Source organism: Saccostrea cucullata, unplaced genomic scaffold (assembly GCF_032062105.1).
Source record: "Saccostrea cucullata isolate Sc308-1 unplaced genomic scaffold, CSIRO_AGI_Scuc_v1 ctg1230, whole genome shotgun sequence".
In the NCBI taxonomy this organism is placed as follows: Eukaryota; Metazoa; Mollusca; class Bivalvia; order Ostreida; family Ostreidae; genus Saccostrea; species Saccostrea cuccullata.
In genome coordinates, this window is record NW_026921324.1 from 11544 (window position 1) to 82007 (window position 70464).

Here is a 70464-nt window from a genome sequence, read left to right on the forward strand (position 1 = left end):
ACATATTAAGATATTATTTTGTAATCTCATGAAATGCTTTACCAAAATAATATACGGGAAAAGTATCATTAATTTATAATAATACATGTACATTATAATTAACAGTTCAGAAAATTATAATTGTAAAACAAAATAATAATAATAAAAAAAAAAAAACATCTGTAGAATACAGCCGCGAGGTTCCTCGGCGATATATTTTAGACACCTTATATTTATCAAGAAAGACTGGTTCAAATATAAAAACATACTTTACGAGCAAATTACATTTTTGCATTTAATTTAAAAAACGTTAATCTCAGTCATTAAAACATTTTATCTTTATAACTAAAGCGGTCTTACCAAGACATTTTCCATCAGTGTCAATTTAATATATTTCATGTACAGCTTTTATTTACTTTTTTCCCCTATTTTTCGTTCTTTAATTAGAATTTAAAGCTTGGAATTCATTTATCAGATAAAATCTATCCGATCTTTAGAGCCTTGGCATATCAGTAATTGCCAATGAGAGCAAACAGTATCTCTTGTTAAATTAATCTCAATCTAATAGTTATATAATATAACCGTTCAACTTTATACTTATCATCATTTCAACTGAAGATTTTCAAGATGAAGCACAGTCTTGGTCTTGCATTTTTGCTTCTTAACTTTGCTTGTGCTTATAACCTTTCAATACTCACGGACGATAGTGGACGAAATATCACCGACTTGGACATGAAAAACATTGATACCAAAAATGCAGACGTGGTCAGGCAACTTTTGAATCAGGAGACACTTATTAGAATGGCATTAGTGAAGAATGTACACATACTGATGAAGGATATGGTGGACCTTAAGGAAAAACTAGAGTCGATGGGATCCTTGCAACAAAGTACTGAAATAAAAGTAGCCGCTTTACAAAAAGAAGTGAACGATCTAAAAAGTGAAAACCAAAAACTAAGTCTTAAAAGTAGAAAATTCGAGGAAAATTTCAGTATCATCGAGGGAAACTTTACGCAAATTAATGAACAGTTTGAGAATTTTGCAAAAGAATTTGAGGAAAAAAGGGAAGCGTTTGAAACAAACACAAGTACGATTCTTGGTGATTTGAAAATTGAAGTTCGATATCTCTCAGTCACACTTCTAGATCTTAATGAACATACACTGGAAAGAGACAAAAGTATTCCTGCTATGATGGTAGAGAAATGTAACGCCTTGTCGGCAATGTTTAATGCTTCCCTGGATACCTTGAACAGTGATTTATCAGACACAAGTACTAAGCTGTCGAAGTCAGTGTCAAATCTGGAAATTTCCCAGAATGCAATCATGGCATCGGTGTTTGGTATGTATTTTCATTTACAGATGCATCCTATATTTGAATTTGCACAAGTATGATCAATCATTTGAACATTTACTTCCCTTAAGGTATTAATTTAAGGTTAAGCTATCGTTAATTTATATATATTCAAGAAATGATTCCTGGCCAAGTTATTTGAGTATAATCTGAGTTGGATATGTTAACTCTTGTTTATAATATTAAAAAAAATGTAAACTGACCTACACCAGGTTAAATTTAAAAAATACTTTGGCCAAAAAATAGTGTCATTCCCCATATTTTTTTTAATTTGAAATCACTGAACAGTTGTAAATGTAAATTTGCGTTACATTTCATGTGTTCAAATTTGCTAATATAAACTAATAAAACGGTAGAAAAGGAAATTATGGGAAGCGGGGGAGGGGGGGGGGGGGTTATAACTGATATATACAAGTAGATCTAGCAGCCATGATGTTTGTTAAAGTTGGCTAACTGTTTGAAAATCTCAAATTTTCCATAAATCCTGAGGACTAGAAATGAGAGGATTCCTTTCATACGCATAATTCATCTAGCTGTCAAGGGGGTTTGTCTCTGATCCAAACCAAGTTATACAAAAATAATTTGCGTTCCTTTTTGAATATTAAACTATAAGAGTCTAGAATATAAACAAAATTAAATTATATGTTCATAAAATAATTTTGGCTGTAACGCGTCTTTTGATTGGATAAAAAAAATAATCACAATTGTATAACCCGGCCGCGGGTTGTCAATGTCACCATGACTTACGTCAAAAACGTATCAATCCGCTTTACGTTATGTTAAAAATAATAATAATTTGAAGACGTGTTTCAGGGAGAAATTGTCTTGTTTTGTATACTTAATGATTGAAAATTAAATTATACATAATTAAATAGCAACACACGCTACACTGTACAGCTCAACAAACGTTTTAAGCTCACATGGTTTTTCGCACAAATTAAGGTCACATTGTTATAATATAATATTGTGTATCGAGACAACACAATACATTTTAAAAGTAGTCTTAACATAATTTGAGTTTTATTTCATTTACTGAAACATAATTCACACAAATCAATTGGTAGAACTTTGATATATTCATGGCTGAAAAAAACCCAACTATTTTCAGTTGAATTTTTGTATCTTCTTGCCAATTGCAACTGTCTTTATATCCGTTCTTTTGAAAGCAATAGCTCTTGCAGAAACGTAGACATGGGTACAGTACAGCTACTGTAACTTGTATTTTCTGTACATTTTGACTCTTTAACTCGGGATGGTAATAGTATTTTTCATCTGTTTGACTGCTTTATATGTTAATAAGATGGGATTTTTAAGCGCAATTTCTAAAATCTAGAATCATGAAAGATTAATCCCACTGTAAAAATTTAACGTTTTAAACCGTAATGCAGAAGTCTTTTCCATTTCATACAAGGAGTTTACTATTTTAAAAAATTAAACAATACTTAATTATCCTACCCTTTAGTGTGGTTTCCTTTTGCATTATTATCCCTTTTCGGCGCTGTGTTTCGACGAAACCAAGAGGAGTATGGTAAATGAGCAAAGCTTTTTAAAAAAATACTCACCTTTAAGAAGAAAATTTGAAGATTTCAACGACATGGCATTAAGGAAAGTTCGTTTATACAATTTGTAAAAACCCATTGTAGAATCGTATAGTCGAAACACCCTACCATTTACTTATAAATTTTCCTTTAAATCATCCACTTTGGAAACTTAAGATTATAATTTTAAAAGACATTTACGCTTGACATTATATATGTAATATAACGAAGGGTTATGGCATTGCACTGCAGTTCGAAAATAGTAATGTTTATTACAACAATGTGACATTAATTTGTGCGAAAAACCACGTGAGCTTAAAAAGTTTGTTGAGCTGTATACTGCTATAACTTGATTTTGAGTAATTTACACTTTATAAACTGCGAAGGTTGGTGTAGTTTACATATTTTAATGAACCGGTTTGTGGTTTATTAAGCGTATACTGCCCAATCACACGGTTATACAGAATAACTTGGGTTGTTATTTGATTAATTTTTTGAAAAATATTTATATACTGAAAAATTAAAAACAATGTATTTATGGCATTGGTACATGTATGTATGAGGATAAACGATCACTTCCAAGTATAATATAGTTTTGTATACCTGAGAGGTAGTGGATGAAATATTTATCTCCGTAAACTAACTGGAAAGAAATCGACAATATAAACATCAGTGTTAAGAGGAAAGTACATCAATTAGTGGAAACGGAATAAGTCATCATTTACAGTCATGTTCATATAGGTTAAATGTCGTTTACTAAGTATTTTGTTCAACTCATTTCCATTACCAGAATACATTTCTAGAAATATTTATTAGATATATACCAACTACACTTTCTTTTTTATTGTAAATATTAAATTAGGTTAAACTTCATTGATAATTGTTTATTGGTTGGATAAAGTGGCCGAAAGGCATGAACCACTTACAAGAAAATAGAGAAAGTTTATCAGTTAAAGGGGATATTTTTTACAATGTATTTTTATCAGACTTAACTCTGTATTCTTTTGAACATTATAAATAAACAAATAACTAATATTCAGATAAAAAAAAGTACTTCTTTATATCATATTGAACTGTTTGTATATCTTCATTTTTAATATTACAGGTGATATCAATACAACCCTAGGCGACTTAAAGACCGAAATGAAGCAATCTCAGAATGACCAATTGAAGCTGTCTGCTACTGTGTCCTCTCTTGAGGTGTTCCGAATGAATGTTACTAATAATCATTGCGGTATGTTTTGGAAAATTTTCTCTGGTTTAAAAATCTTAACATATAGATTAAAGAGAAACGATTTGGAAAGCAGTTCGCAATTATCTTAAAATGGTAGATTTTTTATAATCATTATGGACAACTATCTATCATGCGTCAGAAAAAAGAATCGCAAGGAGCTTCAAGTTACTAAGAAAAAGAGTAAATTATCCAGAATCATAAACTAATGCATAAATTATGCAGAATACATTAAGATATTGTCTCGAAAAAAAGTGTTTAAACATGCAAAAAAAAAAAAAAAAAGAAAATAAATATGAAGGAGTTCAGGAATCTTACTTGTGTGAAGTATGTAAAGTATGTATGCATCTTATGTCAATTATCAAATGATAATTTTTTATTCGATAGTAACTTAGAAATTATAGCAGATCCTTTTATTAAAGATTTGGGAAAGAAAGTGGCTTTCACCGCTGGAGTAACGTCTGGTTCATCATCCTGGAGCAGTGGCACACTGGTTTTCAATAAAGTCATTAACAACGTGGGAGGTGGGTATAATCCCAATACAGGGATATTTACTGCACCCCTCAATGGAGACTATGTCTTCTACGTCAGTATCCAAAGTTACGGAAACGACAATAGTGATTTACATGTGGACATAGTCTTCAATGGATCTATCAAGGTTCGAGCCCTGGCGTATAGTTATAATTCAAATGACCTTTATGAAACAGGGACAAACATGGTATCACTGAGACTACAGCAGGGAGACACGGTGTGGGTAAAGCATCACTCCGGTAAAGGTTATTACACTCACAGTGACGCTCCTATCACAACGTTCTCGGGATTCCTGATCTAAAGATGTGCAGTTCTCAATTTGAAGATAACAAATAGCTGTACGGATTGTTAAATGTATTTAAATAATAGTTCTGCATTTTGTCAGATTAAATGTTCTTTAAGGGTGCGCGGGTTGATATATATTTTTTGACTGACTTTGATTTGAAATGACATAAATAAAAAATCCCTGAAATATAAGGAAATCGTAGGTTTTCCTTGGTGCTTAGTTATGAGATTTTGTTTTGCCTTCTATATAATTCCATACAAAATTTTGCACAATTTTTTAACCTTATGACAAAATCTTATATAATTCTCCCACTCTACTTGGTAAACATTACTCAGGTTGTCCATTTAAATGTAAATCTATGATAAATAATGCTGATTTCTGAAACAAAGTTTGTTTGTGTTATTTATCCTTAAGCTAAAAAAAATTTCAAAAGGAAAAAAAAAATCATAAGAGAAGAAAAAAAAAAGTTTTTCGTGACTCGTAATTTACAATTCTGATGTGAGTTTAATCAAATTTCAAACGATAATAATTTGACCAAATTATTATGCTTATATAATGTAAGACAAATGCTTTTATATTTCATGAATGAGTAAAAACTCAAATAACTAGATGTGTTTCTGAAACACTATGTAACAGTTATGACGAAGATTAAAGTTGACAGATAGACAAACAGATAAACAAACAAAAACAATATACACCCCGATTTTATCAATTCGGGCGCATAGAAAAAGGGGAAAATGGGAAAATTATACTCCTTACCGGGTATATAAAGATCTCTAACTTACGTTTGCTATTTTATTACAGTAAATTTATTATATGTAACACTAACAGGGATGGAAAATATAGTCTTGCCGCACTTTTGATATATATCACGTTGATAAATATTCAAGTGATAGTTTTCAACTTGGTAGAGAAAAAAATATTTATGCTTTAATTAAGATTCATTTCACAAATAAAAATGAAAAAAAAAAACATTTTAGTATGTATCCATACATACATGTACAGGATCATATCACATGATTTACTTTTCTTCAAATTAAAACACATCTACATTAATTTTACAACTTCATGACGGACTCTACCTTCATATAACAAAATCAAGTTCCCTGTCATAAAAGATTATTTCAATCCATTTTTTTAATATCTCCAGCGTCATTCAGTGTGTTAGCTTTAAAATTTGCAATTGTGCAAAACACTGCAGTTCAAACATATGATGTAAATTTTATTTTAGCTATATAGCGATTTGAAAATTCCACTAAAATCTGTTCTCATTTCATCGTCTTAGGGCCAGATTAAAAACCGGAGATATCTACATTTTTCAAAGGAATAGAAACTATTTTGAACACTGTGAAGAATAAGAGCAGAAATAATTGCAGAATATATAATATTCCCAGAAGATACATGTATTTGCATTGTGTCATCCACGTGTTCTATGGATTGATATGCTGAGAAACCAAAAGAGATGAATAAAAAAGGGGTCATTTTTACTATTTTTCAAGTCTTTGAGTACAATTTAAATGTATTTTAACGTTTATCTAAAGATGGGTGCAATATAATAAAACAACAAATTCTGTGACGTTAGGACCATTTAAAAAAAAAATATCTTTAAAGTCACTACAGTCCTAATCATTCTTTTAAAAATTTATTTTATTCCTCTGTGAGAGAGCACCATAAAACACATCACATCAGGGAAAGCCTTATGTGAAAAAAAGCGACACAAATTTTTGCAGCCATCTTATTTATGAATCTAACTGACATAATGATTATTACAGATTTGAACAGGTCAGCTACGCATTCTCCTACTTAATTAATTTTCCTTTAAATTAAATGTAATAATCAAAAAAATACAATCATTGAATTACTTTGGATTCGAGCAGAATGGAAGATAACAATGAATATACGAATGAAATCTTTACTCATTTATTCCATTTACTCATGACTTTTTTTGACAAAATTACATGCCTATAATTATTTAAATTTAATTCAGAATTTTTATTTGATGCCTTTTTTCAGTTTGTTAATGGTCTCTGAAAATTGTTTATATCCACTCTTTAATCACTTGAATTTACAGAATTTTTATTGTTTAGTGTATGAATGGAACTGACATATTGTATACAGGGACATTTTCGCCCCCGTTTTATTTTCGACCCTTTCGTCCTCTTCTCTATTGGGCGAATTTAAAACGGGGCGAATTAAAATAACACAGCATATTTTGTTAAACAGAACTATGACTTGGCGAATTTAAAACGGGGCAAAATTATTTGCAAGTGCAAAATGGCGAAAATAACACGGGGCGAAAATAACCCTGTATACAGTAATTGTTATTGATCTTGAATACTTTGGAGAAAAATCTCATATTAGTGGATATTTTTTTAAGCACACCGTCACAAACCTGCAATATAAAATTAAGAGAAGGCTGTTCATCACCTGTCTATCATATACATGTAATTGACGCTTCATATTCTCTCAGTTGCCAAACTGTGTTAAAGCAGCGTGGGACATATATCATACATGTGCTGATATGAAGACGTTTTCCATGCACTCAGCATCTATTTTCTAATAAAGTTTTAATTTTAGCACTGGCTGGATACATGTACCTCATTCTGTTTTGGTTATCCATTTAGGTATTTATTTTAATTGAATCTCATTTTGTTGTAATTTTTTTTTCATTTTATTGTTTGAAAAAAAAGATGACATCAATGCACACAAAAAAGAAAATTTCAATTATGTTTCTGTTTCCAGGGTTCTCCATCATTGAAATTTTACTGCATTGCAGAGCTTGAGGAAAGCTTCATTTTTGCGATCAAATTCCCAACCGAATCACTAAGCATTCTAATTTCAAAAAAATACAAATTAACACACTCTTTTTAAAAATCCCTTATTCATTACACAAATGGTATGATCGTACATATCGATCAAATTAAAAAAAACATGTTCAGAAAAGCAGAAGAGGTTCTTGTCAAAACAGTCGAACTAATCGACAGTTTTGAAAATAAAATTGCCGTAGTTTTTTTTTTAAGTTTTTTTTATAGAATTTCCGAATTACATAAAAAAAAATAAAAAATTAAAAAACCTTCAGAGTGAAATACTTTTAAGAGTTCCTTGAACATGGTGAAATGGTATGCAATTTATTTACATCAATTAAATTACTTCTGTGCAATGTTATGTTTGACTTAATTTCAATTCTAACATAATTTTAGAGCCGTGGCTCTATAGAGAAAAACATATTTAAACTTTATTTTAAATAATACAACTACAAAATAACCGTTACATGGAAGTGTGAAATCAAATTATTGTTCCTTCATGCTTTAAGTCCGGCGAGGGTTTAGAAGAAATTGATTCATTATGCAAGATGAAGCCAAGGTAATTAAGTGCCCTCCCTTTAAGAATTGAAAGACGATAGAATCGTTTGATTAAAGTTTCCATTAGAGAGAGTTTGTATGTTTGGAGTTTCTAATTATCACAAATCTACTGTGTCTGCAAAATCTTTACTGTGTCGCACACATAAAATTTAAAACGTTTCTGTCTCGGAGAAAATCTTACTGTGTCGGGAGCAACACAGTAAAACAGCTTATGGAGAACCCTGCGTTTCATTTAAGCTCTTAATCAAAAACAAAAAGCTGTGTCACCTGTTAACATGCAAAGGTCAAAATTTAATACTCTGCTTCCTAGCTATTCTCATAAACTATGATACTTCATTAGATATTGTGAAATATAATAAAAGGATAAAATAAAATCATTTAGCAAACTTCAATAGAAATTATCTTTTTATTATTTGGATACTGTGACATTCTAATAATATCTGAGGGAAAACTAAAATTTGAGACAAACCAAACAAAGAAAAGCTAAAATAACACTAGAATCCAAAGCCAGTGCATCATCTAACGCGGGATGCTTCACTCAATGCTCTTTCTGAAACCAATTTAAGAGCCTCTATTTTCCTCTACATGTAGAAAGATCCTTGAAAACTTAATTGGATGATTGAGTAATAAGATATTGGTATGAAAATTCTAGACAGGCATGTGATATTAATCGACAAAGGGCCATATCAAATCATAATCTTTCTGTGTCAACACAAAATATTTGAAATTTTTGCACATTTGTAAAACTGATGAAGGATTTGAATTTTTAGTTCACCTGAGCTGAAAGCTTAAGTGAGCTTTTCTGATCTCTTTTCTCTTGTCCGTCTGTTCGTCCGTCCGTCTGTCTGTAAACTTTTAACATTTCCGACTGCTTCTCTGGAACCACAAGTTATGATTGATCATATTTCTTTTGAAGCATCCTCAGGAAGTGCAGATTTAAGTTTGACCAAATCATGACCCCTGGGGGTAGGGTGCCGCCACGATGGATGAACATAATTTTACTTAGGAATATATAGGATTTTTTTTTCAAAGAAATCAAAGCCATGATTTGTCATATTTAAGTTGGGCAGGGGGTGGGGGTGGGGGAGGGGTGGTTCACAATATAAGTTCAAATGTAAAGGTTAAAGTCACAGGCAGTCAAGAAATATGCAAGCATCTTTAATTAGTGTAGATTCAAGTTTGTTCAAATCATATCCTCTCCCCAGGACTTTAAGGATTGGTTGGGACCACTTTTTGGTTCAAACATTGATTCCTGATTTTTTTCCTAGCCGTAGTGTTCAGGTGAGTGATGTGGCCCATTGAACTCTTGTTCATTTTCCCAGGATTATTTCATAACAATAATGATTGTTTAGATAAAAAAATTTACCATCACATAAAAGAAATGTAGCTGTAAGTTTATAATTGAAAGTCGGGTTTGTTGAAAAATAAGTTTATAAAAACACTTAACCAACACCCTTCAGCGTCTAAATTGTTAAGTGGAGCCTGGGAAAGTAAACATTTCAGTCTGAAGCTTACAATTGCATTTCAACTTAAGATTAACAAGATGAAGTACGTTCTCTATTTTGTATTGCTGTTATTGCATTGTGCATCTGTTCATACTTTTTCTATATTCACTGATGATAGTGATCAAAACACTACCGAATTGGACATGAAAAACATTGATACCAAGAACGCGGACGTGGTCAGGCAACTTTTGAATCAGGAGACACTTATTAGAATGGCTTTGGTCAGGAATGTACACATACTAATGAAGGATATGGTGGACCTTAAGAAAAAACATGAGTCGATGGAATCTTTACAACAGAGTACAGAAATAAAAGTTACAGCCTTACAACAGGAAGTGAGGGACCTTAAACGGGAAAACCAAAAACTTGACCTCGAAAACAGAAAATTTGCAGAAACTTTTAATCTCGTTAAAGATAACTTTACGCAGATTAGTGATCAGTTTAAAGACTTTGCTAAAGAATTAGAGAAAGAAAGAGAAGCGTTCGAAACAAATACAAGTATTGTTCTAAGTGATTTGAAAATTGAAGTTCGATATCTCTCAGTCACACTCCTAGATCTTAATAAACATACACTGGAAAGAGAAAAAATTATTCCGGATATGATGGACGAGAAATGTAACGTCTTGTCAGCGATGTTTAACACTTCACTGGAAACCTTGAACAATGATTTAACAGCAATCAGCACTAAACTGTCGAAGTCAGTTTCAAATCTTGAAAACTCACAAAATGCAATTATAGTATCTGTGTTTGGTAAGTATTTCTTTTTGTTTCTTCTCATTGATCTATGTGACTTTATGATAAATAATTTGAACATTTACGTTAAGTCAAGCCATTGATTTCCATGATTACTGTAAACCAACTTTTATTCGTGTGCGAGAAATTTTCGCGAAGTTCACGAGAGCCTCATCATCACGAATATTTCTCCCCGGGAACCAGTTCTTTAAGTCTCTGCGTTTATTAACAACATATCAAATAAGGCTTGATCGCAAAAATTAATTGTCGTGAACTAATCTAACGCCAGTAAATCGTGAAATAAAATGGCATCGAATAAAAGTTGGTTTACAGTATACATGGTTAAAAGCACTGGTAGTGTGATACATATGTAAATGGTCTTTTTTCAAGTGGAATATATTTATATTATCAAAACGGAAGATGCAAAATACTTTATATCACTATTAACAAACTCACTGAAAAGAAAGAGAGCCCATGTCGGTTCTAATCCAAGTCTTGTTAAAAATATTTCTGAATTTCATATTAGAAAATTTGTTCTGACAAATTAAATTAAATGTAGTAATAACGTTTTATTTTTATTCTTTGAAAAAAGGGGTTGTACAAATCTGTTCTAACAAAATTAGCTTTTTATGCATTGTAACGTTTTTTTAAAAAGGTATTATAAGGCATCTAATTTAACCAATTCTGTTATTCGCGATATTGAATTCAAATGTATTATCTAATTAGACATAAATGGGATTCCTTACAAAGACGAATTAAGACCTTTCAAAAAATATGTTTTAAATTTTAAGCAACAAATTGTCGATTTTAATTTAGGTAATTTTGTTATCTAAGACAATTTTATCTACTAGTAATATGCCATAGCACATTTGATTTTCATGAAAGGTTTGTTGAATTAAGGAATGTCACGTAGGCATATTTAATGAAGCGCGCTAGCGCAAGTCTGTGTGATTCATACACCAATAATTCACACTAAACTTAAAAAATTAAAAACATAAGAAATTAACATAAATTAACATAAGAAACGAGAAATTTTTGCGAGAGCCTCATGCTCGCTGTTAACCGGTCCTTAAATCCTAATTGTCTAATAAGAACAGATTTGATAGCGAAAATTAATCGCAGCGATCTAATTTGCCCATAGTTAATCGTGAAATAGAGTTGTCGAGGAAAAAAAGATGGTTTACAGTATCATCTGTAATTTTTATGAGGAATTCTAATATAAAGTTTTTTTTTCTCTTTCAGGTGATATCAACAAAACCTTGGATGAATTACAGACTGAACTAAAAGAAACACACAATAGTCAACTGAAGTTGTCTGCCTCTGTATCCTCTCTAGAGGTGTTTCGAATGAATGTTTCCAATAACCATTGTGGTAAGAATTTATAAAAACAATTAAATTGGTTTAAAACTAAAATTCCATTGCATGTGAATTATTGTTAATATCTGTCTTGAGTATGACATTATTTTTCTCCGAAGGATTTCTTAGAGAAAGAAATCATAATTACAAAAAAATTACATAGGCAGAGTGTTTTTTAATAAAAATCGGGCAAAAGATGAAAATTAAAAAAAAAATCTCTACCCTTAAATATTTTAATAGTTAGGCTTTGAACAAACCATATCAATCTAATTTTCTAGGCATACAATGTAAAAGCTTTGTTTTGTCCTTACTTTCATAGAAATACGTCTCATTCGTATAGATTTTGGAAAGAAAGTGGCTTTCACGGCTGGAGTGACGTCTTCGTCCACTTCCTGGAACAGTGGCACACTAGTTTTCAATAAGGTCATTAACAACGTGGGAGGTGGCTATAATCCCAATACAGGGATATTTACCGCACCCCTCAATGGAGACTATGTCTTCTATGTCAGTATCCAAAGTGCTGGTGCCGACTTCTATGATATTTATGTAGACATTGTGTTCAATGGATCTAGCAAGGTTCGAGCGATGGCCTATAATTATAATTCTAACGATCTGCACGAAACAGGGACAAACATGGTGACACTGAGACTACAGCAGGGAGACACGGTGTGGGTTAAACATCACTCTGGTACAGGTTACTACACTCACAGTGACGCTCCTATCACAACGTTCTCTGGATTCCTAACCTAAATGTGTGCAGTCCTGTATTTGAAGACAACAAATATCTATACAGAATGTCAATTGTTGTAAAATCATGGGTATGCATTGTTTCATTGTAACCTACATGATAAAATAAAATAAAAAAAAAACATATCAAAGTTCGAAAAAGTCATATAACAGAAAGAAAAAAAATAATCTGAATAGACTTAATTATACATTACTGTATAAATAACAATATTTATAGATTTGAATTGAATTCGCAACGACCACTTAAAATGAAGAGCACATTAATAGAATATTGCACTTATATTTTGTTAGACATTTAATTCAATATTTTATCAATTGCAAGTGCGCTCTAGCAAAAATTGTATTTGTGGCTTTGGTCCACTTTGGGTTGACGATATATTAAACCATGAGTGAGTCATTCTTTTCATAAAGTTATCATACAGTGTATAAGCATACATTTTATTTCATGTTTGTTTTCCTCAAAAATCTCTTTCTCAGAACTCAGATTTTTACGTAACTGAAAATTAACATATTAAGGGATTTGAATTGTAAGGAAGGAATAGTTTTGCTAGTTAGTAATCACTACTGATACCACAAATAACTTAACAAAGACTGAGATATTGAGATGTAGTAGTCGTAAATGAGATCATTTACAAACACAACAACAACAAAAAAAAAACATCACGGCAGCGGAATATAAACTCACATATTAGGGAAACTTGATTTTATTTATAATTATCAGACTAATTTTAAGACAAAAAATAAGTTATTCTTAAAGAAATTCACCGATTAACTAATTGCGTCAAAGAAAAAAAATAAATAAGATATTTTGGGTCTTTATTAGATTTAAAGTCAATCAGGGGTCGATTTCGGATTCAAAGAAAAATGTTATGCTGTTTTTTTAAGGGTGAGGCTCGCACAGGTGTATGTAAAGGGGGGGGGGGTTAAAAATGTACAATAACTTTGTTGACATTACATTTATTTGTTAACAAAATCATTCATTTTGAAAACTGCTGATCACATGGCCGCGACTTTCTCTTAAGTCATGTCTTCGTTATCCGGCTTTAGCGACTAACTTTGAAAAAAAAATAAAATATCCCATAAACTACTGGGGTTGCTGATTTTTATTTCTGTAAAATGTCATGAAGATTTTGAATGCCAGCTACGAGAACTCTCGAGTACATAACTAAGGTGAAACAAAATATGATATATTTTCGATGGCTGAAGCGATGGACCTGATTCATTTTTTTTGTTTCGGTAAGCAAATTTCCAGTAGGAGGAATAAACCTTTAAATCTTCCAAAAGATTATGTATATTCTGAAAAAAATAGAAATCAAATTATTTTTAATTTTTCTTCGATTTCAATTGCAAGGGTAGAAATTAAGAAAAAAAGGAATGTTCACATCACCCTAATAAAAAAATACTATAGTTTACTATAGTTAACTATAGCAAAGCAAAGTGTCAAAGTTTTCGTCAAAGTTTTTCAAAGTGTCAAAGTTTTCGTCAAAGTTTTTCAAAGTGTCAAAGTTTCTCCAAAGTGTTTCAAAGTGTTAAAGTTTTCTTCAAAGTTTTTCAAAGTGTCAAAGTTTTCGTCAAAGTTTTTTTTTCAAAGTATCAAAGTTTTTGCCAAAATTTTTCAAAGTGTCAATGTTTTCTCCAAAGTTTTTCAAAGTGTCAATGTTTTCGCCAAAGTTTTTCAAAGTGTCAAAGTTTTCTCCAAAGTTTTTCAAAGAGTCAAAGTTTTCGTCAAAGTTTTTAAAAGTATCAAAGTTTTCGCCAAAGTTTTCAAAAGTGTCAAAGTTTTCGCCAAAATTTTTCAAAGTGTCAAAGTTTTCAATAAAGTTTTTCAAAGTATCAAAGTTTACAATAAAGGTTTTCCAAAGTATTAAAGTTTTCGTCAAAGTTTTTCAAAGTGTCAAAGTTTTCAATAAAGTTTTTCAAAGTGTCAAATTTTTCAATTAGGTTTTTCAAAGTGTCAAAGGTTTTGCTAAAGTTTTTCAAAGTGTCAAAGTTTTCAATAAACTTTTTCAACGTTTAATTGTTTTCGATAAAGTTTTTCGAAGCGTTAAATTATCAAAGTTTTTGATAAAGTTTTTCAAAGTTTCAAAGTTTTCAATTAAGTTTTTCATTCAAAGTGTCAAAGTTTTCGATATTTTTTTTTTTAAGTATCAAAGTTTTCGATAATTTTTTTTTAAAGTGTCATAGTTTTCGATAAAGTTTTTCAAAGTATCAAAGTTTTGAATAAACTTTTTCAAAGTTTCATTGTTTTCGATAAAGTTTTTTAAAGTGTTAAAATCTCAAAGTTTTCGAGAAATTTTTTCAAAGTATGAAAGTTTTCATAAAAGTTTTTCATTCAAAGTGTCAAAGTTTTCGATAATTTTTTTGAAAGTTTTTGATAAACTTTTTAAAATTGTCAAAGTTTTCGCCAAAGTACTTCAAAGAGTCATAGTTTTCGTCAAAGTTTTGCAAAGTTTTAAAAAACTTTTGCCATAGTTTTTTAAAAGTATCAAAGTTTTCTCCAAAGTTTTTCAAAGTGTCAAAGTTTTCGCCAAAGTTTTTCAAAGTGTCAAAGTTTTCTCCAAACTTTTTCAAAGTGTCAAAGTTTTCAATAAACTTTTTCAACGTTTAATTGTTTTCGATAAAGTTTTTCGAAGTTTTAAATTATTAAAGTTTTTGATAAAGTTTATCAAAGTTTCAAAGTTTTCAATTAAGTTTTTCATTCAAAGTGTCAAAGTTTTCGATATTCTTTTTTTAAGTATCAAAGTTTTCGGTAATTTTTTTTAAAGGGTCATAGTTTTCGAATATAATTAATATAGAGATCCATCAAAATTGTCCAATCCACTACTGAGAACATTTGTAAGCAGCATTTTTCTGTTTTGTTTCTATGGTAACCGAGTGTGGCCCAAACCAGGTTTTTTTTTAATTAGAAATAACTTTGAAAAAATGCAAGGAACCATACATTAAAGTCTCAAAATGATTACTCCAGCAGTTTCTAAGAAATCAAAGTTTAGAAATTTTTACTTTTCCTGCCTTTCCTTGGAGACAATAGATTATTTGAAAATTTTAAAATGGGAATTGCACAACTACAGTGATTTATCATCATTTAAAGTTTCATGGTGAATCGTTTAGAGACCGGAAAGAACATACCAGAACAAAATTTCTTACTTTTAGCACATTTTATATGGCAACGATAGACATTTTGAAACTGAAAGTCTGCACTCTGCATAAGAAAATCATTTAGATCGCCTTTTGTGGAAAGTTTAAAGAATAATATTCCAGCCATCTTTGAAAAAATCCCCAACAAGGTTTCTATGTGTAAAACAGCAATATACCGCCCTACTTCCTTCGGAATGACATAGATATTTAGTCAAGATCTTTAAATTTGCAAAAAAAGAGAAGAAAATATTGCATTATGAAGCGACTTATGTCGTAAAAATGAACGAAATATAGAAAATTAGTGCATATTTTTTGAGTTGTTTCAGAAAAGGGATTTTTGCATGCTCCTAAAACCTAATTCCATGTATATAAAATATATTATCTACAACCCTTTTAATTAAATCAAGCAATACCTGCTATAATACGAAAGCCCATTTAGGGCCCTCCAAAAAGTTTGAATGCAATATAACATATTGTTGAACGAAAACAAAATAAAATTCGTTATATCAATCTCTATGAATAATTCCGTCTTTGAGATAGAGTTTATTCGTCTGTTTCTTTGTTTTTTGTTTGTTTGACGTCACTTTTGAGAAAAATATTTGATCCTTATGTTGAAGGCTCGTATTCCACTGTAGGAAAGCTTGAAAGTTTTTGAATTTCCTCCTTCTCGATTTTTGCTTGCAAACAATTTTGCAAGAAAAAATATTTCATGCCATCCTAGAAATAACATGATTAAATACATAAACGTATTACATTTTGTGAACGCATGAATGGAAATAAATTACTGGTTTTAGTAGGGAAAAAAATCATTGAAGTATTTAACTATAAAGGCTTCTCAATAATATTTATATTGAATTTTAGAAGTTTCTTTTTCTCTGACCTAAAACTCGTATATCTGTTGTTGACATATTGACTTTTTTCATCAATTAGAATAAACAGCATCGGTATCCAGGAGAGGACGTCCGCTGAAATCATCAAGAAATGGAGAGATATTTCATCTCAAACTAAAAAGAAAGAGGCCCATTACAGAAGGGAACTTGTAAGAACTGGCGGTGGACCTGCTCCTGCTCCTGTCAACTCCTCCGACATCGGTCAAAAGGTATACCATTCGAATTTATGTACATCAAATAATTGTAATTTAAAAAACTACAATAACTTAAGCATAATTATGTACTGCATAATTGATCACTAATTTTTAATTGCAGGTTGTTGCAATAATAGGCAAGACATCAATAGAAGGTGTAGAAGGCGGGTTTGATACAGATGATGTTAATGGCGAGTTCACATTTATATTGATTTCAATTAGCCCCCCCCCCCTTCAATTTGCTTCCGACGCCTATGTTTATTAACGAAAACAAGTCATGCAAAATATTAAATATTTAATTTATATTTCAGAGGTCGATCTCTTTAAGGTAGAAGATGTGTGGCTCTCGCCAGCTACATCTACATCTGAGCTAGCTGCCGTCCCAACACCACGGCAAACCCCAGGTCCATCCTCTAGTGAACAAGCCGCTACCCCAACACTTCTGGAGGCTCCAGAGAAGCACCTTCAACCAACCAAAACGAATGGGTTTTTCTGAGGAAAAATTGAAATTTAAACTGATGAATTTACATAACCTTTTCTACATGTAAAAGTTTATAATCTAAAATTTTATAGGAAAAAAGCAGCTTTAAAACGGAAAAGAACTGTGGAAGACGTTTACGATCTGCAGTGCCAAGTTCTTCAACAGGAGCTGGAGAAGAACAAGCTAGAGATGGAGAGAGCTAGACTTCAAATTCACATTTTAAAATCAGTACAGGAGAAAGTTGCAGTAGGGGGGCAAAATGACACTTTGAAAGACTTGTTCTCCACCTTGAGTGGCTGAGTGAGAGAGCGAGAGACTAAGAGAGAGTGTGTGTATGTGTGTTTTAATATTTTTGAATTACGTAAAATGAAAATACAGTATTACACACCAAAGAGAGAGAGAGAGAGAGAGTTTATTGTTTTGTTATATTAAATTATTAGTATTTATCAATTAATGTTACGCTGAATTGTTCAAAAACTTTACCAAAAATATCTATAAATGAATTTAATTACATTTTTGTAATTTCTAATTTTCTATAGAAGTGAAATATGAATATCCCTAGTACCAACACATATGATTATCTATGAAGGTGAATTGTTTTATTGATGCTTATACATGTAGCACCTTACCTATGCAAATCGCTGTCTTATCAATTGCTCTCTGGTTGTTTTGCCGTCATTGACAGGGCCCTGGTAAGTTACCTCGTTTTGAGCTTCAACTAATGCTTCTTCAGGTTCCTCAAATACGGGAATCCGTTTATCAATACAGATATTATGGAGTTGACAACATACATATACAATCTTGCAGCATTTTGCTGGTGTGTACTCAAGAGCTCCGCCTGTTTTGTGGAGACACCTGTAAACAATCGATTATACTGTACAGCAGGAAATTAACTCGCGGAGTTAATATTTGCTATATTCGCGGAAAAAGGAAATGAATTTCCGCGAATTCATACAGTGATTAATTCTTTTTTTGAAAAGTAGAAGGACAAATTAAAATATCACTGTTAGTAAATCGGGGAAAATTTTTCTGATGTCCACAATGATCAAAGTACATTTGAAATGGATTACCTGAAGCGAGATTTCAGCACTCCAAAGGCCTGTTCAACTACCACACGAGTTCTCCTGTGAGATCCATTATACCGGTCTTCTCCTCGGGAAGTTGGATTACCAACTGGTGTCAGGAGCCATGGTCTTAAAGGGTACCCAGAATCGCCCAAGATCCACCCATTCATTTGCCCATTCTCAAATTTCTGTGCAATCGAACAATTGGCCCATATAAATGCATCATGCGTTGATCCTGGCCATTTACTAACAATGCTCAGAAATCTGTTAGAGAAGAAACCAAATAAGTTGCATATATCTGTATTATAATCAAAATATTACTGCTAAATTATATCAAGTTGAACTATAGCCTAGGTAGAACATTCGTGCAAAATAAATCAAAATAGAAGGAACGGTATACATGAGTGTCTTTTCCGGAATTGGACATGTACACGGGATGTTTTGGGGTCACGTAATCAATATTAATCAGTGATTAGGTAAGACGTTTTAAACATTTTAAATCGCCAAATACTCTGATCCTTGCGATTTTTAGAACTGTCAAATAAATTTCTGTCCGCCCGTTTTGGGTTTTGGCAGTTGTAATTCCGGGGACTTCCGTGATTACAGAATTAAACGAGAGAAAAATGCCGACATTGGAGAGAAAATAATTATTTAAAAATATAAGATGGATGAAAAGTTTATACCTGAGGATTTTTATCATTGTATAAGAATTATTTGCAGAGATGGGGATTGGTAATTCAGCTGGTAAGCGGCGCATATAACTTTTAACAGGAAAAAATCGAGTCTGGGGCACGGAAAGGGGCAAAAGAAGTTGCAAGCCTTGTTTCTTATTTGTATACAGTGGGATATGTCATTTTTAAAGCGTGCATAAAATCGAATTTCCGTGACATTCTAGTGTATATGAAGCAGAAAGGTTTACAAAAAACTAAAAAATAACACTGCACACTGAAAAAAAATGTTAGAGTATAGTTCGAATTTCCTCGACAATACATTATATAGAAAAAATACAGTATCCTTGACCCAAGCGCCTATGGGAAATTCCCATAGTGTCTCCAATCACTCTCTGCTGGGAGCCGGAAGCAAGGAATCTTAATGTAGCAGACACTTGCAATGAGGCTGGAAGACTCCCAGATCTTTTTGTTGGTCTCTCTAGACGATCTTGAACCATGTCAATGACACTTATGATGGTCAATCTGTCCAACCGATAACGATGGATAATATCGATGTCGTTATACGCATCAAGTTGATTCTGCCTGTCCCGGAAAACGCGCTGTCTGCGTAAATTTCGACGCACCTGTTCGTCTGTGACTATCATGAACGCTGCCATCTTTGGAAATTAACGTTAGGACGTAATTTTACGTCACCTCCAAGGTGACGTAAAGTTACGTCGTAACGTACGATACAACTTGAATTAAGACGCTTTCGTGAAACGCCGAAATTTAGCTACGCACTACTTACGTCGTACTTACGTACTACGTACAACTTACGATGCTTTTGTGAAACGATACCCAGGCCCCGGGATCATCGAACAGACTTTGACTTAAGCCAAAATTTCAATCATCAATAAAATCTTTAAAACTTGTTAAAGGACAGTCATAATTTGCATGTGATAGCAGATTAATGATACCAAATCAGAAAATATTTTTATTTTTGGTTGCTTAACCTCTAAATAATTTCAGCATCTAAGGCATTTTGTGACTTAAGCTTAAGACGCTTCGTGATCCCGGGGCCATTTCTTTGGATGAGACTGTGTAAACCGAGGTCCCGTGCACAGTAGGTGTTGGCATGAAAAAGATCCTTTACAGTTTATTTTTCAATTTATCCGGTTACAAACATTTGTAGTGAACAATGTCTTAATTAACAAGTGGAAAAAAAACGCTGTACACAGATCACCTTTAACTAAAACTTTTTGAATAAAGGTACTCCTATTACAATTTAATGGTAGTGATCAAATTAAAAAAAATAATGCAAACATTTTACAAAACATAGATTACTTTTGGTAAGGTTCTTTTTAGATATATAAAACCTTCATGTATCTTTGGAACAACCCTTTGACATAAATTAAGTAAAAATAAATCCCACAGAAGCAATAGAAGGGAGGACAAAATAGAGAGGAGGTTCTGCAGAATTTTAGATCACCTTTTCCCTTTCTCGCATTTACTACATTTTTTCCAGTCCTAGGGGTCTTTTACATGTACCATGTAAAAAAGAATCAGAGAGGTTTAGTAGTAGACATTCAACTTCCCTCCTTTTCAAATTGAGTTTACTACATGTAGTTGATGTGTATTACTTATTGATAATGAAGGATTCAATAAAAATTAAATTCATTGCTGTTTAAATTGCTAATCAAATTTTCTTTTTACAGAAAATTAATTTTATACATTACAGAATAAATGTAAGCAAAAATTCCAAAAAAAAAAAAACTTTCTCAGAACCAAATGTCTCGTAATGATAAAACTTAAGAAGATATGTAACATAAAGGGATGAAATTTAATTCTCATCAATAAATTACGTATCATCCAATAGTCACTCAATACACATGTACAAATTACACATTCTTTTCATCACATTTAATTGTTTTCCCTGACTCAAAAAGCTAATGTGGCTGCCATTCCAAACAAAAGGAAATATAATGGCCAAGTCATTGAACATATCGAATTAATCTATAAAAATCGATTTTTACTGTTCAAGTTACCAATCATTTGTCTATTCCAAACTACATATATCATTATTTTGATAAAACGAAAACAAATCCAACTCATTATCTTTTTAATTAGTACATATGCCGGAAGATGATATGTATTTCTTATATTTCTTTTTAATCTATTAATCAATAGAAGACAATTAATGGAGAGCACTTTTTCGTTTTTCAACATTTTCTTTAATATGGAGAAAATAGAACAAAATTTATACCTGATTACTTCCTTTCCCCACAAAAGCATCCATTTGTATTATAAATGATTTGGAGTTCTTTTGTATGGAAATGCAATTGATATGTATGCATAAAAACAATATATCATTTCCAAGCTGTCTGTCATGTTTCAATTACATTTCAATTTATATAAAGATTTCAAAACGATTGGTCAGTTACAATAAAAGTTGGGCTTTTTTTATTTATAAGTGAACCTATATCGTATTCTCTCCTGGATGTAATCGATACATCTGTTCTAGCATGTTGTTTATGTTATATGAATAATTACATAATGAAAAGTTTTATTTTATACTTTTGAATTACTGTGAAATCACTAATTTTAGGAGGGGGGGGGGGTAATTGTTATGGCTTTCAATTGAAGAGACCCACGAATTTCTGTCCACCACGAAATGCAATTTTTCACATATATAACATGTAGAAGTGAACAATTCTAATTCCAAGAAATCAGATCCCCATAAATCAATTTATTTTCCCCAAACCAAAAAAATTTGACTCCTTGAAAATATGTGATTTTACAATGATGACTTTCCAGTTTAAGAATTGGTACTTTTTTCTTTCTAATTTTGTATTTACCACTTTATCTTTTAATTCCCTTCAGAGCGCTAAGACATAAATCTTGTTTTCAAAAAATCGAGACTAATATCAAAAATTCTATTTGAGAAAATTTTATGATATGAGAATATTGGTGATGCAAGTTTGAACTACCACTTACCATGCTTGTTTATCAATTAAGCAGTATGTACGAGTAGCAATGCATTTCTCGAGAGATATTTTCAAAACAATTTCAATAGTCCATCACTATATATAATTAAGATGTCAAGATCATTTACGTCAAAATCCACGCCTGCTTCTCTATTTACGATAAACATAAATCAGAAAATGAAATGCAAATTAAAATAAAAAATCTTTTGGGCAAAATCAATTCTCGTAGGAAAAAAAAAAAGAAAATATTCAGCGATATTGAAACTTATACAAATAAGAAGCCTTGCTATTCACAAAATCCTGAAAAGAATCCAGAAAACTTACATTTTATGATTTTATCTTGTTTAAAATACATTACATATATATGTACATGTAAAGAATTTGATAATCGCGCAAAGAGAACCCAGTCGATAAATTGATATTATATCTGTGAAAAAGAACTTTTTTTAACAGGAAATATGCCCTTGCATTGGAGTAGTCAGAAACTACTCAAAGTACTTGAAAACCAACCTTTACGAGTACATATTGGGGAAAAATTTATTTCCTACTTTATCTATTTAAGTTTGACTTTGTAAAATGTCCCTTTACAATTAAAATGTATTACTTACAAGTATTAATGGAATTTCTGGGCTTAAAATATTCATTCAATATTTTAACATCATTCTTTTGTTTTGAATGGCAGTATAATTTTCCGAGTGATATTGGTTGCGCATGTTTGAAGCCATTCTGTTTTTCATCCTAGTTACCGTATTGAAGATTCATATCAATTTTCATTTGCGACACTTGGATCATCTTTTGAGATAATCCTCATTTTTTATATTTTTTTTCTTATTAATATTTTGTAATGTTTGAACTACAAATTCTTTTATTTATTTATGCGATACACTATGCCATATCGGGACAAACAGACAAATGCACCAACATAAAAGTGACCGCTCCGGGCCAGTGCCTAACTTCTGGCAAGGTTTTTAAGGTTTTAACCAACATAGGACGGCAACAATGCATTCGAAAATGTTTACAGAATCGTCAATGCAGGTCCGTGAACTATCAAAAGAAACAGTTTAATTGTGAACTCATTGCAGCAAAACAGGAAGAATCGGAAACCTCTTTAGTTCTGGACTCAGACTGTGACTACATTGAAATGGAAAATCAACCACAGGTTAGTAAGTTTGTTTGTTTTTTTTTTATGTCTATCTTGGGACTTTTTCACTCGTATATCATTTGCTGGTTGAGAGCTGCTAATTTTGACCTATACTCGACACCCAAGGCAATATAGAGAAGATACGATATATACTAAGGTTCAGACTCCATGTCCCACAGTGGGATTTGAAACCGCGACTTTATTATCAACTCCATATCCTTACACGCGTCTCTACCGCTGCGCCAGGCGAATGACTAGTCACAGGTTAGTAAAAATTCTTTGCAGTCCCTTCGACATACTTCAGAGAGAATCATGCATGCAGTTAAGGACGTTTTTGATTGTAAACATGGTCACATGTATCGAGGAAATATACAGTAGTTTTCTCCAAATTTTTTAAAGAATTACACAATTTCAAAAACTTCGATTCCCTTTAAAATTATGTACGACATTATTTCTTTTATAATTATCCGACAAAATCATTGTTTGGGAGAACCATGGTATTTTTTTCGGCAAAATATTTATTCATTCCGCTTATATATTAATGATAAATACATCGTTCGAAATTGATATTTACATTAATAATACATGTCATGATAACGAAATATATACTATGAATAAAAATATCCATGATATTTGTAAATATATGTCTGGTTTATCATCGACACGGTTGAAAATTCATAACATGATGTAGTGAGTCGACTTTCAAAACTTTTCTTTATATTTTGCACAACATGAATAATTAAGACTTCTTAAAATTAAATATTACCACTCAATTTTACAATCTTAAAACAAAAGAATAGTTTCATGAATAAATTTACTCAGGAAAAGGAAAAAAATATACCCGTAAACGTAAGTTAGATATCAATTGAACATTTTTTGCTGATGGTGTTTGATATATATGTCTCTCCGTCTCTCTTCTTTATCCTTTTTAACTTCTTCTGTGGAAGCACCATCCAAACCGGCCACAAATCGTCTTTTAGTGAAAGTGAATTTAGCTAATAAAAGAGGAATCGCCCTCATCTTTGGGGAGATAATTCAGAATAAAAGGACATTTTGATCATATTTCTTAAAATATTCCCCCCAAACTACCGGCTGTGTGCGTCTGAAAAAAAAATATCATTCTGGCAAAATGTAAATATAAGGCTCCTGGCGTAAGGTGGAGCCAAAATAGATTAAGTATATACAATGTACAGGAGAATGTATGGAAAAACTAATTCTTTTTGTGAGTACAAGACCACTATTAATGACAGGAAAATGTAAGATTTCATTGTACAACCATCGTTATGCTTAGGAAGTGTGGTTAAAGAATATAGGATAGAATCCAATTAAGGAATCGTCGTCTTGGATTGAAATTTATGAATGCAAACCTTAAAAATTCTTCTTGATATGGGAAAGGGCCATGAAGAGTGAAATTTGTTTGCGAGCATCATTGAATAGACTGATATCTAGTGGTATCTGGTGGCAGAGTTCAGACAGAAATAAATTGGGTCCCTCTACACATGTAACATATATGAAAAAGGGGAGAAACAACCTAAATTCAAATCAACTCATGACCGAGTGTATTTAAAGCATATGGTAATTCATGTTGCGTAATAGACTTTGTTTTTCATATTTTTAAGGAGCTGGCTGGACCTTGCATGGCAACATCGTGTGAAGAGGAATGTGTAGTTTTGAGTAGCGGAAAACCATTCTGTTTAAAAGACAGTTTTAACGACAGTAAGTAAAAATGATATTTATTAATTTACGCCTTCTGCAAACACATGTTTAGGAACTTTTACTAGATATTTTGGGAAAAAAAATATAAAAACAGAAGATTTAAGCTTAGAACAAGAATCGACCAGGCTTTGATTAATTCGAGGTAAACCATACCAAAAATCTTGATTGGAAAATTTCTAGTATTAATAAGGTGTTGATACATTGTAATATGCATATTTGCATTCGCTGGTATAACAAAATTTAGAAGGTCCATTTTAGATACACCAAAGGCTGTCCGAACGTAAGGTTCTAAAAATCAACAGATATGTAACAGAAAATGTTTAGAAAGGACCATTCATTTAATATTTTGTTATGTGTGTTCATCCATCAATTTTTCGTCACAGTTCATTACTAGAAAAAGAGAAAAAAATAGTACAATACTTTCAAATGACACCAAGGTCAATGACCTTGTGACCTTGACTGTAGCCAATATGCTAAAAATATTTTTTTTTCAAACGTTAACCTTCGCCATTACTTTTGAACCGTAAAAGATAGACTTCGTATTTGGTATGCATACACAATTGATCTAGGTCTTTTAAATAACATCATGGTTAATGACCTTGTAACCTTGACTGTGACCTATACGCTATCTAGAGCTTTAATTGACGGCAAACTTTAACCTTCGCCATAACTTTTGAACGAAGAAAGATAGAAACTTAATATTAGGCATGCATACTTCACTATTTTAGCCCCTGCACATGACCAAAGTCAATGACCTTATGACCTTGACTGTGTCCTATTTGCTAAAAATGAGTTCTGAAGAGACAAGGAATTGCATGTGGAAAATTGAATGAAGATTATTTTAACGAAATAAACATTGCAATTATATTTTTTATATAAAAAACTTCACTTTCAGGAGTTATTTTTCCTAATTAACCAAGACTGAAAACACTAAGAAACGTTTGTGTTTTATATCCTACGTTCAGTACAAAGCTGTGAATTTCCAGAGTATGTATTGAAATCAATAATTTAAAAGCAAATATATAAATCAACACCTACACAGTATATAGCGCAAGTGAATATTTTTTTTTTTAATTCAACAAGGCTATAGATTTTTACTCGAATTTCCTCCATTTAAACATGCCATTGAATGAAAGAGCTCACTTCTTCGCTATGAAATTGTTGCTTGTTGGGCGAAAATTTGACTGATGTTTTTTTTTTTTTTCTACTTAGAAACAATCCTTCTTTATGTCTCTCAGTATTTCCTAGATACAAACAGCTCACCGCAGCTTTGTTTTGCTCAGAATTCTATTTCAAATACGACAGGACAAATATCTGTGAAAATGAAAATGTCATATAGTCAATAGTAAATGACGAAAAATTAAGTTTTACAAACAAGGGGGAAAATCAGCAAAAAACAAAACAGACATTTTGCACGCATAAATAAATATATATATTTTACAAGATATGAAAACATACGTTCTGATCTACCCCATAGAAAATAGGTCACAAAGAAAACTTTAGTTCTGACTACATACAACATAAACTTATCCGAATACAAATACAAATACGGCCGATCTTTAAAAAAGTTTGACATCAAGAACAAAAACTTGTAAAACAGCAATTTTAAATAAAAAATTTTTTTATATCATAGACAGACTTCACTATATAGGTACACTGTATATACTTCTTACATGTGAAAAACTTAATATGTCTAAGCAAAAAATAATAAACAAAAATAATAAGTGGAATTGAGAATTGGGATGTGTGGGGCAATTAAAATCCAAAGGGCTAAAAACGTGTGTCCTCGAATCAATGTTTAGCAATAATAACAAAACCACGTGACTCTTTATTTAATTCTCATTGGATAATGCGCCATCAACTTGGCTCATATTTCCTGGGGCTCAACACAGGGTTAAATCAACGGGGGTTCCAAAATGGGGCAACTATTTTTACAGAAAATGTATCGCCATAAATGCTATTATGTACATAATAGGCGTTTTATGTCTCTCACTATTTCCTAGATACAAACAGCTTATCGCGGCTTTGTTTTGCTCAGAATTCTATTTCAAATACGACAGGACAAATATCTGTGAAAATGAAAATGTCATTTATTAAATAGTAAATGACAAAAATTAAGTTTTACAAACAACGGGGTAAATCAGCAAAAAAACAAATCAAACATTTTGCACGCACATTTAAATATATACATTTTACAAGATATGGACACATGTATACGTTCTGATTCCCCCCATAGAAAATAAGTCACAAAGAAAACTTTAGTTCTGACTAGATACAACATGAACTTTATAAAAAATTACATACGGCTTACAAAAAGCAAAAGATGGCGACAAATACGGCCAAAGATATGATAATCAGATCATATCCCGCGCCATCAATCCTTCTTGGTGTATGCATAATTAATTCGTTGCTTTGTTTTCACTTTTCATAACATGGCATGTTTCAACTTGGGTCAAAGTCTTGTATAGGTCTCGAGGTGTGAAACTGATGTCACTTAGTTACACTACCAAAACCTCGAGTTAATGCCTACCGTATCAAATAGGTTCTGCCAGCAAATCACATGTTACACCTCCCCGTGGTGGCTCTAGAAATTCTTTCAGTAGCTGAGTGACAGTGGCAAAAGGCAGCGCCATTAAATATGTACATTACACATAATGTAGCTTCAGACCACCACCTAGTACAAGGCACTATAAAAGTCAAGTTCAAATCCTTCAAGGACAACTATGACAGACCACACATCAAGTTTAATACCCAGAGACTTCAGGAAAAAGGCCACAAGAGACACCTTTGGCATTTCACTGAAAAACAGATTTGAGGTCCTAAACAATGTTTGTCAAAAAAACCTCTACTAGAAGAACACTGGAACTCCATCAAAGACAACTGGAAAGACACATGCGAAAAGAGAAAAGGGAGACAAGGAATGGCTTTCAGGAGATACATGGAAACTGGTCGATGAAAGAAAACTTCTCAAACAACAGATAATCAGCTGTGAGGAGGAACAAAAGAAACAAGAATTAAAAGACAGACAGACTATTTCAAACAATGAAGTAAAGAAAAGTGCAAGGAGAGATAAAAGACACTTTTATAATGTACTAGCTACAGAAGCTGAGGAAGCGGGAGAGAAAAGAGATTTCTGTATCATGTACAAAATCACATGAACCCTGGCTTGGAAAAGACCACCACAGACCAAGCATGTAAAAGACAAGGAAGGCAACACTATAACAAAGGAAGAAGACAAGAGAAATTGCTGGGCAGAACATTTCAGAAAACTCCTAAATCGCCCAGCACCAGAAACAACACCAAACAAACCACCAGGATACTCTGAACTAGCAGTGATCACTGCCTCTCCCACAAGGGCAGAGACCATCAAGGCTCTGAAGAAACTAAAGAGTGGGAAAGCAGCTGGGCCTAATGGAACCCCTCCAGAAGCCCTTAAAACAGACCCAAAGACTTCAGCAGATATGTAACTACCTCTCCTGCAGAAGATATGGTCAGAGGGAAAGGTACCAGCTGATTGGAAAAAAGGGATATCTAGTGGAGCTACCCAAGAAAGGAGACTTGGGACAATGCAAGAACTGGCGTGGCATCATGCTATTCTCTGTCGCAAGCAAGATCCTAACAAGAATAATACTGGAAAGGCTCAAAGATGCTATAGAAGAACGACTTCGTCCAGAACAGGCAGGTTTTAGAAAGGATAAGTCCTGTACAGACCAGATGACCACTTTACTTGTAATAATTGAACAGTCACTGGAGTGGCAGTCAACACTTTATCTTAACTTCATAGACTGTGAAAAGGCCTTTGATAGTGTTGATAGAAAAATCATCTGGAAATTACTACAGCATTATAGAACGCCTCCTACCTTTATCAACCTGATACAACAATTGTAGGACGAGGCAACATGCCAAGTCATCCACAATGGAAAGTTTACTAAAGCGTTTGAGGTATAGACTGGGGTTAGACAAGGCTGTTTGCTGTAACCAATGATTTTTCTTGTGGTAGTGGACTGGAGACAAGGAAAGATAGTAAGACAGGAGTCCAGGGGACTTTCACTCAGTGTTTGGAAGACCTTGACTTTGCTGATCTATGCCTCATGTCCCAGAAGTATGAGCATATGCAGCTCAAAACAAATAGGCTTGCAAAAGAAGCAGCAAAGACAGGTCTAAAGGTGAACATCAAAAAGACAGAGGTGATGCGGCTCCACATCAAACAGCAAACGCCAGTTACACTTGGAGAGCGCAACTTTAAAGATGTAGACTCCTTTACATACTAAGCCAGTATCGTCACAACCATTTGTGGAACAGATGAAGACATAAAAGCTAGAATTAATAAAGCTAGACTCATTCGACAGATTTCAACAGCACTATCCACACACATTAAAATTCCGCATCTACAACACCAATGTCAAGTCTGTGCTCCTCTACGGGTCTGAAACATGGAGAGTCATCAATACCACCTCCAACAAACTACAAACCTTCGCTAACAGATGTCTGCGCCACATATTAAAATTCAGATGACCAGAAACTCTAAGCAACAAGAACATGTGGAAGAAAACAAACCAAGACCCAATCACTAAACGAATAGCCCGCAGAAAGTGGCGATGGATTGGACACACATGTACCCTCCGAAAACCATCAGGAGACGTTACGCGCCACTCACTCAATTGGAACCCACAAGGCAAACTGCGAGTTGGGCGTCCCAGAAAAACTTGGCAAAGGTCATGTAAAGAGGAGATCAGGCAATGTGGACACACCTGGGAACAACTGAAAAAGGCTGCCCAGAATAGAGTGCGGTGGAGAACTGTTGCCGAGGCCCAATGTTCCACCAGGAACCAAATGGAAACATGATGATGTTTCAATTATTTTTAAAGTGTTTTAAAGGTGTGGTGATTTTATGAAGGTACCTGTACCATTGGTTCCAAGAGGAAATTTGTCGTGACAATGGAGGTTATTTTTTTTGTAGTACATGTACATAGTGTACGTCATCAAAAAGTGGTGTAATGAGCCTCCTTAATGGAGTAAAATGGAGTAAAATATTTTTTTAGCTTCATTTTGTGAAAAGTGTTGGGATTTACATGTATTAAATTGTCTTATAAACTACAAGTGTTTTTGCAATCGGAATGTATTACCGAATTTTCTTAATTTCAGAATCTTTCTAGAAGTATAGTTACAGGTAAACGCATCTGTTAGCAAAACAAGAATGATCAATATTAAAATTATTGATCATTTCCTCACTGCGTAGTGAAATCATTTTTGTCAATAATCTCAAAATTATTCCATTAATGTTCCATTATAATCATTTACTGAAATATATTGCAGAATGCCCTACCTCATTGACGATAAACTGGGGAAAAAAGTACTGCTTCGTGAAAAACTTACTTCGATGGCAGGCTGCCAGGGTAGGTAATTTAAGAGAATATACTGTATATATGTAAGACTCCAAGGTCCGATGGTGACGCCAAAGTCCGATGGTCTCGCCAAACCCCGATGGTCTGCGCCAAACCCCGATGGCACGCGGTCTTTACGGACGCCAAAGTCCGATGGTCACGCCAAAGTCCGATGGTTGGTTTCCTATGAGACGCGCGACGCTAAAGTGCGATGGTCTGATACGCCAAAGTCCGATGGTGCGGGAATAGCTGTTAACGTTTATGACGTCATAGTATTCTGACGTTAATCTTCTAATTTTCAAAACCCAAAGAAAAACATGGATGCGGCAGTTTGTCCGGATGACGGATATATCTTTGAAAAGGTTAAGAAGAAGCGGGAGACAAATGACCCAAGTCCGGAGCAGTTTTGGTCCGTTATGAAAGATGTCGAGAAAATATGCAAGTTAAAGGCAGAAAATTCCGCATGGGGAGCAAAGAGAATTAAGGAGGAGCTAGGTATTTCAATGGGGGAAACAAGTGTACGGAAATATGTGTCAAATTTTATATACGACATTGACACCGAGTCCACCTTCTATAGGAGCTCGAAAGTAAGCGAGGTACATAGAAGAGTTCTATCCAAGGATCAGCTGATCGTTGAGATTCAAAGAAATCACAATGTGGATCACAGAAAAAGTGATGCCATCTACGAGACAATCAGGAAAACATTCTTTCCTGTCACTCGGGAAAATGTTCGACTTCTCTTCAAACAGCATGTAGAATGTAGCAAGTGTCTTGCAGCAGTTGATCTGCCGAAAACGGAGAGGACGAGACGTCCAATTCCGGCATCATACCCTAACAGCAGATGGCAAATGGACCTAAAGAAAATGCCACCATGCAGAGGATTCAATTACATTTGTAACATAGTAGACTGTTACAGCAGGTTTGCTTTTGGAGCCTGCTTAAAGCAGAAAACAGCGAAAGAAGTCTCAGACGTTCTTCTGCGCTTTATCTACTTATTCGGGCCTCCCAGAATCCTACAAACCGATAACGGGAAAGAATTTAATAACGCTGATTTATCGGCCGTAATGGATGAATTTAAGACAAGGCATGTTAATGGTAGACCTTACCATCCCCAGTCCCAAGGTATTTTTTTTTTATCTCGCTGTATTGCCTAATTGCAAAATTCCTTATACTTAGTTAAATAGTATAATAGTGTTTAGATGTACTACAGTTCTAAACATGTCAAGTTAATCAAAATTTCTAGATCTAAAATTTCATTTTTAATGAATCAAAATTGCGTTTATACATGTACAAGGGGTGCTGAAGTAATATGGAAAAGAAAATTAAAATTGCCGAGTGTAGTGTGAGCAAGAACAAATAAATTTTACAGGTCGAGTCGAAAGGTTTAATAGAACCGTGGTGGCATACTTCCGGACCCAATTTGTCGACACCAGAGACTGGCCACGTAACCTGGAGGAGTTTTATTATAAGTACAACAACCGCGTCCACAAGTCCACAAAACCCATGACACCACATCAGATGTTCTTCAAAAGACCAAACTTCTCTGTCGTAGTAGAAGAACAGGTAAAAATATTCTCATCGTTGTGTAGAAAAAGCTATGAACACATTCCATATAAGTCAAATAGAGACGGTGAAAGGACTAACCCTAATCAGTCAAAAAGAGTGCAGTCTAATGGGACACAAAGACTAAACCTAATTAGTCAAATAGAGTGCAAGGGCTAGCCCTAATCAGTCTACTGGGGCGCAAGAATTAATCCATTTACTATTCAAATAAAGTGCAAGACTTAACCCTAATTAGTCATATAAAGTGCAAGAACTAACCCTAATCAGTCTAATGGGGCACAAGGACTAACCTTAATCAGTCTAATGGGGCACAAGAACTAACCCTAATCAGACTAATGGGGTACAAGAACTAACCCTAATCAGTCTAATGGGGCACAAGAACTAACCCTAATCAGTCTAATGGGGCACAAGAACTAACCCTAATAAGTCTAATGGGGCACAATAACTAACCCTTATTACATAGAAAGGGGGAGGGGGAGGGGTAAATTTGTGGTATAGTCTGCGATTAATAATCCGTATATCTCAGTTATTTTTACAAAGAATATCCTCAACATTTCGGCTGAAATGCGAGGGTTAACTTAAACCCGATAAAATGAGAGCTACTACATGTAACCATAATTAGTCTTTTTTTTATATTACTCATTGAGCGCAGAGATCTTGTGGATCTGAGGATCAGTTAAATAAAAACAATCAGTTTAAAGTGATTCAATGATAAATGACATCTACATTTACCGTACAGGGTTGATATGGAATGTAACCTTTTGAATTTTCTTAGATTTATAAATGTCAAAAATCATAAATTTTAGATATCGATGTGCAACTTAACAAGAGAGGAGAGAGAATTTCTGGAAAAAGCTCACCTTGATGTCGATGAGGATGACGCAGATGAACAAAGTAATGACAAAAAGGACAATGAAATTGACAGCAATAACACGGATTCAGAGGTGCTACATAACTTTTAAATGTGCGAAAACAATAATCATTGGCTAAAAATAAATTAACTAATCGATAATGACGATGATTTAAAAAAAAATTGGTTGATTTATCCTGTTTAAACTACGGCAGAATTAATTGAGCAAATACATATAACTTAACTAATCGTCTATTTACTATCTGTGCTTTTTTTTTAGTCAAACCATGCCAACCAAAATATAATTTCAACACAACTGCCAATCACGTCAACAAGTGATGATGAAGCAACGGTAGGACCCCCCCCCTCCGGTTCCTTCATTTATATTTTTTTTTGTGTTGATTAATGAGAAATGTGGACTTGTAGTTTACTTTGTCGACGAATGATGATATATGGACACGGTCCGATTTTAAACATTTCTATATAGTTTAATGGGAAATGTGGAGTTTAAATTAACTTTTTAATATGACGAACGTTAGGACCATTGCCTCCATTTTGACCATTTCTAATATTAAAATTGTGGAGTTTAAAATTATTTTTTTTTTAAACAGGTCACTACTGGAGATCTGAATAAGCTCCCACTGGATTTGTCTCCCCTGCCCCGTGAAAGCACTAAACCACTGCAAGATGTAACAAACACTCAAGTTATGCGCACCGCTCAACAAATGCAGGTAATAACATGCAAATATCATATAGGGTAAAAAATACTGACCCTTGTTCTATATTGAAAATTGTGGAGTTTTATAAAATTATTTTTTTTAAAACAGGTCACTACTGGAGATCTTGATAAGCTCCCGCTGGATTTGTCTCCCCTGCCCCGTGAAAGCACTAAACCACTGCAAGATGTAACAAACTCTCAAGTTATACGCAACGTTCAACAAATGCAGGTAATAACATGCAACTATCATATGGGGTAAAAATACTGAGTAAGGGATTCATTTTAATTGCAATCTTTTTTGTTGTTATTGTGAATAATTTTTACATGATGCACTTTAAAACTGTTTCAGTACGGTGTAAGTCCATACTACAAAGATTTGTATAACCGGCTATTCCAGTACCCCGCAGTCAACAATAAAAGAAGATACTCAGACTCTATGTGCTCCATGAAAGAGGTAAGACCGAATTCTTACACTTGGAAAATTGAAGAGCAATTGATAAAGACATATTAAATGATTTAAAGATTATAAAATTTATCCAACAGAATTCTGACCACTGGAACAACGACTTGTATCCACTGGAACTCTTTCCTAAAAAACCAGCGACTGTAGCAACACTGCAGAAGTTTGATCCCGCAGTAGACGACATCGTAGATTTTAAACCGAATTCGGCGCTTTCTGCTGGTACAAACGTTTTCCTATCGGGCTACTGGAGGAAAGGACGGGTAACTAAAGTTGACATGGACGATAGCAAAGGAAAAGTGTACACTGTGGAGGACTGCGAGAACTATAAAATTCACCTTTTGTCTAAATATCTAATGCGTCCTAACATGCTGTAAATTGCAAATGTACAATTAAGGGTCTTGGAATAAATATTATTATAATGGATCTAGATTAAATATTGGTATTATTTTCAACAATTTGTTTTGTGAATTGAATTGAATTGAATTTTTAGATCAACCGTTGTTCATTATAACTAATTTTTTTCGTATTTCATTGTACCATTTCATGACTCAGCGCCGAAATTTGGCGCCATAGTATGATGACGTCACAAACGTGTGTCGTTTTCCAGCACCATCGGACTTTGGCGTGTCAAACCATCGGGGTTTGGCGACTGCACGTGAACCATCGGACTTTGGCGTGTCAGACCATCGGGGTTTGGCGCAGACCATCGGACTTTGGCGTGACCATCGCACTTTGGAGTCCCATCGCACTTTGGAGTCCTACATATATATATATATATATATATATATATATATATATATATATATATATATATATAGAGAGAGAGAGAGAGAGAGAGAGAGAGAGAGAGAGAGAGAAAACATTTAATATATAATATATGTATTTATCGAAATTAACAGCTTGCACTTTGTCCAATGGATTCACATATACTAGTTATGTTAAACACACACACACACAATGTCTTTAATAAACAAAAGTGTTATTATCTTTTTTTATAAAAACTAAATCTGAATCTATTTTTATCGATTTAAAACCGTTTATATTTTTACATTTCACTTTTTTTTTCAAATTTTGCAAAGACATGATATCTCTAAATTGGGGTATGCGTGTTCAATAGGCAAGAGTTATCTTTCTTATAATTCTTTTTTGATGGTAAAAATGTTATGCATGCGCTCATTAAAATTCTTTTATGTAGTAAACCATTAAAAAAGCAATTTTTTCTTAAACATTTTTTTCAAAAACATATGTATTTATTTGTCATTTTAAGAGGAAGATCAAAATGACAAAAAAATAGTAATATCACATACTATTAGGCTGATTTTCACCATTTAGCTTTTCTTAATAAAATTCACCTGGCTTGGTATATTTTTCTTAAGTTTATATTACACTTTTTGCACCATGTTAACATATTCTGAAATTTGTTTTCACCTGTAAACCTTTACTAAATGTACTTTGTCTATATTTCTTTTTTCATTGAAATATTACTAATATTTTCCAAGTCTTTTTCACATTCCAGTTCTTAGGAGGAAAAATTTTAAGAAACATCTACATTTCTTAACTTGTGACATGATATTAAATCTTTTTCAAAGCAAAGAATTGTTTGTATCATCTGTCCTTAACATAGCTGAGAGGTGCCTTGTATGGGTAAGTATCTCGATCTATGTCTACTGGTCACACCCATTGTGTGCTCCTTGTCATAAGGTAATCAGAATTGATTAGGTTGATGGGACAATCCGTAGACATCTCAGTATGAAAGTAATGGCCTTAACAATTTGCGTGAAAACGTTAGTCAATATTCGACTTTACAATAGTTTGTATTTGCTTTCAAGATCATTGTATCGACCATAGAACTTGCCGAATGTTGACTATAAAATAAGACTTTTTATTTCTTCGTTTCATCAACTGTTTCTTCAATTGCTAACCTCGTTTTAGAAATTTATTTGTACGTTAAACATGGTCTTGCGTATTGAATCAGGGTAGAAACATAAACTCCATATATGGGAGATACTAGTACAAGGTTACCGTAATAGGGGAGTTGACAAAAGAAAAGTTGATGTCTTCTCGTTAATCGTAAAGTTTTTTTTTTTTTTTGGTTGGTATTACATGTACAATTATCTTCTTTTTAAAGTAAATATCTAAACATAGAACAAATAAATGTTTTATACTCTGTGATTTCTTCTATTTCGAAAAAAATGTAACCTATCAACATAGGGATGAAATGAATATTGTTAATTCATATGAAGTCGATGATGTATATATATGACTTTTTCATTGTTGAATTGAAAGCCACATCAAGATACTTCATTTTTTCTTGCACAATTTCTTTTCATGTACAGTTTTCGAAAACGAAATTTCTTGATATGAACAAAAAAAGGTTTGCTTATAGCGGGTTGCACCCGTGCGACTAGAAGTTGCAAGTTGCATTTGCAATTTCCAAGTAAATCACTTGGAATTCTTCATTTGCTTTTTCCGAATCACGATTCGGAGTATTGGAAAAAATTTCCAAATGGTTCCAAATGACTTCCAAGCTGTTTCCGAATGACTAAAATTTTAATTTTTCTTTTAGAAATTTCTAGAAATTTCCAAATGACTTCAAAGTTGCTTCCAAATGACTTCCGAATAACTAAATCTAACAAATCAAAGCAAATTTATCATTGGCTTATATTTAAACATGTTATTTAGATAACGAAAAACCGGTGATTTGAAATGATATTCATCACAAAAACATTACTCTCTTGGCATCATTTAATGATATTTTTATTCAATGTATTTAGAAAAGACAACCCTCTCTGGTAGACTACTATCCTGTAAAATTGTTTTATGAATTAAAATACTCACTGATACAGAATATTTGCAAAATTCAAAATCACAATTAAAGGCATACCGGTAATTAAGGTATCTGCTAGGTTTATGAACTTACGTCAATGATAAAAGTCCAGCACGTTTTATAATAATCAGGAACATGTATCGAGGCAATAAATAATTTCCAAAATATTGATTTATTTGTTATTATTATTATTTGTTTTCAGAAAAAAATGTTTCAATGTTCGAAAACAAAACAAAAAGAAAAAATTTGAAAAAACATTCTACATTTGTTCCTTTTCCCTCTCTAACTGCATTTAGTATATACCTACATGTAATGTGTACCACTAGATTTTACTGCTAATTTTACGCAATCCCGTGACGTTGTGATCTGACGTTCCAGATCACCACACTGCGGTTTTCTGAATCCACATCACCGCTCTTTGAAACTGATGAAGTAGTACCAAGAAACATGACGCTATTTTTCTTGTTCGTTAAAATGTCCCCTTTTACTATGTTTTGTTTTGTGGATGAATATTATAAAATTCATCTTGAAAGTTTCTTTTTGCAATATCTAGCTACTTACAAGAGGTGTAATAAATTTACGCTTCGCGTCTCGTTTGATATGATGATCCGCGTCTGCCAAATCGACGTGATACGACCTTTCGGATCAAGTTACTGTTATAATAATATACATTGATTCTCCCTTTAGTGAATATACTTATTTTTGATTTTTTTTATGTCAGGATAGTGCATTTCGATGGGAGCACATCTCCTGATCATAGAAACTGAAGCTGAACAATCATTGATTCAACGCCAAGGTGCTAATTTGTTTTCTCTTTGAAAATTTTGAGTACTGACTTACCGTAAGTTCCTTAGATTGTCATAATTATCTATGTGACAGAGGTAAAAAATGTATCATCTCAATTTTTGTTGCTATTGTTGGTTTTTTAACATAATTGCACACTTTACTTGGTAAAAGGTAGGATTAATTCATCTTTAAAAAACATCTTTCTTTGCGTCAATCTTATGCTACAGCCGTTTGGCTGGTTCCGACTAAAGCTAATAACCACATCCGAATAATTGCTGATGCAAAAGGTGTTACATTCGCTGATGTTAATAGGTAGAACATAAACCAAAATTTAAGTGGGTAGAAAAAGCTTATAAATCTTCTTCAATTCTGCCGAACTTTGATTTTTTTCCACTCAATTTATGTTCTTAATCCAGATCACTGTGATACTGTGGCGCACGTACAGAAAATTATATGTCAGCTGTAAATCAGTCACATGTACATGTAAAACCTTTTAGGTATAAAAAGTTAATATAAAAGTAAATTTGACACATATATGTTGAAGGACAAACATCGAAAGTTTGTGGGAAATGAAAAAATAAATTCCTAATTAATATGTTATTTTTACGGTGCTTTTATTTAACCAGTTCCGAGTAACAACTGTAAACATTCTCGTAAGACTAGGGGTGCTGTGAGCACTTAGCTCATTTAATAATACCCCCGCCTCTATTTGATTATAATGACAAAGTCCATGTTTTGCTGTGTTATAAGTTACATGTTATATTTCGCTTCGTTTAAAAGATATTAGTTTCTAAAAGATATATAGATTTGATTAAAATATGCAAAAATCCATGACGTTTGAGCAGCGAGTAGCAATAAAATTTTACTTTGCATTTGGGAAACATCTTAAACAAACTTTTTAAAAATCGTGCAAAAATGTATGAAGAATAACTCGTGTGTTAGTAAAAAAGGGAAAATGAAATTTTTGAGTGATAGCTAGTTTGAATTAGACTGTCGACGGACGTAGAGACAGACGGGCGAGCAATCCGACAACTGTGTACCTCCCACTTTTCAAGCAGGTTACAATAACAACATGACAGTTTACGCTGTGTTTGTCATCAAATGATCCATTGGATTTATTAGAAATTAACGATAAGTTTTAGCAGTTGCTTACATCCAGAAAGTAAGAAAATAACAGGTTTAATATCTTTTCGAATAGAAAATAAGGGCAAGTCGGTCGCCTGGTTGATGTTTTCATGCAAGTATTCATTTAAGTAGCTTAACTGTCAAAGAGTAATAAATGAAAATTAAATAAGTCTGCACCATAAATTATTTATACAAAGCAGATACATTTACAATTGTCATTTTAAACTGTAGAAAAATTCGCTAGTTTATGTTTGTGCCACGTAAAAACCCCTTGGTTGTCAAAGACTTTTCAGTAGTTGATACTGCCCCAAATAAAAACGTATGGTTGTGCCCCACGCCCATGATTTCATATTTCTGATGTCTTAACATAGGTGTATCACTGCAACATCGTTAAAATTAATAAATGTTCTGCTCATATTGCAATGTTCTCTGACATACATGTTTTCATTTTCTTATAATTTTACTCAGTATCATACACCATCTCTTATTCTCTAAATCATTTTGAAATAAGTGGATGGAGTAATTTGAACGAACTGCTTGAATCAAACTCTGCTTACAGTTCGTCTGCTTCTTAAACCGAAATCCGAATAATCAATTCTTTTTATAGGCAAATTTCTCATGAATGCTGATTGAGCATAAACACTTGCTTTATCAGAATCTATGAGGGAAAACTGCTTGGGTGTTTAAATTCTATCACATCTTCCGGGAAATCATTAATTTTTGTTCACGAAAATTCAAAATCATTGGCCAAAATAAAGCAGATTTCCATTGTGTGCAATTATAATACTTTCTGCAAATGTACAGATTATTTAATACTCTGATCATCAAATATACCAGGTATAATCCCCACTCATTATTTGACGGACTACACCTCAAATAATGCAACAACTATGCTGTAAGCCGGTGAACCCTGTAAGCCAGGCTAGCTTAGTGGGAGCAGCTGGCGTTTATTTTGAAAACAATACATAAATATTGAACATACATTACATTGTATTTGAAACAATAAAGCAGTGCAATTTATTTGAAAATTATATTACGTGTAATAATTTATACCCCTATTACAGACATAAAAATCCGACGGTTAACTATGGAAAACCTGTGTGCGTCGCTATATAAATAATGTCTCAAGGGAGCATGCCGGACGTGCATTCGTTGCAGTACTAAAAAATGCCTGAACATCCTATATTTGCATGTATGAAAAAATCGAAATTAAAATACATTCCAACAGTATTCTTTCCTCTATTACCGGTATATTTATACAAACGGGATAGACATTATGTTTAAAGCCAAAAAAAAAGCACACAACAAAACACGTGTGTGTGTTGAAGAGCACTGGATTAGAATGATTCGAATACCTTACTGAATACCGCTTTCTCATTGGTCTTCCTTTGACCACGCCTACTATACAGGCAAAACCAATAGAATACATTCCTATCATACAAATGAATGTTTTCCCACTCTACTACGAAACGCGGGAACACACTATTATTTTCACTTAACCAATCAAATGCAAAAGCAACTACTCCATGCGTTCTTGTAACCCAAAATCTGAAATTAAACTTGTTCATTTCTTTTTTTTATTTTTATTATTTGCAGACTTATCGAATGTTATCGGTCCCCATTTTTTGTCACACAACTCAAAGATAGAGTCTAAAAATGACCAGTCGCCAAAATCAAAAATTCTTCTACAATAATCTACTTCTATATTTAGAGATATTGGCATCCACCCCGTTCAGTTACAGTGCCGTTATACATACATACTAGCATTTGATAAATATTCATAGCACGATTTTGCAAATCCTTTTTTACCGTTACTCACTTGACATATACGCATGTACCACATTCTGATTGTCAGTATATTTCACCAACTTACCGTTTAGTTGCTATTTTTAAACTCTCCTTATACATTCTAATAATCTTAAAGTCTTTCAATGAGGAACTATAACGTCTTTCTAACTCGGTGAACATATCATGCACAATATCTTATAAATATTCCCGACAAAACCCGCGCTTGCATACATGTATATGCGTACTTACTTTAGAAAATATTATGCGCTCTGGTGTCTTCTATAAAGCATGTAAAACTAAATCTGGTTATGTTTCACAATTTTTCAATCAAAATTTTAATTCTGATCTAACATGTACGTTCATAGATTTTTTTTTAAATGTATACCAATTCATCCCGTGAAAAATTACCAGACACATTTTTGTCGACATCAAATGAAAGATATTTCCTAATGCTGGAATCAGATATATAATCTTACGTAGAATTGATGCAAGATTTTTAAGCTTCAGATCTAAAACTGCATTCATCTTTTTTACGATTGTTTTTCTCTTGTTTGTTGGATAACACCGTATTCTAAAATACACAGTGAACCTAATCAAATCAAAGTCAGTATCGGAAAAAATACTGCTTTTTCTTAATTTGGTAGAAAACCAATCTGCAATAGCTTAGATTGTACATATTCTATCATATAAATGCAGTTTTCTTTTGTATCACACCCCCACACAGTCTAGATGTACAATAACCGGAAAAAATCTAAACTCTCCAATGCCTTACTAACGTACGTACATTTTTTGAGAAAATATTCTTTAGGCATGCAAGGAGAGGAATATAAAAGACATAACATAACCATACTTTCCTTTTACTAATAACTTATTCTGATGGTTTTGATGTATTATTCCCAAAATTGTGAATTATTTTTCGATCTTTTTTTTTTTTTTTTTTTTTTTTTTTTTCACAATTTTAATCTTTATTCATGAATATCTAATTTTAACTTAATCTTACTATATCACAACATCGGCACTCTTAGTTGAACTCCAAAGACATTTTTAATCTGCTTTTAGACATTTTTTAATCTGCTTAATGGAATACAATATTTTGTTCTTACAAGTTATACAGTATACTTATATTCTCAAAATTCTGTGTCTGATGATCTTACTTGATGTATTCTTTTTTTTAAATGTGTTAAATTTGTTTAGTCCGATTAAAATATCTGTGCAACATAACTTCACTGTAATCAATCTTAGTTACCAAAATATACGCGAAGTAAAGTCCAAATTAAGCATAATAGCTTAATTCCTTTACTTCACCTTTTCTTTAAATATATACATGTATTAATCATATTTATAAATCATAAATACACCCTTTCCTAAGTTTGTTTGTGAGGTACACAGGTTAATCCCTTTCTATTCCAACATTTCAGCCTCTGGGGAGAAATGGTGGATTGGAGGAACAGATGTTAATTCTGAGGGTACATTTTACTGGGAAAACCCTAACAACTCGATGAAATTCACAAACTGGTACGCAGGTCAACCTAGCGGGGGTACAAGTGAAAACTGTCTGGAAATGCTCATCTTGGGTGGTTGGAATGACAAATCATGTGATACACCCACTTACTATATTTGTGAAAAATAGACATAAAGAGAGAAAAAATCATATGAAGGATATCAACCAGACATCTTGTGACAATTCAGATAAATGTTTCTTTATTCATTCATGTTTCAGGCAGGCAAAGAAGCTATGAAAACAAATCTGATCTTTTGTAAATATGCATCAATGTCTTTCTTTGATCTTTTAAATTTCTGTTTGATTGTGTGTCAAAAAAATACAGTCTTTGTGAATATCATTTCTTGAAACTACTACATATATACTTTTTTTACGAAAAAATCTGTTGAAAATAAATAAGACCAATAAAGAAATTAATTTACTGAAAAGAACTTGATTCATGCATTGATAAAGGTTTTAAGTTTGCTTTTTGCTGTTACATTGTTCACTTCAATCACTAGTTTAAAAAGCGGACAATAGAAAAACACCTACATCTTACGAAGGAAAGTAACTCGCCCTATCTTCCCCTATCACGATAGTTTTCTCAGGATCAGTGATTGCAGCCATATAAAGTTTAAAATCAGAAGAAATAAGTATTTGTGTAAAATAGAACGGATAGTGTTTCAATTGCTCATGTCAAATTTTTTATAATCACTAACAATGTTTTTAAAAAAGCGACCAAATAGAAGAAAATACACCACTATACTTTATACAGATTAGGAAACACGTTTGTCATGTTTCAGTGATTAAACGTTTACAAACTATTCGCATATAATATATCTTAAATTATGTCAAAAACACAATTCACTTAACTTCCATTTTTGCGCCGATTACTTATGTATCTAGTGCTCAGATATAAACAATAAGGTTTTGAACTGACAATAACATTTCATAATATAGGATCTTTTATAAGCCACATGCGATATATTGGATTCTTGAAAAATGGAAGTTCATGACTCAACGGCTGTAAAACTAACATGCTGCAATATAGTTGGCTATGAATTTTGCAATAGTTATTTATGATGGGCTCTCTCCTTAATGTTTATTTCATTAATATTGACCAGTTTTAATTGGTAAAAACAAAATGAAAAATTATTTCTGATGACTGTAATTCCCAGAATTTTTTACAGAAATATAGAAAAAGAAAACTCTCTGCCCGATGCATATTGGAAGACAATCTTTTTATACAATGCATTCTTAATTACCATATTGATACATATTGATTAATCCATATATTGACACAACCAAGATAAACAAATAGAGAAACCTTTTTTTATGGATGTAATGAAGTACTTTTTTAAATGTCTGCAAAAAAGTTTGTAATGCTAAATACAAGAAGTACGAGTATCATTCATAAAAAAACTGAACTTACACTTATGAAAGCATAATTCACTTCATAAATTTCATCTTCACATACATGATATTTGCAGTTTTGGAGGACTTTGATTTGGATCGTATCCCATAGGTGTCTTTCATAGATTAATTAGCTTTAACCTCCTTTCTTTCTTCTTTAAGTAGAGTATCTAAGCTGCCTTTCCTTTTTTTAGCCTTTTCCTTGGCAAAATTCAGTTCTTGCAGAGCCATTTGTCTTATAGCATCTGGTGAAGTTAAATTGAATGGTATAGAACTTATAAGTTTTTCTAAGGTTTCGTTTTTTTATTGCTTATTATAGGTAATCTTGTCATTTCTTCAAGTGCAGGTGACACACTTTGTTACCACTGTATCTGGAGCAGGGGTACTGCATGGCATATTTCGGCCATTTTTAGCTCACCTGAGCCGAAGGCTCAAGTGAGCTTTTCTGATCCCATTTTGTCCATCCGTCTGTCTGTTTTTCCGTCCGTCCGTCTGTAAATTTTTCACATTTCCGACTTCTTCTCAGGAACCAATGGACCAATTTTATCCAAACTTGGTACAAAGCATCCTTAGGTAATGGGAAATTTAAATTCTTTAAATGAAGGGTCAAGTTTCTTTACAAGGGGAGATAATCAAGAATAGACAAAAATAGGGTGGGGTCACTAAAAAATCTTCTTCTCAAGAACCACCATGCCAGGAAATCTGAAACTTATGTGGAAGCATCCATTGGTTGTGTAGATATTAAATTGTTAAGATCATGACCCCGGGGATAGGGCGAGGCCACAATAGGGAATCTAAGTTTTACATAGAAATATATAGAACAAATCTTTACAAATCTTCTTCTCAAGAACCACTGGGCCAGGAAAGCTGAAACTTATTTGGAAGCATCCTTGGGTAGTGTAGATATTAAATTGTTAAAATCATGACAACCGGGGGTAGGTGGGCCACAATAGGGAATCTAAGATTTACATAGAAACATATGGAACAAATCTTTAAAAATCTTCTTCTCAAGAACAACTTGGCCAGGAAAGCTAAAAGTTATATGGGAGCATGGGTAGTTTAGATATTAAATTCTTAAAACCATAAAATAGAAGGGGGTAGTGGGGCATGACGGGTATAGCAAGAGGGGGAATCTGGTAAGAACTGCATCACCCGAGTAACTCAGGTTAGCGATGTGGCCTATGGGCCTCTTGTTATATTTTCTTTGTTTCTATATCTTGTAAACTTATGGTTGCACATGCTAACAAATCCAGTCCTGAGGAAGGCAATGAAATATCAACAATGTGTTGCTCATCAGTCTCTTGGAATGTAGTGTGTGATACTTGTTGAAAAGTTCTTTGATTTGTTCTACTTATGGTAGGGGAATGAGCCTTTTCTTTCAGTTTTTTATATACTGTGAAGCCAGGGGATAGTCCTTCCACATCCCATCCTTCTTCTAGTCGCTGTTCATACGTTTTTCTTGCTGGTGTACCTATAGAAACACTGTATAGATGGAAAGCCTCAGTAGCTGCTTTTGTTTCCACTTCATCATCTCTGGTTACAGTCTTATCTGTTTCGGGACCTTCTTCCTTGTCAATGAAAGTATACGATGGCTTTAGACTCTCATTTAAAATAGCAGAACGCCTCACAGGATAGATAACAGAATCATTGAATGCTCAAATTACAATGCTTGGTTTATAAATTGCAACATAAATTTCATGCAAATTTGAAGCAAAGCTTTTATTTGTCAAAAGGCTTGCCAGGATTTAATCTCGTGTTTTTCGCACTGTATCATACCATTCTTTTTTCAGAGGACCAAATACTCCTTTGTCCAGGGGCTGCATGAGATGAGTAGCATTTGGTACTAGCTAGTCTGTTAATTTCAATTCCCCTTCTGCTTTTGTAAATATGTCCATGTGAATATGTGAACTTACACTGTCAATCCAAAGAACAACTGGTCTAAGATTCTTGCTTACAATCATCCTTTGGTGAAGGGGTTTCAAGTTTGTTCAAATGAAGGGCAACGCCCTCATTCAAGGGGAGAAAATTGGGAAGTATTGAAAAATTTGGTGGAATATGTTAAAAATCTTCTTCTCAAGAACCATTAAGCCAGAAAAGATGAAACTTATGGGGAAACATCCTCAGGTAGTGTAAATTCAAGTTTGTGCAAATCATGACCCCCGGGGGTAGGGCGCATACATGTCCAAGAATGAATTCGATGTCGATATCGACGATATCGACAATATTATGTCGATATCGTATCGATATCGATCGTGATGAGCACTATTAATTGGAAATATCTTGTGCCATATTTGAGACTCTATATTATGTCGATGTCGTCGATATCAACAATATCATGACGATATCGTATCGATATCGATCCTATTTGCACAATTTATTTTCATAATGAGGTATAACATAATTTTTCAAAGTCACAAGTGAATCAAAATTGATTCATAATTGCCATGAATATGAAAATAAATTATGATTAAGACAGTATTAGGGTTGTTATTGTTTTAGATTAGATTTAGAGTAACATATTGGGTTAGGGTGAAATTCTTGAAAATGTTTTGACAATCTTGATTCGATATCGATACGATATCGTCGATATCGACGATATCGACAGTAAGGTAAACTTATTAAACACAGAAGTGATGTAAAAATAAAGTTTTTGCATTATGGTGAAGGTTGGTAAAGTAATATGCTTTTAACAATCATGATTCGATATCGATACGATATCGTCGATATCGACGATATCGATGGCAGGTAAAATCTTCGTAAAAGTAAAGTAATTAAACATAAACACATTCAAAGTAACAGGGAAGGTATTTACCAAGGGCTTTACAAACATGATTCGATATCGAAACGATGTCGTCGATATCGACGATATCGACACTTCAGGGAAAGATTTATAAAAAAAGTTTAAGTAAAAGTTGTAAAACACACAATATTAAGGATGAAAACCACAATTCTTGGAACAATCATGATTTGATATCGGCACGATATCGAGGATATCAACAGTAAGGAAATAGTCTTAAAACAAGAAGTATTGTAATGAACACACGAGAATAGAGAAATATTATAGAAAACTATAAAAAAGTAATGTGTCGATATCGTAACTACATCGTGTCTTGGACATAACTCGTAGGGCGGGGCCAAAATGGCCGACCAAAGTTGTACAAAGAAATATATAAGAAAATTCTTTAAAAATCTTCTTCTCAAAAATGACAAAGTCATAATCCATCATATTTATATGGGAGCATGCTCAGGTAGTGTAGATTCAAGTTTGTTCAAATCATAACCCCCGGTGGTAGGGCGGGGACAAAATGGCCGACCAAAGTTTAACATAGAAATATATAAAATAAATTCTTTAAAAATCTTCTCAAGAATGACAAAGCCATAATTCATCATATTTATATGAAAGCATGTTCAGGTGGTGTAGATTCAAGTTTTTTCAAATCATGACCCCCCCCCCCGGGGGGGGGGGGGGGGGGTAGGGTAGGGCGGGGCCAAAATGGCCGACCAAACTTTTACATAGAAATATATAAGAAAATTCTTTAAAAATTTTCTTCTCAAGAATGACAAAGCCATAATTCATCATATTTATATGGAAGCATGCTCAAGTAGTGTAGATTCAAATTTGTGCAATTCGTGACCCCCGGGGGTAGGACGGGGCCAAAATAGCCGACCAAAGTTTTTGAAGATATATATAGGAAAATTCTTTGAAAATCGTTTTCTAAAAAATAGCAAATCCATGATTGGTCATGGGACTGTTGGATTTAAACTTTACAATAAAAAGCCATTTTCTACTTTTTCTACCCTTAGTGCTCAGATGAGCGATGTGGCCATTGGACCTCTTGTTTGTGTAATGTATAGCTGAACCTCTTGTGGCTCCTAATAAAGAATCAAATGCAGTAGGCTGGGGTTTTTGATACACAAAATACGGTGGTAGAAGAACTCCTTCAGCATTACCAAAGTACATCACAGTCATACGTTGTTTTGTAGATCCTCCTGACAAGTGCGGAATGCCCTCTGTAAATCTTTGCCTTGTTGGTCCTACAACAACTCCAGCCTTACTCCCTATCTGTAAAACCTGTCTCAACTGCATTATAAATCCTGTGTGGTCTATCCAGCATGTTTCTTTATGAAAGAATTGTTCTGTTCTTTAAAAACCAATCAACTACAACTTCTTTGGTGACTTTCAAGCGAGAGGCCTCAAGCAGTATTTCTTTTCTTTTTTTCTAATTTGTCCGAGTGTCTCGCAATAAATGCATAGTACCATAAACAGCTTGGCCTGCTATCCTTAAATGGATTTCTTAGCTTGTCTTATTTTAGGAATTTTTTGACCAGATCTAATACATGTGCATATGAGATGTCCCCAATCACATTCCCCTTTGTGCCATTTCACGCAAATAATTGGCAATCGAATTTTCTTAGACGACTGATAAAAAAGGAGATGGTCTATTTCTACTTCTATATAGACTTCACCAGTCACCCTCCTATGGAGATAATAGAAGGATAATTTGTACTTTTCCGCAGAATTATTAATACTTTTCCCCGACTGTACCTAAAAAAGAGCCCTCTTTGTTCTGGATCCTTTTGATGCGGATTTAGGGAATACTCTGCTTATTTTTCCTTAACTTTAGATGATGTTACAAAAAAGTTGGCTATGTGTTTTGGCAACTATTTTCTTACATTTTCCCATTACTGACATCTCCTAAAATATATTAAAATATAATGCTTGCAAAAGCATGGAATCGCAATAAAAATAAAATTTTAATTTAAAAAAGGAAGAAAAAAATGAAAGCATTTAGAGTTAATATTGAAAGGTTAAAAAACATACCCCCCCCCCCCCACATAATTTTAACTTCAATTTTAAAGGCAAAATTTAAAGGGTGAACATGTTATACTGTTAAATATGCAGCATTTTCATTTCATATTCATTAATCTTTAGCAGTTAGGCTGACTGAAAATGAAATTTCCAACTAGGCGACTCTTTGCCCATGTATTACCCATATGAAAAAGTACTATTAGAATTCAATCGGAGTATTCAGTTGACTACTAGTAGACGGTCAACTGACAGTCAATTGATCATTAGTTGAATTTTTGCCATGCAAATGAGGGAGCGATCAACTCATTTGCATAGAGTTGACCACTGTTGAATGCTCCACTATTTCCTTTGCAGTAGACCGCTAGTTGAATAATCCACTATTTCCTTTACAGTTGACCGTTAGTTGATTACTCCTCTATTTCATTTGCAGTTGACCGCTAGTTGAACACTCCATTATTTCCTTTGCAGTTGACCGCATGTTGAATACTCCATTGGTCAGTGCACGTAGGATCGATGCATTCATTAAATATTTGGAAAAAAATAATGGAGGGGTATTTGAAATCTAAGACAGGCAGTGTTCATGAAAATATGAAAAGTCAAAACAATGGAATTTCTAAATTGACATAAATGAACTTGTAAATCTAAATGCAGTGTAAATGAGCTGGCACACTAGCTCTCATAAGTTGTTACAGGCCTTCTCCATTTTCTGTACAGAAAAGGTTATATACAGAATTAGTCTAAAGCAATGGTATATTTTTACCAACACAACAAGAAAAACAACAAAACACTTGATGCACTTGAAAACACAAAACAAGTTTCCAGAATTCTTTCAATATTTAAAAAAGTACACAAAAATAAGGACCTATGAGTACTGGCTACAGTTTTTTGTATTCCTATTATGTGTTTAAAAATAATTGTCAAAATGACAGCATTAATAAAATCATGTACTACGTAAGTTTTATTGTTTCATTTCCCACAATCTTTTGAGGTTGTTCATAGATGTTTTATACTTACTTCTGATTCCTCAAATGTCTTTTTGACATTTAAATGGTTTACAACTAAATTGTCTTTCTTTGTGTCAAAGTGTCGAAGTGATCCGGATTCGTTGCATTGTAATAGTAGGACGACTATATTCAAGTTCGATACAGAAATCGACTGGTAAAAATCAAAAACTTTGCAAGATTCGGTAGAGCATTACTAAGCTTTTTTTTATCAAGATTAACAATATATTTTCGAAATATATATTTATTAATTAACACCTGTCATATCAGCGAATTATTCGGAACTGGCCAAACTCCATCCGGAACTGGCTAAACGACCAGAGTCTGAAAGTTGAAATTGAATTTTTTTCAATATTTTATATAGAGCACAACTTTTGATTCAGAATATGAAATTACATAATGAAAGATCTGTTTCTGACGATCATAAAGTATTTTTTTTTACTTTTTTGGATCGTAGACTGTGCTCATATTTGCGTGGACCCTGAGGTCCACGCAGTAAATATATAAGCGAGTTTAAACTGGATGCCATGGGCGCACCTTCGGTAAATTGCCCGTAGAATAATTCGCCCGATTCTAATTGCGCTTTTATATCCGCATAACGCATTTACATATTCATTGGCGGATCGGAAATGCTCTTGTACATATACTTTTATATACAGACTAAACATTGATTCTATGGTACAAGCATTTTAAAAATTAGGAAGAACTTAAAGATACATGGACATGTAACTTAACTTGAATGAAAAACCTCATTCAATAACTAGTTCTAGCTTTTAAAAGATAGAACAAATTTTCACCGGCATTATTTTTGTGCGTCAAGGCTCGGAAAATAATTTAATATTTCAGTGATCCAAATACCGTTTGACAGAGGTCTGTAGCAACGGCTTTCAATGGGGGGGGGGGGCTCCGACCAAAAAAAAATAATATGTGTTCCACAGAGGTGTGCTACACGTGAACCATAATATCTTTTTCCCATGATTAATTTCTTTTGAATAAACTCAGAACAGGTGTTGTTAAGTCCCAGCAATTATTGGTTACATGTATCAAAATAACCCGATTTTTTTAACTGACAAAACTATAAAGGCCGCTAATCGGAGATAACATTTAACAATTTTGACAGTCACAAGTAGGCAGATCATTGAAGAAAATGTGAACAAGCCTACATGAATATTCACTACAACTAGAGTTTTTTTAAATTGAATTTTGGTTAAAAAAACATGCATATGGTCCACATATTGCAGTCCTTTTTTAAGGGACAGCAACTTGTTTAATTCTTTGTTGAGATGGTCAAATACGCGTGTTTTCTAAAAACTTAGAGAACTTTGCATTTTTTCAATGCTTTTTTTCAATACGTGGATTCTCAAAAAGAAATGTAATAAGAAATAAAAGCATTAAGTCTCTACATTTTTGATTATGACACGGGAACGAAAAGGATTGGTAAATAATCGATATTAGTACATGGCCAGTTTATGCACAAAGCGAACCTAACTCTTTGTTATAGCAAATTTTTAATTTTGTTACAACGAAAACAATTCCTTTGAACGTCTTAACAGGTTTTAAAATATGTTCAAAAAATTCAACAAATATATTTACGGAATAAACGGAAGTACATTTTCGACTTTTCAAATACACTTGAGAATTCAATGTAAAAAAATGTCGAATAAATTAAAAGAATAACATTGTTATGATAAAATGTCTTTAAATTCGTTATAATGAATTTAATCTCTTTTATGACATTATGAAGAATTTGTAATAACGAACTAAATCCGTTAAAAGGAATTCTTAAACTTTTTATAACGATTTATAATTGTTAAGGAGAATAACTGTACATTCACAATATGTTGTCGTAAAAATTAAATGGGGGAAAAAAATTAAAAAATAAAAGAAAAAAAAAAGAAAACTGTATATTCCGAAACTTGAATAATCCAACACACTCTGAATTCCGCCATTAAATTTCAATCCCATTTTAGTATGTTCCTTGTTTTTAGCATTGTTCGTCACTCTGTCTATTGCGACATAAAATTAGTCTCCTAGTGTATGTCGGATAAGACAGGTTTCACTTTAATAATAATAAATAAAATAATGATAATTGGCTCATTTTTGCAACTTAATTCAACGCCTACAAGCTTTTTTTAAATTTGCAACATTTATGTTCACTCTTTTCGTATCCAAAAATATTAAGCCACGGAGAAAAACAATGAATTTAAAACGTTTTTAAAAAGATTTTAATTGAAGTAGAATGGCAAAAAGATATAAAATCTTCCAGTTCATGACACTGCTTCCATTATTGATGTCATTCATGAATCTATAAAATAAGAGTGAAATGAGTAACCTTTATGCTGGGGATAGAAATATTATAATACATAAACATATTTGTTTGTTCAATTTATTTTCCCTGTGGATAAATGTTATGGTTTGCTAACTTTGGTTATTAATCAAACAAAACCAGATATAAAAGGAAAATACAATTCATCAATTCATTGAACAGTATCCAATTCGGAAGTTTAATAAAGGAAATCTTTGTATTGAATCTGACTATTATTCAATTTATTGGAAATGAACTTTGGTCAATATTTCAAAAAGCAATTTAACCTTAATTCAGTTTCCTGATCAGAATTTATTCCAATCTTTTCCTGATCTGTTTGATTTCCATATTGCTGCAGAAATCGTTGTTTCAACTTTTTTGTCGTTTTAATTTCATTATATTTATTATTAATTTTGATGATTACATTGGCTGTTGTCTGCTCTGCTTCTTGTTTCTGTTCCTGATTTGTTTGGTTTACAAGCTGTTGCAGAATTCTTCGGTTTTGTCTGTATACCTCTAAGTAACATTCTTGGTCTATGAAAATATACTTGTTATTTTGCATGATAAAATCTTTATAAAAATACATTGTAAGAAATATATATCAATACATTTTCTTTGTGCTAACACTCTTTAATTTTAAGTAAGATTGAACTGAAAACCATTGTGTCATTCTTTTAATATTCACAAGAAAATCAGATGTATAATATTATTCAGATTCATCGTAAAAAATGATATACGCATATACGAGGGTTGTTTGAAAAGTTCGTGGATTTCTGTCATGTCTTTTTTTTTTTGACGTCATATGTTATCCAAAGTTGGTAGAAATATTTCATCAATTAATTTAGATTTTTGGTATTAATTTTTTTTTATCAAAATTTATTCAAAAGTTATCCAGACTTTTTCAAAATGCATAAATTGGGTCGCAGAGCAGGTCAAATTTTAGTAAGTTACATAAAATACACTAAATAATGTCTGAAATCATAATCTCTGTAAAATGGAGCAAAAACGAAAAACAACCTAGAAATTTAAATTAAGAATTGTTACTTCGATTCTTATTCTAAACCATGGCTTAATATTTTTTCTTCGTTGAAAAGAAATCAGCTTGAGAAGATAGTTGGTCCTCTCTGAAAATGATGAAAACGACGACGTTTTAGAACATCAAGTAGCAGCAGGTGACGATTCAATTTTGTGTTTTACTCAAGAAATATTCTGAAAAAACATCGTTCTCTGTTTTAAAGCAAAGCCATTACACATTTTTTTCAAACAAGATTGAGTTAGAAGGGAAACTCCTCTCACAGATATCCACTCATGATTTCAAAAAAATTCCTCGTTAATTACCTGCACAAGGCTCTTTTATACAAATATTATTATTTCAACATCTATCTACTGATATAAAATAAGTAAATGTCAAATGTATATTTTCGTACATACATCTTTTTACTAACTTTTCTGACTTTTACTCAAGTGAGTTGAGGCCAAATATGGGCTTTTCTATGCAAATGAGCTAATAAAAATGTATGAATTGTATATGTTATGTACAGAGAATGTTCAAATTGATTTTCTTATACACACCTAGTACTAACAATTTATTATTGCATTTTATGACGTGATAATTCTTTCCCATTCAAGGTAATAAAACACATCAACAAAACAACGTCAGCGCAAGGTCATATCATGTTTAATTAAAAATGATTCATGCATAATATTAAGGAGAATATTCTTAAGATTAAAAAAAAATTGCTGTACAAATCCTTTGCTCTTCTTCAATCGATAAAAATTTTAGGAAACTTACACTGGACAGTGTATTTTTACCCTGTTTCAACTTAGAGCTGTACGAATATTAACTAGACAATTGCAGTGCCGACATTCGTGCAGCAATATCTTAAATCCTTGAAATATTCTGCGTCTCTTAATACCTTGTTCCTGTAAAATAAGTAAGGTTTGCTCTTGCGCTGAAGCGCTTTTGTTGATGTTTCTTATAAACTCGATTATTAAAGGTATTAAAGAATAATGTAAACTGGCTTTTGCATATCGTCGGTACCAAGAATGTATTAAAAAACAAGTCTTAACATTTTCTTTGCGGTATGTATGTGCAATTATGGGTTTTAATTAAAACTTTCGCATACAAACCTCCAAACGTAGCCTTAAAGTTACAATACGACGCATCTCTTCAAAAAGATACTTGTTAAAATTTTCATATCGGATTTGGAATTTTTTTTCATACTCATAAATGTATACACCCTTCAGAAATTTACAAATTTCTTAAGTAAATAATTCTGATTATTTCATTAAAATTAATAATTATTTATGACCAATAAATACATACATCAAAATGTGTTCGAAGTTCCACATTCCTTGCTATACATGCATGCGTGAAATTTTCATAAACAAACAGCATGGTGACAGAGGGAAGCCCGGTAGACCATCTACACTGACAAAGTCGACCAAAACGAAAAACAAGACCAAAAATAGGGCTGGAAAATAAGCAACTCTCCTGACAAAAATTTAGCTGGGAGATTAATATAATAATTGGATGAAGAAGATAGGGATCTCGGATACATTCACGTGGGGCTCGCGAAGGTTCTACCCTACAGGTTTGCTGATACATGCTGTCATTTTTCGTATCTCCATGGCTTTCAAAGAAATAAAAATCAGTGTAAACTCAACGTAAAAATACAATTATGACATATCAGAATGAAATCGCCATTTGAAGTGCAAATTGTATTGGAACTGCAGAGGGATATTTTGTTTGACATTTTGCCGCGATGACGTATGGTTTGGTGGAATATCCTTTCCTGCAACCCAATACACAAAACGTCAACATTTGTACTTAATCATGTTAAGTGCGTCTAAACATGCTAAATACAGACTACGTTACCATACGTAACGTACATTTCAAATATAAAAATCAATTATCTTCCACAAGCGTACGTTACATACGCAATATAATGATACTATTTGAAGATGCATATCATATATTATATATAAGAAGTTCATCATACAGGTTTTGATTTCGTATTCAGTAATATATATCAGGTATCCAAATTATATTTCATATAAATGACCTTAATATAATTTTTTCCTCAGCAGAAACCTTTCTTTTCATTAATATTTGGGATTTAGCCGACGTCCAACCTTTGAAACTTTCCTTTGTGTACATATTCGAGTGTGTGAAAGTATGAGAATCCATGATTCACTTTATTCGAATTTCATGGTAACGTACATTTCAAATAACCACTTTTCATGTAAAAAATAATTTTTAATTGTGTTAATCAAAACGTCTTTGCCAGTTTACAAGAAGTTGCTTACTCAGAGTCATCTCATTTTTTCTACTTAATATATTTTCTTAATTTTCTATCACAAAGAAAATGTATTTATCGTTATAAAAAGAAATATATATGATAAAAGGTTTAACTTATCAGAAAATTTTTACTCGAGAATCAAAACTGCAAATTACACAGAGGGGATTCAGCATAATATTTGACACGGCGACAGTAACGTACATTTCAAATACGCTACTATAGTTGAATTTGGAACTCCATAAATACCCTTTCAGATCGATAATTATACGAATTTTTATTTATTGTTATATGACTATTTATAATGTTGATTTGAAAATTACATCAGTGGTATGTCTTCTCAATGAAAATGAGGAGACATTATTTTGACCCCTTATATTGAGAATTGGTGGCCGTCGCGCTACCACACTCCGTCGACCCGTCACACTGTGGCGCTGTTGCAGTGACGTAGCATCGTTAAATGCCAACTTTTGTCAGAGTCAACTTCATTTACAGTACTGATTTTTTCCCATACAAAACTATTCAATTCACCTTGCTCACCTCAAGTGGAAATGAGTCATCGTTCATAGCCAATCGCATCATCTCGGGTCTTTCCGTTGGAGGTCGGAAAAACAACCTCGAATGTATTAACATCGCTGGATGTTAAAAATTTATACATTTCCTGCTTAGTAAAATGTAGGATAGACGGAGTTAGAAGTCCTTTCTATAGTTTTTATTTTAGGTAATATCATTACATTGAATAAAGTTAAACCCCATATTCCACAGACAAAAGGTCTCCATGCATTTATTTCAAAGATCATGAAAAAGAAGGGTTGTCATGGCGTCTACCATATACATTCGAGGTCGTTTTTCCGCTAGTCGGAAAGGCAATCCCCGGCTAAGCTCCATTCACACCTCGGATGTGATTAGTGGAGGAATACGCATCAGACCCTTACATTTCTCTACCAGAAACTCCCTTATCATTCATTTTATATTTTGCTCTGCATAACATTCTTCGAAAATGTGCAATTATTTATCGTAAACAGGTTTTGATTAACCTCATGGTACCGTGTATAAGGCTTTTAAAGCAAGAAAAAACTGTTCAAGAGTGTGCCACAAAATAATTTCGATTTCAAATGTATGATATTTGAAAGGAATTCAAATAAGATCACATGCATGACTGAATCAGCAAGATGGTAGATTAAGGTTGACGTCCAACGTTAAGTGCGAGTCATCCGAGGAATTCCGAATGCTTCGAGGATTGTCCAAAAAATCCGTGGACAATGACGTTTTTGTCAAAATAAAGGGTTCTAAATGCATCTATTGTATAACAAAATATTTCTTATGAAAAACTAAGTCAGAATGGTTTTAGTAAAAATGAGGGTCTTTAAAGATCGCAGATTGTTCGCACGGACCAGTCTGACGTTAAGCTTATTTCATTATAACGTCAAATATTTGGATTTTGACTTAACACATGTTCAGGGACACACACTTCACTTCTTTTTTAAGGCGCAACGCACTTCCAAATGTTAGCAATACTATATATATAGGCCCCGATTTTCACATAAATATTACGTTCTATCAATAAAAATTAAAACATTCTGATTTGTTTTTTATAAGAAATATTTTGATATACAAAAGATTTTTATAGAACCATTTATTTTCACAAAAACGTCTTTGTCCACAAACGTTTTGGACAACCCTCGTAAAGGCTTACAAGGCTAGCCTGGTCCCCTGGCTCATCCTTGCCAAGGCAGGAGAGCCCTAGCACATGCCTAGTGACGCGGAGTATACGAAGCAAAACATGGACAGGAAACCAGGCTAATGCGTATATTAAGCCTTTAAACTGCCGCTAGGGTTCGCTGTTATGGACGATAACTCGTTGCTGAAACTTGTTTAGAGCAGGTCTGAGGTATTGAACTGTTTATAGAAAAGTCAGTTTAAGCATTTCCCAAGTGTTTCTCTGCTGTCAGTAGAATCCAGTGGTTGTAAAATTTAGCACTTATGTTAAACTTATTTACTATATAGTTGCAGACAATTTGACCCTCTGACTGATATTGGTGTCACGGACTGATACAGGATGTGATATGGAAAAGGGTAGGTATTATTCTCTCTGTATTGTGGTTCCGGAGAAGGAAATTTTTAAAGATTTTTCATATACATTCCTATGTAAACCTGTGATTGGCCATTGTGGTCCCCCCTACCCTTGAGGGTTATGATTTGAATTAATTTGAAAGTACACTTCATGTGGATGTTTCAACATGAGTTTCATCTTTCCTGGCCCAGTGGTTTTGGAGAAGAAGATTTTTAAATGTTGCCATTAATTTTTCAATGAATTCATAATTATCTTCGCTGGGAAGACAACTTGGCCCTTCATTTGAATCCCCTCCACCCAAGTTTGGTTGAAATTGGCCCAGTGGTTCTTGAGAGGAAGATAAAATGCGAAAAGTTTTGGACGACAACAACGACGACAGACAACGGACACATTTTGATCAGAAAAGTTCAATTGAGCCTTTGGCTCAGGTGAGCTAAAAGCACTTTAATAATTTGTAGTTTTTAAATCATATGCGGAAGATCTAGAGGCAGCTCATTGAAAAAGGTTGTACTGATTGACACATCTATATAATAGAACATTTTCTTTGAAAACAGTCATTGAGTAATATGCAATACTATTAGCTGCTCAAAATAGCAACATATTGATTCTAATACTTCCTTGAATTTGCTGCTACATCAATAAACAATTGTCTTCCAATAATACAATAATGGATTATGTATAAGGAAATATGATAATTGTATAAAAAAAATATGAATTACAATAAATTGATTTTAGGAGAATCGTATGGAAACACATTCTTGCTATGGCGCCATTCGATCTGCCTGTTTATAAAACGTTAAATGTTTGTTTCCATATATAATCTCAAAGCAAAAATGAAACTACTATTCAGAATCTGAGATTAATATAACATGTCTTTCCAACGGAAAGTACATTGTGATCTCATAAATATGTGGTTTTGTCAGAAAGTTCGAAAATTATTTCTATATTAGCAAAACAGACCTTGACCTTAGAGTTTGACCCACTTTTACTGAAAATTTTAAACTTTTACTTTGGCCATATCTTTTGAACAGTAGACACCAGGACATTTATACTTCACATGTGTATTCTTTGTTGAAAGATCTTTCATTAGATACCAACAACCTTGACCCTTTGACCTTCACCTTGTACATTTACGTTCCTGTAAAAAAAACCTTTAACCTTGGCCATAACTTTAAAGCGGTAAGTGATAGGGCTTTCATACTTCATATATGTAATTCTTGTGAGAAAACTTTTCATTGGATACCTTTCACTGGATACAAACAATCTTGACCCTTTGACCATCACCTTTTAGATTTCCATTCCTGTAAAAAACTTTAACCTTGGCCATAACTATTGAACGGTAAGGGATAGGGCTTTCATACTTCATCTATGTAATTCTTGTGAGAAGACATTTCATTGGATACCAAGCACTACCTTTGACCTTGACCTTTGAGTTTGACCAACTTTAAAAAAGCTAACCTTAACCATAACCTTTAAAGTGTTAAGGCTAGTGCTTTCATACTTTACATATTTAATTCTTGTGACAAGACCTTTCATTTGCTAACAAGACCTTTGACCCTTTGAACTTGACCTTGGAGTTTGACCTAATTTAAAAAAATAACCTTGGCAATAACTTCTGAACAGTTAGGGATAAGGCTTCCATACTCTACATAAGTATTCTATGTGGCAAGACCTTTCATTGGATACCAATTACCTTGACATTTTGACCTTGTCGATTTTTGTACTTATTTGAAAACTTTTACATTGGCCTACTTTCAAATTTTACAATTGTTTTCCGGTGAGAATACCCTACTTTTTAATTAAATTGGCATTTAAGAAAAGATTAATCTTTGCTATGTTGCCATGCGGGGGCATCAGTGTTTCACAAACACATCTTGTTTTTAATAGATCAATTGGGATAATGATAGATTTTAAATATACATGTATATATTCGAATTTTGTAATTTAAAAAAAAATATTTGTTACACTAATCGAATTTCAATAAATTTGAAAAAATCCAAATAAATAGATATAAAATATCCGATGGTTTGTAGTTGGATATGATTTTTATCCAACGTGGTTGTGAGGGGATAGAAACACACAACGAGTTGGATAAAAATCATATCCAACGACAGATCATGTCATTCTTTTTATATCATGTTTCATACTTCACAACCGATGTTTTACACTGTTTTCATATGGGATTCCGCTATATTTTACTTCATCACGCTACCGCAAAAACTATTGTGACGTCATAACTGCACTTAAGTGTGGGATATGAAAACGATATCACATGAGCTATCCAGCAGGAAATTCCTCTATTTTCCTTTTTTTTAAAATGACACAAACTTACCACCATACTCTTCAAATCCATTTCCTCTATTAATCAGTACAAAATCATTCATGTGGAATTTGTTAATAAGAAAGACAGTCACCTCAACTATTACCCCATGATGATCAGGCTTTTATTACTATTTGTCGTTATCTGTATTCAGTCAGCCAGGAGTCAAGACGGTCGGTGTGACGGGTTCGTATTTCAGAATTTAAGTGGTTTAATTAGATGAATTTGATTTACCATGGTGATCACTATGGAAACTTTGATTTACTTTCGAAAAACTTTGATAGATTTTGGTGATGCCTTTTAATTTGATTTACGATTGTGATAACTTTGCCACTTTAATTTACTATTAAATTGATATACTAAAAAATTGTTTTCGATTGAATTTGGGAAATATATGGATATTGTCAAAATATATAATTTGCAAAACATAATTTTTAATATGATTTTATTTTATTTTCAAGTCCGTTGAAGTGCTGTCGAGGATTTGTATACATCGAAGAAGGAAATATCTGTTTGCGTAAGTGCACGTTCCTGAATTTAAAAAAAAATACATATAGAAAGCTATTTTTTTTTAAATGTCAATAGGCAATTGTTTTCTGTCTTAAGCTTGCACGTATCCATCATTTGGATTAGCATGCAGAGAAAACTGTACTTGTCCTGAAGAGAACTGCGACCGTTTTAAGGGATGTTATACATTGAAAACTGCAAAAGGTAATAAAAAGGAAACAATTAAATGAAATAAATTAGATTCCTCTATGCTTAATTTAAATGATGTCATTTATTACAAACATTATAATATAAAGCATAAGCATTGTTCAGGGTTATTATAGAGGACATATTTAGAAATGGAAATATAAACATGTATATAACAAAGGTACGGGGTTCATACCCCATCCTCGACTGACCTACACTGTAAGTAAGTCAGGAAAACTTGGTAGCAACTGTTCCTTTATCTCGTTCTTAGTACTTTGTAGTGAACGTTTGCTGGACTATCAAATGAGTTCTTAAAACCGAGGTTCCGTGTCAAAGCAAGCGTTGCAGATGTTCCATGGACAATTTTAAGTGATTCTTCCGAGTGCATAGTATTGATCTAAAGAAGCCCTTTACTGATATATTGTGACGTTTCTATTTTACTGAAAACATCTCGCATGGGACTTAAAGCAACACGCGTGTACAATCTTCTAATCGAAACTTGAAATAAATTAAATCAGTATAATTAAAAGCAGCCGTAGTCTGCTCCGAAAGCTACTCACATGCTCTAAAAAATCCACAAAGAAATAAAAGATATTATGTCTTTTTTCAGAGTCAAGGCTTAAGTGTTTAACTGATTAACAAACCTACAAAGAAATCAAGGGAATATGAACCTGCATAAATCGAGAACTTCTTGAAACTGGCATTATTTTAATAAAGCTATTTTATTATCATATATATGTAACCTAAATTAATGTTAGATAATATCCTTTAACCCACTCTGTAAATTAGGTTTCGTCCAATCGAAGGACAATCACGTGATAAATGCTTAGTATGTGTACTGAAAGTATAGGTCATTTATAAATTCCAATATCTAAAGGGCAAACCATACTTAAAATTAAAATCTGATACAAACTAACTAAACATAAAACTATGTACTAGATTAATAATTTATTATTTGAAATAAAATGAAATCATGTTGGCTAGATACTAGGGTTGTCAACGAGTACCCGGTTACCCGGATACTCGGTCTAACTTCCACTTATTGAATACTAAATTCGGTACTCGGTCACTCGGATGTATATTTTTGAATATTTCTAAGCTTATCTATTAAATAATAATGCATTAAACAATCTGTTTTAAAACGTATAATACTCATTGCACCTTACATACAGTAATTAGGGTTTCCTACTCTTCTAAATGACCGTTATCTCCCGTGGCAGTGTTTATACAGTAATCATCGTGACCAAGCACCTGTTACATGTACCTGACTCTTCTCACCTTCAGCTGTCTTCTACCCTTATTTTTTGAATTTCTTTAATTATTTGTTTTCACTGAACATCGTTTAAGGTCTGTTATGATTAAATAAATAAGATAATTTTGTCAATTCTCCGAGAAGCCGTAAATTTTCGGGAAAATAACAGAAGATATTACATGCGCGACTGTTGATATGGTTGTGTTTACTTACATGCCAATACATGTACAAATAGTTAAAGGCAACGGCTTAAACAAAATGATGTCCATCGTTGCACCATAAAAGATACTATTCTGCTATAAAATCAAGGATCGAAAAGTATACAAAAATCGTAAATCGGCTCTGTTAGAACTTGATCAAGTTCAAGACAAACTGTACGATTGATACCTGGACGTCAAACGCAACAAAGAGTACGTTACATTAGTTTTTTACAATTACGGAGTAGATTATTAATTTAACAAAAACACCATGAACCACTTACGATTTTATTTTTTGTGTTTATCTGATAAATTAATTGAACATTACATGCTTAAAAAATGTAATAAATTTCGTCGGGCACGAAGTTCTCATCATTGTTACAACAGAAATGCATTTACGTGTAAACCTCCTATCAGAGCATGAGGTTTTATTTCTACAAGTGTTTACAATGTTTTACATTCATCAATTTACTTGTTCATATTTATTAACACTTTTACCGAGTACCCAGGTACTCGATCGGAAAAACGTCCGAGTAATCGAGTATTAAAAACTGACCGATTTGACATCCCTACTAGATACCCATTTAGGTAAAAATTATTTGTATGTTAATAACGAAAACGTTGTGCTTAAGATTGTTTTAGAATGTTTTTCAAAAGCAAGGCACGTTTTTTTAATAATTGCAATTGTTCAACTAAGGACAACATATTTAACACTATCCTGTTTCAAATATTCTTTTTCCTTTATTCAATTACTTCCTTGTTCTTCAAAAATAGAAAGTTCACATTTTAATGTGTTTCATTTCATGTATGTTTTTTTTTTTGTCTTTTCAACGTGACTATGGACATTTGCTACAATTTGCTTATTTATAGTCAAAATATCCGTAATGTTGTTGGTGATCGGGTATTTTTTGGCAGTAGATTTTTGTAAGAATTCACATCAAGGGTTTTGTTTAATTTATATAGGGAATGTTTTTATAAATTTATTGTTAAATATTGGTGAGTAAACAATACAGACCTGTCCTGTAGGCATATTTCAAGAACAGCACTGCGCTTCATGAAAAGATCGCAATGGATATTTCTATGCCTGACTGTACACAAATATGGTATTCAAATTTCACAGATGGCTTGCTAGAAATACCAAGCAACTACGTACATAATAAACCAACCTTGATTGTTTTTATCCCTTGCAATGAAGCTGAATAAAATATATTCCGTGTAGTAACGCAAACGTGAGTGTATACATGGATATGAAACTCAAAATCGTGTATAGTTGTACGTTCGTTAGTTATTTGGAAATCTGTAGTCCCTGCTTAGAAGAAAAGAAAGGCATATGCAGATCGGAGTTGAGGACGCGGCAATTGGGTGTAGTGGTATGATTTTCATTTCAAAAGCTGAAAAATTTCCTATAATATATTTCTCGGAGTGAAGGTATAACATACAAACAGGATTATATATTAAAAAGATCTATTTACCTTTGACCTCTTTATATCAAAATTGAAGGAGTCTTCTTAAAAGACCGTACATTAGGCGGAAATGAAAGTGTTACAAAAAGATAGACAGACGGACCGACGGACGGACAGACAGATCCAAGTGACTTTCCCTTATTTCAGTGAAAACGGCGGAGAATATAATACAAATCTTTCCATTCAACACTTTGAATTATACTGCAAAATGATCATATGATAAAGATATTTCAATCAGGGTACAAAATAGGCAAAGGGGCTTTAAAACATTGAAAATCTGACAGCTTTTTTTTAATATTTAGGCTTTATAAATAGAAGCAACGCAGGTTTCTTTTCTTTTAGGGTGGATGATGGGAGAATTACATAGATGTCGAAATGCATTACCTCAGGTTTATTTAATGAAAGAGTTATTTTTATTTATCAGACTCCTCTTTAATGAAAGAGATATTTCGGTAGAATAGCACTTACTAACTGACTTTGCGTTTTTGCATTTGCGGAAATTACGTATGATACATAGCTATCCAGATAAATATATTTGGTCAAGATGAAATATTAGCATCATGCAATTAAAAATAACTTTCTAGTACTGTCAAAAGACATCAACTTATATCCAGGTAGTACTTACATGTATTAATGTCATTTAAGCCTTGATATAAAAATATATTACCTAGTAATTTCATGATAGTTATTGCCCCGTGGGGATCCAGGTTAGAATAGGTCCTCAGTACCCTCTTGCTTGTCGTAAAAGGCGACTAAATGGGGCGGTCCTTCGGATAAGACCGTATAAACCGAGGCCCCGTGTCACAGCAGGTGTGGCGCGATAAAGATCCCTCCCTGCTCAAAGGCCGTAAGTGTCGAGCATAGGCCTAAATTTGCAGCCCTTCATCGGCAATGGTGACGTCTCCATATCAGTGAAATACACTGTAAGTAAGTCAAGAAAACTTGGTAGCAACTGTAATAAATTTCGTCGGGCACGAAGTTCTCATCATTGTTACAACAGAAATGCATTTACGTGTAAACCTCCTATCAGAGCATGAGGTTTTATTTCTACAAGTGTTTACAATGTTTTACATTCATCAATTTACTTGTTCATATTTATTAACACTTTTACCGAGTACCCAGGTACTCGATCGGAAAAACGTCCGAGTAATCGAGTATTAAAAACTGACCGATTTGACATCCCTTCTAGATACCCATTTAGGTAAAAATTATTTGTATGTTAATAACGAAAACGTTGTGTTTAAGATTGTTTTAGAATGTTTTTCAAAAGCAAGGCACGTTTTTTTTAATAATTGCAATTGTTCAACTAAGGACAACATATTTAACACTATCCTGTTTCAAATATTCTTTTTCCTTTATTCAATTACTTCCTTGTTCTTCAAAAATAGAAAGTTCACATTTTAATGTGTTTCATTTCATATATGATTTTTTTTTTGTCTTTTCAACGTGACTATGGACATTTGCTACAATTTGCTAATTTATAGTCAAAATATCCGTAATGTTGTTGGTGATCGGGTATTTTTTGGCAGTAGATTTTTGTAAGAATTCACATCAAGGGTTTTGTTTAATTTATATAGGGAATGTTTTTATAAATTTATTGTTAAATATTGGTGAGTAAACAATACAGACCTGTCCTGTAGGCATATTTCAAGAACAGCACTGCGCTTCATGAAAAGATCGCAATGGATATTTCTATGCCTGACTGTACACAAATATGGTATTCAAATTTCACAGATGGCTTGCTAGAAATACCAAGCAACTACGTACATAATAAACCAACCTTGATTGTTTTTATCCCTCGCAATGAAGCTGAATAAAATATATTCCGTGTAGTAACGCAGACGTGAGTGTATACATGGATATGAAACTCAAAATCCGTGTATAGTTGTACGTTCGTTAGTTATTTGGAAATCTGTAGTCCCTGCTTAGAAGAAAAGAAAGGCATATGCAAATCGGAGTTGAGGACGCGGCAATTGGGTGTAGTGGTATGATTTTCATTTCAAAAGCTGAAAAATTTCTTATAATATATTTCTTGGAGTAAAGGTATAACATACAAACAGGATTATATATTAAAAAGATCTATTTACCTTTGACCTCTTTATATCAAAATTGAAGGAGTCTTCTTAAAAGACCGTACATTAGGCGGAAATGAAAGTGTTACAAAAAGATAGACAGACGGACCGACGGACGGACAGACAGATCCAAGTGACTTTCCCTTATTTCAGTGAAAACGGCGGAGAATATAATGCAAATCTTTCCATTCAACACTTTGAATTATACTGCAAAATGATCATATCATAAAAGATATTTCAATCAGGGTAAAAAATAGGCAAAGGGGCTTTAAAAAATTGAAAATCTTACAGCTTTTTTTAATATTTAGGCTTTATAAATAGAAGCAACGCAGGTTTCTTTTCTTTTGGGATGGAGGATGGGAGAATTACATAGATGTCGAAATGCATTACCTCAGGTTTATTTAATGAAAGAGTTATTTTTATTTATCAGACTCCTCTTTAATGAAAGAGATATTTCGGTAGAATAGCACTTACTAACTGACTTTGCGTTTTTGCATTTGCGGAAATTACGTATGATACATAGCTATCCAGATAAATATATTTGGTCAAGATGAAATATTAGCATCATGCAATTAAAAATAACTTTCTAGTACTGTCAAAATACATCAACTTATATCCAGGTAGTACTTACATGTATTAACGTCATTTAAGCCTTGATATAAAAATATATTACCTATTAACAATGGTAATTTCCATTCCTACGTCGATACGATATATCTTGGTGAGCTTGAGATAAAAGATACCACAGAATCTGACACTTCTGTTTCATACTTGGATATTTTACTTGTAAAAGACGCAAATGGTAATCTAACAACCAAACTATATGATAAACGTGATGACTTTAACTTTTCTATCTTCAACTTCCCTTACTTATGCATCAATATACCTCCATCACCTGCATACGGAGTATATATATCTCATTTGATTCGATACGCAAGAGCATGCTCTACGTATGAACAATTTCTAAAAAGATGTAAATTATTGACAAGCAAGTGATGAAACAAAAATATCAGCAGTCTCGTTTAAAGTCATCATTTCGTAAGTTCTATGGTCGATACAATGACCTTGTCAACAAATACAATTTATCATTGAGTCAAATGCTGACTGACGTTTTTCATACCAATTTTTAGTCCATTCTTTATACACTGAATTGACGACAGATGTTTCTGTTATTTCCTGATCATGACAAGGAGCACACGGCGGGTGTGACCGGTCGGCAGTAGATGCTCACTCCCCATGGCACCTGATCCCACCTCTGATATTTCGGGGGTACGTGTTTGCTCTGCTCTTATTTTGTATTGTTTGATGGAGATTGAGATTGAATGCTGTTCGTTATCTCCATATCCTTTTTTCATACATTTGTAATTTAAGGTAGAGCATTTGAAAAAAAAAAACCAAATGCTCTTATTCATTAGCATTTTTTCAACCCTACTTTGTGTGAGAGATCAATTCATTTCATCTTAGATCATTTTTTAAGTACAAACATAAATGCATTTATGATTGCAAGTATCCTTTATCAATTTTAAAAAATAATAAGGAAGCCCATTGCACAACAGTTTAATTTATAATTCATTACTGTATCATTTATTATGAATATATCAAATATCCAAATGGAGGTCGTTTTGCAAAAAAATATTTGCTAATGATCTATTTTTCTTATTTCAGTTTTTTTTTTCGAAATCATTTATTGATACAATTGCAGAAATTTATGTGTTGAACTTCCTCTATACATTCATGTCGTCAATAGTAGAGTTTGCTTCTCTCTCTAACATCACTTATGTTGAAAAGATTTGACTGTCATTCTCTATGTTCTCAGGTGAAACACCCGTAACTTTTGAGACATTGAAATATTTCACATTTTAAAAACGTTTTCAATATTTTGGACATCAGACAAGCAAACATTTACAATCCGAATAAGTAATAAAATGAATTGACAGGATATTTACATTGATGTGTAGTATGTCATGAAGATAATGGGTTCGTTTAATTATTCCTTATTGTATTATAAAATATGAAGTACACTGGTAAAAAGGAAAGAAAATGTTTAGGAGATCCTTGACCTTTTTCATAAATTTTATGAATATCATTATTTAGTTCATTTTAAAAACAGAGTCATGTGACAGAGAATAAATATTTATATTTACAGATTATATATTGGATTATCTAATGGATACGCCATAACAACACGCATTAGTGAATTATTTTAAATGGGGATGTTCTTTTTTTATGTTTTCTGCACTAAAACGTGCCTAGCAGTTGGCATGGATTTGCACGGGAGTGTTTGAAGAGTGGATTTTACTTTTCCCTTTTCTCCTTTGAGCTTTGGCCAACGAAGCAGGTTTTAAACCGTGTGTTTAATATATTTTCAATATATTTTTTTCTGAGTTAACTTTTGTTTTGTAGACTTTACCTTTTGATTGCATTGTATTTTGCTTTAAACCTGAAAAAATAAAGTTTTATTTGTAATTTTGTAAACGGGAAGTGTATATTCGGTTTTTACTAAAAATATCCTTTTTATATAAAATACTCTTATTAGCCGGAATACAATACATGATTATTCGGATTACAGTTTTAATGTCTGATCCTGGTAATTTAGAATGTTTCTCTTCAAAGCTTGTTTGATAATTTCGATATTCCTGCGGTGCATTTCAAAGGACGAACGTAACAAACGTTGTGACGGGTATGTAAAAAATGGATACCTTTTATTTATATGCTTCCTATCAGTTTACTTATTTTTTATTCCTTTATTCGTAATTCTGGAAACAAAATGCTAACCTTTTAATCTTATGTGGTGCAAGTATGTAAAAATACTATTTCATTATATTTATCTGTTGCATTATGATCGCTAATTAATATTATTTCATGTTTTAATGATTCAAAAACCTCCTGTTATCTGTCAGATCTATTCAGAATTTTAGCACTTTTTGTACATGTAGGATGACACGGAAATTTCAATTCTTTTTTTCAAATATGGGTCTTATAATAAACCGGTACCATCTAAAGGAATTTGATATTGAAAGGAACTTTAGATAACACAACATAAGATGCTTAAAAGTGTAACATTTTCGAATGTTTACTTTTTTTTTCTTTGAAAAGATAATTTGATGAAAAAAATGTCTTAAATTCAGTCATCAATTATTAAATGCATATTGAAAGGTAACAAACAATTATGTACAAAAAATTTAGTTTTAATGGCTTTTTTCAGTAATACAAACTCTCAGTTTCAGTTTACCAGGGGTGATCTTTCTTGATCAAATTGTATCTATCGTTTTTCTGTTGTTTGGAGATGTATTTTTTTCTTAACGATTCTGACTTATCAAGAGCTATCATATTAATTTTACATGCACAAACACTTTCCATATAGAATCCTTGAATGAAGAAATTAAGATCGCTTGAATAAAGGGCCACATCCATTTAAAGGAAAGATATGTTGTTTAAAAAGAAAAACCGAAATTAATATTTAACACCTATTTTAGAAGATTATTCCAACGGTACAGGAAAGAAAAGTAAACTTTTACCAATACAGTTCAATTTTGTTTAAGTAAATAGGAATATAAATTTATGAATTAAAAAAAAAACAACTTACAAATAAACTCCGAAACCCAGCTCTAGATTCCATACTTTATTCCATAATATTGTCCATAAAGTACATGTATGAAATAATTTCTTTCAATATAAAATTCATATGCAAAATAATTTCTGTGAATTTACTTATTCATAAAACTTTCGCTGAATAGTTTCAAAAAGAAATGTTGCTAAAAAATCAGATAATTTTTCATTTACTAGGTACAATAGGGGAAAGAGTTTAAATTGTGACAAAAAAAAAAAAAAAAAAAAAAAAAAAAAAAACCATGGTTAATCATAAATCAATCTTAGCTAAAGCTTGTTATTTATAAAACAATCAGTTAACAAATCATTTAATTATATTAAAACGGTTCGTTATTTGATTCCAGGGCCCTTAAATGATGAAACAGAATTCTACTAAGGTCAAGTTTTAGTTTACCGTAGAATGTTTATTTCTTGTTGAATCATTCTGTTAATTTGCAGTTTACCAAATGATCGTGACGGAATTTCGCAAAATATTTTAAAATGTTGGTCTGCCTAACTTTTGCAGCATCATAATACAATATGACTATTTTGATTTAATCTTCAGACGTTTCATGATCCCTTACTTTAACTTAAACTTGTCATTTTTAATTTTTCACAAATTCACAAGGCAAACTAGACAATAATTGGACACTGTTTCAAAATTAATTTTGCTAAAATCATGACACCCTGGGGAATAGGATGGCCATAATAGGCTTTTCATTTTGTGAAAATCAAAGCCGACATTTATCATATACATTAGAAAACCTATTTCTAGTTTTAAAGACTTTATTACACTTAGTTGAAATCAGGACCCCATGGATAGAGAGAGACCAAAATAGGCTTTCAAAGTTTCGAATATGAATAAACAGAACACTTTCTTCAAAAAGACGTTATTCTTAAAAAAAAATTGCATTAAGTAGCTATAATGATATGAAAAGAGTATAGATACAAAATATCAATGTGATTCAATTCTAGTCCTTGGATTAGGACGACACAACAAAGGGTGATCAAAATTTTACTTAGAATTAAGCTGCATTGGTACAGCAGGATCATTGCATCTCATATTGGGTGAGCAATGTGGCATATGAACCTTTATTTTCTTTTACAGTCCATCCATCTGCTGTAGAGGGTACTTTTGGCAAAAAGAAAAGGATACTTGTATAGGTACACGCATGATTCTTTTATGTAAATAAAATGGATTGCTTTTTTAAATATTTATTCTAATAACGATAAATAGATAAGCAAATTGACAAATTTGAAGAAACCATAAACTGATTACTTCTTAAAATAATCAAGACACCTCTCTCGGCCAAGTAGAAATGAACTATATTCTGAAAAAAATGACAAAAAATTTCTCAAAATATTTAATAAGCACACCACAATATACATTCACAGATTGTCCGTATCCCACGTATGGACCGACTTGCAGGCTTACGTGTAATTGCAGCGTACAGTCCTGTAATCAGTTTATAGGTTGTTCTTCAAGAGCTTCATCAGGTAATCAAATACACGTTTAACAAGTATGTGAATGGGTCTTCAAGATACAAATGATCCGTGTAAACTATGTTTTTTTTTAGTCTTATTCAAATGCTTTGTTCACTTCTTTAAAAATATTGTATGTACTCGAAAAACACTAAATTTTAAATACAGAGGTAGATGTTATTTCGTTTAAAGAATCAAATAAAGGGAACTAAATTCTGTCAGGTGAAATATGTAATGTTTTTCTTTTTGTTAATGTCTTAATCTACTTCATAACCCTTATATTCTAGAGCATGACCGATAAAAAAACATTAATATAATCGTATTTTCTATGTTTATCTATTGACTCATTAAAAATTTCTATCTGCTCACTTTTATCCTACGAAGGGTAAATACATGTACGTGTACTAAATATAGCCTCGTCTTTAACTACATGTTGATACCGTTTGTCGTTTTGTTAAAGACAGATTCTCCTTAGGTAAAGACTATGTCTTTACGAAGTGTGGACTAAAAAGGTAAAAGACAAAAGGAATCTTTTCCACCCCTATTAGAATATTTACCTGATAGTACAGCAAAAACACATATATGCAGTTCTCTCGATTATTTAATTTAATTTAACTACATAGAGCAAAATGTATAAC

The 70464-nt window shown here is 32.7% G+C and overlaps 6 protein-coding genes and 2 long non-coding RNA genes across 9 annotated transcripts; 6 read left to right on the top strand and 2 right to left on the bottom strand.

Annotated features, from left to right (window-relative positions):
- The first annotated feature begins 574 nt into the window (after nucleotides 1-574).
- LOC134259721 (multimerin-2-like) lies at nucleotides 575-4933 on the top strand. The gene is made up of 3 exons (XM_062742315.1): nucleotides 575-1318; nucleotides 3974-4102; nucleotides 4522-4933. The coding sequence occupies exons 1-3, from the start codon at nucleotides 607-609 to the stop codon at nucleotides 4929-4931; spliced, it is 1251 nt and encodes a 416-aa protein (XP_062598299.1). The 5' UTR covers nucleotides 575-606; the 3' UTR covers nucleotides 4932-4933.
- Nucleotides 4934-9802: 4869 nt separating this feature from the next.
- Nucleotides 9803-12748, top strand: LOC134259722 (multimerin-2-like). The gene is made up of 3 exons (XM_062742316.1): nucleotides 9803-10533; nucleotides 11758-11886; nucleotides 12212-12748. The coding sequence occupies exons 1-3, from the start codon at nucleotides 9822-9824 to the stop codon at nucleotides 12619-12621; spliced, it is 1251 nt and encodes a 416-aa protein (XP_062598300.1). The 5' UTR covers nucleotides 9803-9821; the 3' UTR covers nucleotides 12622-12748.
- Nucleotides 12749-16672: 3924 nt separating this feature from the next.
- Nucleotides 16673-17333, top strand: LOC134259714 (uncharacterized; the record flags this gene model as incomplete). Its single annotated transcript, XM_062742308.1, has 3 exons — nucleotides 16673-16852; nucleotides 16959-17028; nucleotides 17149-17333. Coding segments are annotated over 3 exons (435 nt in total), but the record flags the coding sequence as incomplete, so codon positions are not given.
- A 614-nt stretch (nucleotides 17334-17947) lies between these two features.
- Nucleotides 17948-19709, bottom strand: LOC134259720 (putative nuclease HARBI1). The gene is made up of 3 exons (XM_062742314.1): nucleotides 19391-19709; nucleotides 18389-18680; nucleotides 17948-18173 (listed from the first exon to the last, which is right to left on the bottom strand). The coding sequence occupies exons 1-3, from the start codon at nucleotides 19707-19709 to the stop codon at nucleotides 17948-17950; spliced, it is 837 nt and encodes a 278-aa protein (XP_062598298.1).
- A 10582-nt stretch (nucleotides 19710-30291) lies between these two features.
- Nucleotides 30292-34309, top strand: LOC134259723 (uncharacterized). 2 transcript variants are annotated; one of them, XM_062742317.1, is made up of 8 exons: nucleotides 30292-31379; nucleotides 31627-31820; nucleotides 32627-32764; nucleotides 32951-33022; nucleotides 33282-33401; nucleotides 33498-33617; nucleotides 33738-33842; nucleotides 33932-34309. In XM_062742317.1, the coding sequence occupies exons 1-8, from the start codon at nucleotides 30575-30577 to the stop codon at nucleotides 34223-34225; spliced, it is 1848 nt and encodes a 615-aa protein (XP_062598301.1). In that variant the 5' UTR covers nucleotides 30292-30574; the 3' UTR covers nucleotides 34226-34309. The 2 variants fall into 2 exon arrangements, with proteins under 2 accessions (XP_062598301.1, XP_062598302.1); XM_062742318.1 differs by lacking the exon at nucleotides 32951-33022.
- Nucleotides 34310-37410: 3101 nt separating this feature from the next.
- Nucleotides 37411-42096, top strand: LOC134259725 (hepatic lectin-like). The gene is made up of 2 exons (XM_062742319.1): nucleotides 37411-37474; nucleotides 41796-42096. The coding sequence occupies exons 1-2, from the start codon at nucleotides 37414-37416 to the stop codon at nucleotides 42005-42007; spliced, it is 273 nt and encodes a 90-aa protein (XP_062598303.1). The 5' UTR covers nucleotides 37411-37413; the 3' UTR covers nucleotides 42008-42096.
- A 9194-nt stretch (nucleotides 42097-51290) lies between these two features.
- Nucleotides 51291-51961, bottom strand: LOC134259716 (uncharacterized). Its single transcript, XR_009990408.1, has 2 exons — nucleotides 51674-51961; nucleotides 51291-51386 (listed from the first exon to the last, which is right to left on the bottom strand). It is a non-coding gene; the product is annotated as an uncharacterized LOC134259716 (long non-coding RNA).
- A 7197-nt stretch (nucleotides 51962-59158) lies between these two features.
- On the top strand, nucleotides 59159-59790 carry LOC134259717 (uncharacterized). The gene is made up of 3 exons (XR_009990409.1): nucleotides 59159-59265; nucleotides 59541-59596; nucleotides 59686-59790. It is a non-coding gene; the product is annotated as an uncharacterized LOC134259717 (long non-coding RNA).
- The last annotated feature ends 10674 nt before the right edge of the window (nucleotides 59791-70464 follow it).

Excerpts from the sequence above, each read along its gene's own strand:
- LOC134259723 (XM_062742317.1), top strand. The coding sequence starts at position 30,575 with ATGGATGCGGCAGTTTGTCCGGATGACGGATATATCTTTGAAAAGGTT. Across the intron at positions 32,765-32,950 it reads GCAATAACACGGATTCAGAG|TCAAACCATGCCAACCAAAA; the intron begins GTGCTACATAAC and ends CTTTTTTTTTAG. Across the intron at positions 33,843-33,931 it reads CTATGTGCTCCATGAAAGAG|AATTCTGACCACTGGAACAA; the intron begins GTAAGACCGAAT and ends TTTATCCAACAG.
- LOC134259720 (XM_062742314.1), bottom strand. The coding sequence starts at position 19,709 with ATGGCAGCGTTCATGATAGTCACAGACGAACAGGTGCGTCGAAATTTA. Across the intron at positions 18,681-19,390 it reads GCGCTTGGGTCAAGGATACT|ATATATGCAACTTATTTGGT; the intron begins GTATTTTTTCTA and ends ATTATAATACAG. Across the intron at positions 18,174-18,388 it reads GTGCTGAAATCTCGCTTCAG|GTGTCTCCACAAAACAGGCG; the intron begins GTAATCCATTTC and ends GATTGTTTACAG.
- LOC134259722 (XM_062742316.1), top strand. The coding sequence starts at position 9,822 with ATGAAGTACGTTCTCTATTTTGTATTGCTGTTATTGCATTGTGCATCT. Across the intron at positions 10,534-11,757 it reads AATTATAGTATCTGTGTTTG|GTGATATCAACAAAACCTTG; the intron begins GTAAGTATTTCT and ends TTTCTCTTTCAG. Across the intron at positions 11,887-12,211 it reads TGTTTCCAATAACCATTGTG|ATTTTGGAAAGAAAGTGGCT; the intron begins GTAAGAATTTAT and ends TCATTCGTATAG.
- LOC134259721 (XM_062742315.1), top strand. The coding sequence starts at position 607 with ATGAAGCACAGTCTTGGTCTTGCATTTTTGCTTCTTAACTTTGCTTGT. Across the intron at positions 1,319-3,973 it reads AATCATGGCATCGGTGTTTG|GTGATATCAATACAACCCTA; the intron begins GTATGTATTTTC and ends TTAATATTACAG. Across the intron at positions 4,103-4,521 it reads TGTTACTAATAATCATTGCG|ATTTGGGAAAGAAAGTGGCT; the intron begins GTATGTTTTGGA and ends CTTTTATTAAAG.
- LOC134259725 (XM_062742319.1), top strand. The coding sequence starts at position 37,414 with ATGGGAGCACATCTCCTGATCATAGAAACTGAAGCTGAACAATCATTG. Across the intron at positions 37,475-41,795 it reads ATCATTGATTCAACGCCAAG|CCTCTGGGGAGAAATGGTGG; the intron begins GTGCTAATTTGT and ends CCAACATTTCAG.